Source organism: Haemaphysalis longicornis, unplaced genomic scaffold, assembly GCF_048455015.1.
Source record: "Haemaphysalis longicornis isolate Haplotype H1 unplaced genomic scaffold, Haemaphysalis longicornis Haplotype H1 scaffold_8, whole genome shotgun sequence".
Taxonomy (NCBI): Eukaryota; Metazoa; Arthropoda; class Arachnida; order Ixodida; family Ixodidae; genus Haemaphysalis; species Haemaphysalis longicornis.
Genome location: NW_027526445.1, coordinates 151,216,166 through 151,288,254, shown reverse-complemented (window position 1 = coordinate 151,288,254; position 72,089 = coordinate 151,216,166). Strand labels below are relative to the sequence as shown.

The 72,089-nt window shown below is 47.2% G+C and overlaps 1 protein-coding gene across 1 annotated transcript; it reads right to left on the bottom strand.

Annotated features, from left to right (window-relative positions):
- Positions 1-32,463: 32,463 nt before the first annotated feature.
- On the bottom strand, positions 32,464-55,679 carry LOC144148653 (uncharacterized). The gene is made up of 2 exons (XM_077680169.1): positions 55,241-55,679; positions 32,464-33,500 (listed from the first exon to the last, which is right to left on the bottom strand). The coding sequence occupies exon 2, from the start codon at positions 33,437-33,439 to the stop codon at positions 32,615-32,617; it is 825 nt and encodes a 274-aa protein (XP_077536295.1). The 5' UTR covers positions 33,440-33,500; positions 55,241-55,679; the 3' UTR covers positions 32,464-32,614.
- Between the last annotated feature and the right edge of the window lie 16,410 nt (positions 55,680-72,089).

The following is a 72,089-nucleotide window of genomic DNA, read 5'->3' as shown; positions in this document are numbered from 1 at the left end:
AATAAATGTGGGTTGATGACATATGGAGCGGATTGATTGATTGTGGGGTTTAACAAGCCGACGCTTCACGGGCGATGAGGCGCACCGTAGTGGAGGGCTCCGGATTAACTTGGACCACCGGAGATCTTTAACGTGCGCCGAAGTCTCGTACACACGGGCGTTTTTGCTTTTCACCTCCACCAGAAAAGCGGACGCCGCGGCCGGTAATCGAACCCGCGCCCACGTGCTCAGTAGCACAACGCCTTAGCCACTGAGCCACCGCGGCATGTGACATATGGAGCGGAAACGTAGTGCCTCATTAAAGAGCTTGAAGGCAAACTTAGGTCATCTCAACGGGCCATGGAACGAATATGTTAGGAGTAACAGAGAGCGGATACGAGTCGCCCGTATCAGAGAACAAACTAGAGTACAAGATAACATAGTTCAAATAAAGCACAAGAAATGGACTTGGACTGACCACTCACTTAGGCGAAACGACAACCCGCGGACTACCAGGGTGACAGAGTGGACGCGGAGAGACGGTTCTAGAAAAAGAGGAATGCCAATTACTCGATGGAGGGACGAAATAAGGAAATTCGCAGGCAAGGCGTGAACTAGAGCTGCGCGGGACAGGAGCGGTCGGAGGTCAATGGGAGAGGCCTTCGTCCTGCACTGGACCTAGTGGGCTGTTGCTGCTGATGATGATGATGCAACAGCCATGTCTGCAACGAAGGGAGAGGGGCCGCCAGCTCTGCAGTTTCTCCAGCCTTGCAGCACTGGTGCAAGCTGCGCCAATTTTTTTTTTCTCTCATGATGTTTCGTCTGCCATGACACCCTGAACAGACTCAGCGTCAACATTTTGCGCATAACTAGGAATTAGCAGATTACTTCAATTTTGCTTTTAAAGTGACTGTTGTTTTCTAGGGGATGACCTTGAAGTGGCTTTGAAAGTATTTCGGAGCCAAGGAATGTTAACCGTGCGCAACAAAATAAAACACAGCCGGAAACTAGGCGTCCACTATATCTTCAAATAAACAATAAAAACGGGACACAAATAGCTTGCATTGTTCTGACAGAAAGCGCCCCGCCGAAGAAAAATACCAAAATATCCTTTGCTACAATTCCGCCAACAGTGTGAAGCCAGTGTTCTTTGGGTGCAGTAGTGTAGGCACAATATCCGCTCATTCGTTTTCATGTTGGCGAAAATAATTTTGTGCCAATACATTTAGTTCCATATTGTTCTAGGCGCAATTACTGAACTGCGGTCGAAACCTTTTTAGTCTGCGAAACGTAAGCGTAAGAAGATTTACCACGCACGCTCCAGAATAGATGCAGGCCCCTAATGTTAACTGGAGTCGAAAATGGTGGGAAAAGGTGTGGAGAGTTTAACTCACCAATGAATTCCCTTCTTACATAGTTTTTTGCATTCTAATTTTGCAGGTTTTGCTACCTGCTCCGATGAGACTCTGCACACATTCCAGTCTCTTCTATTTGGGCTCAACAACGCCATCAATAGCTTTCGGCTCGTATGCTCATTTCCATTACGAGAACGCAGAGGAATCACCGCGATATTGAATCAATACTTGCGTACCTCTAAACCCAAACATGTCCACTCCCCGTGTCTATGTCCTTCTGCCTATTTTGCAGCTGGGTTCACACCACCGACACAAATAAGGCTTCATACCTTGCTCTCAAGCACCCAGCCCTATCCTGTATTTCTTTCGCACAATGTAGTCTGCGAGATAGACGTCGCTTGATTTCTGCCTAATGAAAACTCGCAGCCAACTCCCAAAGCATTCAATCCAACGCAACACCCGAGCCTTGTACCACTCGAACGTTCCTGGCTCGGCGCTCAAATACTAATTCACTCGAAGGTGTCGAAACCCGATCGGCAAACGACGCACTTAGGCCTGGCGCTGCAGTGATTCCTCCGCATACACTCGATAATTGCGCGTCCACTATTTAACGAGCTACCTTTGAACGTGTCCGCCGCCATTTGTTTTGAGCGTGTATGCGTCTCACACGCGCAAGGCTACCAATTAGGAAAAGACCCCTCTTCGCGTGCGCGCAAGTGGACGCACAGACGTACAGAAAAACAGAAGCTGGCTCTCCGACCCCGTCTCATCTGTATCTCTGTTCTCGTTAGGCGCAATTAGGAGACGCGATGGCGTTCAACCTTCGGGCAGTGCGCCACGGGTCGTAAGGAAGGAGTTTGCTTTGGGACGCGGCCGACGGATGTCGTTTCTCATCGGTCGCGTTTTGTCGCGCTACCTCCGCCGGGGAGACTTCGTAATTGGTATATACGCGAACGCGCTCGCATCTCGTTTGTTGCTATCTTGCTCACTTCTTTGATGTAGTCTCTCCACCGGTAGACGACGGAATGCGGTAACGAAGTGACCTTGGAAGCGAACGCCTGAACGTTTCCCGGTCGTTGGCTATAAATCAGTTGACGTCTATACGATTTCCCAGACGCGGACGTAGTTGGTAGTGGTAAGCGACTGGGAACGCGAGTTTATTAGTCACGTTGTTCCGGAGCTAAGATGAATATGCATGTAGCTGCGAGTCGTCATTCATGGGCGAGCTAGCTTGAAATGTCTGCGCTGTTCTTGCCGGATGCCGAGATTGGGAACCTCCCGCTACTTTTGGAAAGCTTCCCTGCTAGCTGTGTCTGGCGGCAACGACGTGGCTTGCGTTAACTGCACGAAACAGTCACTATTAACCGAATCTTATTTATACGGCTACTTATTCTCAAGGTACCATTATTTGGAGAGCGGGAAGGAGAGGAGAGAATAAGTATTTATTGATGAGCGCAAGTGCTGACATCAGTGCACTTGCCCGGTGCAGGGCCTCCCTATTCCAAAATACCAAGACTGTGACTAAGAGTCCAGGCCCTCTTTACGAAGTATCGCTGGAGTCTAAGGTTCGGATCGGCCAGACGAGTATCCACTGCTCATGAAACAGGGAGTAGGCTTGGAGCTTGTTGGCATTCTCGTGCGTGGTGATAAGGGTGCCGTGCGTTGGACAGAAATTGCAAAGGGGTAGATAGCATGGAGGAGGGTGCTGATGGGATAGGAATTTGTAATTTCTGAAGAGTTTCGGCTTCGTGACTGGATAAGAGTGACTCTGTTGGCGAGCAGGACGGGCTGACATGATTACAGCATATTATAGGGTCATCAGCAGCAGCAGCGCCATCATATGCGTTTTCTTTTTGTCGTCGTTCGCACCACCACCACTATCGTTATCGTCATCATTATCATCACCTCATGACGACTATATTTCCAGACGGCTATGTTCCCTAAAGGAAGGACTGTTTCAAATGCAAGAAAAAAGCCACGCCCTTCCACGATGTATGGAACTTTCTAGTTATTACGCGAACCTAGTAGAATACAATACCTCATACTTTTGGAATATAGGAGGCGACCCTGGTCAGCGAAACCTTGGAACATCAGCGCAAGCTTATCTACAGGGCCTGCGGCCGAGCACAAAGCTTCTGGGGCCCAGGAAAGAGGACTCCAGTCAAGTTTCTTCTTTCTCAATAAAGTTTTACTAAACTGAACTGAACGGAACTTGAATGTCTACTTCCATCCCCTCCTTTTTGGAGTTGCCTCAATTTGTCCCTTGCCACCAAATTTTCTTATCTGATCCCGCCATCAGGTTATCTGGCTTCTCCTGTACCTCGAGAGGAGAATCTTGGTAACCGTGCGATTACGCCAATAGCCCATCAATTGTAATTTCTCGGCCTTAAATGCCCGGCCCAATCTCACTTCTCTCTTTTAATTTGAGCCAGGATTCCCTCCAAATGAGCTTTTTTTTTTTTTTTTTTTAGAAAAGTAGAACCTTCTTGTGTGGACCACCGGGCACTCATGCGATTGACACAGAAGAGGCGTAGAATATTTGAGGAAGGTATACTAAGCCACACGGCCTTGAAGCTGCTACAAAACAAGAGCATACCAGACGTCTACACACTACATGTGGACGCCGGGGCACAGACCATGCCAGGGAACCTCGCTGCATACGCCGCAGCTCCACGACACGTGCATTGGGCATTCCGCAGGACTACAGCACCCCGAGGGTCAAGAGGGCAGCACACCGCGAAAACACACAGGTATTTTAGAGTTACTGAAAGAAAGAAAAAATACTACCTAGGTTCCCAGAAGAACCTCACCGGACAAGAGCAAGTAGTTTGTACACGACTGCTAACAGGAACGTACCTTCGACGGAACATTGATCCATGCGACGTAACCCAGAACATACCCAAAAGGAGTGCAAGTACTCCCGGACACTTATAACTGTCCGCATCAAATAGGAATGACAAAAAATCGTGCACCCCTCCGTCTGACGACGGCGACGGTTGAACGCGAAGCTTTCTTGTGAGGGATTCCTTGGTTGTCGTCGGAGTTTGGACTTTGACTCGTTGAGATTTGACTTTGACTTGCACGAAGTTTGGACTTTTGATAACAATGGTGTTGATTTGGACCCCTCGTCATTTGATTTCGCACAAAGCTTCGCGTTCCAACACCGTCATCGTTAGACGGAGGGGCGCAGGATTTTTGTCTCTTTTTTTACGTACATGCACCCCTCTCAGAATCCGAACTTCTTTGACCGCATAGACGTCTGCTTCATAACGTAAGGGACCCATGTTTTAATTCCAATCGGGAAGCGTTTTTTTTTTCTTCACCTCCTCCACAATCGTCGACATTATCGGAGAAAGTTGGCTTTACTGCAGTGCGTTTTGTGGGGCGTACGGACGCCATCAGTGAGATATACACTTCGTTTTGAAAATTTCGCTTACCGAACAAGAACAGGTCGCGACCAACTGAATACCCATGGGAGGCCATGCGGACGAGTATACAAACCCAAACTATCAGCTTATGTTGCTAACCCCGGCACGAAAACCGGCGGAGGCACATTTACAGTCACTGCAACGCATGGAAAAACATAAAGGTTACTCCTCTCTCTCTTACTCACCCCTAATCATTCGCTCACTCACTCACTCTCTCACTCACCCACTCACTCTCGCACTCTCTCTCTCACTCACTCAGTCTCTCTCTCTTACTCACTGATTCTACCTCCGAAATTACTGCCTCTCTCATTCTCTCCCTCTCTCTCTCTCCTCTTCGAGCTGCCTTGTGTCTCTCAGTGGGTGTTGAAGAAGTCCCTTTCTGTCCCACAAGCCATGAGCAGTAGTATTCATTAACTGTACATTGCTCTTTTACGCATGGCCATTAAAACTACCCCCGAATATTGTTGTCAAGGCGGGAACCTCAGCCTCAGCAGGACCCCTAGGCTGTTTTGATGTCGCGCCGACGCACCCCGCTTCATAAAAACAAAAAAAGAACTTTACCATCCTTCGCTAACGACAGTTGAGAGAAGCGAGAAAGGTTTCTAAAATCAAAACTGCCTCAAAATTGAATAAAGAAATTCGATAGAAGTGCGGCCTATAGGACGCATTTTTATTTGAAAGTGTATCCAAGCAAACCTCCAAAGATCTGAATCGCAAACGAAGAACGAACCCATACGAAGACTTCTCGCGCACAGAGTAAATACATCTAAGGACAATCTGAATGTACACCGATACGTGGTTTATGAGATAAAGGTAGAGTAAAAGCTCGTTAATTCGAACTCGGTTAATTTGAACTTGCGGTTAATTCGCCCTTAAGCCCTCGTTCCGGCACCGCCCTGTATATTTCAATGGGAGAAAACTCCCGAAAATTCGAAAGCGTCGCTATCCAGAACGGTTAATTCGAACAGGGATCCCCTGGTTTCCATCGCTCCTCGCCGAAGAAGTCGGCCCAGAGTGAGCACAATGTGCAGCAAATACAAACGAAACCAAATATACTAGATATGCAAAACAACGAAACAAAAAGCAACAGTGCAGCGAGCGCGCTACGCTGCTGCGACAGCTTGTTTCGCTTCCGCTGTCGCCGGCTCCGGTGCTCAGGTGCATACCGTTGCAAATTTCGTGATGCCGTGGTCTTTAGTCTGGGCCCGCAATCATGTGGCGTGCGCAACAAACGTGTAGTAGCGCCTAATTGACGATAACGAGTCCAGGGGCGGTATTCCTGTGTTTTGTCCCTTTTGTTTCCCTTTCAAAAGTGTCCCTTTTGAGCGAGCCCTGATTGGCTAAAAGCAAACAACCGGATGTGACGTAACACAAGCGCGGCGGAGCTATGAGCCGTGGATACTCGGAGTAGACGATTTGGAGCAGACGATTTTTCCTCCCCTTATTGTTGATTCGCTCGCGAAACAATAAACACATAAAAGATACTCTGATACGGTTTCAATTCTTCAAAATGCGTTTGCAAGAACAGTTACGGTATTTGAATCAAAGGCCCACTGCTTAACCGGAAGTACGTCACGATGAGAGGGACGCAAAAGGGACGTTTTCAAAAGGAACAGTTACGAGAATACCGCCCCAGAGGGGGCTTTTATGTCTTCTGCCCGCGCAGTGTGGCGCGATGTCCACTCATTCTAGCGTCCGCCTGCTAATTCGAACACCGCTTAATTCGAACAGATTTATGGTCCCCCTCGGGTTCCAATTAACGAGTATTTACTGTATACCATTTGACTCCGTCTTCAAGATCTATGCGTGTATTGTCTCATGCAGAACCGTTACCTTTTCCCAATTTTCGAGTAACCATTTTAACACAGTGGAAGCCCGGTCTCACACACGTGCCGTGTGTCCTCAGATCTTATCAGAGCTTTTCGGTCAGCCAACCGGTCTATGGGAAAATGGCTTATTTTTTATTGCATGGCCGCCGTCGGGCCCTCTAAGAAAGCTTTCGCGTTAAAAAGGCGACCAAGTGCGAAGTGCAGAAGTCACGTAACCGTCGCGTGTGTGCGCGCACGACTTCAAAGGGCGTCGGCTTTCCGCTGCCAGCGCAAGTGACAATCACCTCGTGTTTTTCGCTCGGTCGTAAATAACAGCGGCTGCGTCTCGAACTTGTCACAGCCGCGGAGTGCTTGCGCGCTAGAGCGTTGTTGCTATACCTGTGGGTTGCACGTATAGCATTGATTTCACGCCCAAAATTCGGGGCCGAAGTGGAGTGGCGCACCGTTTGTGTTCCCATTCGCGGGGCAGTAGGATGACGCGCACAGGAAGATCCTGCTTCGAGAAGCGGTTTGCTGCTCAACGTTGTTGCTCATTTCGCAGCTTTTGGTTTAGTTCATGTGCGGGAGGAACTACAGAAAAGGGTAACGAAACCCTTGTTGTGCTTTGTTTGACTTTTTCTGGTATTTTTTGTTTTGTTTTGTGCCTTGTTGTGTGATCTTTGCGTGAAGACATCTAATGTCAAATGAGTTGATGTGACGTACGTGGCAGTTTCATTCTTTTGTACTTGGGACATATTCTTGGCAACTGTTGCTTCTAACTTTGTTTAAGCGCGACGTCACGTTATGGTGAGTCGTGACAATCTACAATTGGCAATTTTTCTGTGACTAGGGTCGGGAGATTTATTTATTTATTTATTTATTTAAACAAATCTCAACTATGGAGGTTATTGTATGTTTGGAGGGGCGCGTAAAAATCGCGTACTGGTTGTCCAGTTGCGCACGAAGAAGTTACGGCAAGATAATTTCATAAAAAGCAGACCATTTGGATGTTAATGTACTGACGTGAGCTCATATGTAGTCCGACATAATTTACGCAGAAGAGCAGGGTCGAACTCTTTCGTAATGGGTGGAAACAACGCGCATCGAGATTTTATATATTTGTGTACGTATTATATACTCCACTGAAAATGTCCACACGCTTTAGGAGTGTTTCACGGGAATTTAAATGTCTTGAGCAGCAATCCAAGTCTGATAGCGTCTTCATTCGCTCACAAATTTCGAGACGGATGAGGTCACTTGCTACTACAAAGCCGGACATCAGACGAGACGCCGCAAACCCTGGTTACTTTAACAGAGTCTCAATTTTTGCAAGAAATCTTAGATGAGCATGGCAGTTTTCGAACAATGACGACGTTTGAAGAACACGTGTACGAGTTGTTAAGCGACCACAAAAAGGTACACGCAGAACGACTGCTTGTTGCAGATTTATGGATTTTCCATGATTTCTCTGCATCCTCCAGAAATGACCCACCCTTCTTTATCTCTCTGCTTTACTTCTTCTCCTCCAGAGACCACCACCTCCGGCTACCAAATCAGGATATGTCCGTCACGCGCCAGGTTCTTCGCGCCCTTAATCTCAAGGCGAGCCTTACCGCCCAAGACCGCCTTCCTCATTAAACACCCGCGGTCTCTTCACAACCTAGCGTCAATCTTCGCGTCTTTCCTATAAATTACCCAACCCACCACGTCAGAGACGGCGCCGCGAGCTTTATAGCCAGCCGGCCGTCCAGCTTACACGTCGAAGCCCGCACAACGCGTGGCAAATCGCGTCCAACGGGAGCTCTTCACCGCCTCGCGTAAGCCCGCAGCATCGACGCGACACAGACTGCCAACGAGACCGGCCCCACCTCCTGTCTCGAAGCCTGCCATTTTCTCCGTACGCACGCGGAAAAGCAACGTCCGCACTTGGACCAGCGCCACGCGCGCAGGAGACAGGTCGCTATCTACTGCGGTGGTCCCGGCGGCGCGGGGAATATACACATTGCGTGTCTGCGTTTCGCGCTTGAGCGTGTCGGCTTCCGTTTTGTCATCGATATTTGTTCGTGAACCTTTATTCGTTTCGAGCTCTGTGCTGCTCTTTTGTCGAAGCTAGCGTAGCGCCGCGCTTTGGCGCCCCAAGGACGGCCGCTCGGCCCGCTGTTTGTTCCTTGTCCGCTACGGAGATCTGCTCTCGACGCTTTTATTTCACGCTTAAATTACCCATTCTCCACGCTTGATTTGGGAATAAAGAGGTGATAGAGCCCGGCAGCGATGCGTGAAAGGTAGACGCTTCGCCGCCGTCACCATCGGGAAGAAAGAGTGAAAGATTTTAGCGAGGCAGATTGCCTGGTTGCGCGCCAAAACTATTTTCGCTTATATCTCTTTCTTCACTCTCTGTTATCTTCGTTTAAGTCCGCTCCACGGGCTCTGCGATAAGCCGTCTCCCTCCCCCCTATCTATAGATCTATAGATTTGGTTTTGCAGTAATATTCACGACTAAGTATCTGAATCGAGACTCGCCTCGCAAGAGGCATACTTAAACTGGGTCAATCCCCGTTTATCAAGACGAGTGGTTTAGAGGACAACGGGTCTGTGAGCCTCGTGCGTGCATTGCCAGACGTCCAGTTTGTTGTGCAAAGCAAACGTTGTGCACCGGCGCTTGTCTTCTGATCTAAGAGGGCACGCACGACTGGAACGTTTGGAACCACTTCTATCCGGGCATTGAAGCTGCGTGGTAGGCAGACTGCTGGTAATCACAAGTCATGCATGACCAGATGTTACGGTGTTATAGGTATTCGGCCCTTAATTACGTTTTGTCTTTAATTGCCATGGTGGCGAAGCTGTGTAGCTATTCTCTTGTAGCACATGAGGTTGTAAATTGGCTAATAGCCCCAGGAATCCTGATTGCATTCCGATCTTGCTGTCTCGCAAAGAGCTATGGAAGAACCGAAAATCCATTTCGAAAGGCCTTGTAAGGCGCTGTTATTCATTTTATCGGTTTATTAAACGCCAAATTAAAGCTCTGAGCGAGGCACTGGAAAAGTGATCACGGAATCAAGCTACCAGTAATTTCTCTCAACAGGGGTGATGGCTCACTCAATTAGATAATGCGTATAACTTCTAAATGAAACTATTTGCGCATGACCTTTAGGCACCAGGAACCGCGATGCACGTTTCAATCATTACTTTTTCCATGGCCTCGCCTTCTGCTGGAGATTGAAGATTTTGCGTTACAAATTTTCTTGATCTGCTTCAATACAATGCAATGCAGTGACCAAATTCTGCGGTCAACGAAACGAATCGACTGCTCACGAGGCCAGATATAATCCGTCTGAAAAATAAAATGACATGCGAACGTGACATCCCCCAATACAAAGCATCATCCTTGATGTCGCAACGCAGATCACCTTTGTTCAATAAGTCACCTCGTATGGTGGGCCACGTCATTGGCCTGCTTATTTACTTTGATCGCTGCGATTGGTGATTCAGTGAAGCAGATCAAGGGGCGTTTTCAAGTGTCCTCACCTCATTTCACTCCATACGAAAGTTTTAAAGCGAAGTTCCAAGCAAAGTAATTATAAATAGAGACGGATTCACATTTCATGCTGGCTACGGTATCGTGCGTTTTTTTGTCGTGCGTGAGCAAAACACCTTGCTGTAAAACCAACTTTGGTGTGAAAGCTAGGCAGAAAATGGCTGTAGCTCTTGTTTTACCGAAATTTTCCCAAAAAACAAATGCAGGACAATTGGGCTCGGAAACAATTCTACCATTACTCTGAGTTTCATTCCCCTGTCATAATTAGTTCTCGGTGAAGTTGTAAACATTGAAGAATTACCGTCTACTGTCAATACATGTATGGGCATCTGCGGGAGGAGCGCGGTTACTGAAAACGGCTGTAACTTGTTTTATTGAAACTTCCCCAAAAAACGAATGGTTGACAATTTGGTTCTAAATTGACTCTACCGTTACTCCTAGTGTATTCACCTGTCATAATTAGTTCTCAGTGAAATTGTAAACATTGAAGAATTACCGTCTACTGTGGACATCTGCGGGAGGAGCGCGGTTACTGAAAACGGCTGTGTCTTGTTTTATCGAAACTGTACGAAAAAACGACTGCATGACAATTTGGCTCAAAAATGATGCTATTATTACTCCGAGTTTTATTCACCTGTCTTAATTAGTTAGTTCTCAGGGAAGTTGTAAACATACAAGAATTAGTGCCTACTGTCAATACAGGTATACGGGCATCTGCGGGAGGAGCGCGATTACAGGAAACGGGTGTAACTTGTTTTATCGAAACTTTCCCGACAAAAATCACATAACAATTGACGGCTCAGATGATTCTATCATTATTCCGGGTTTCATTTACTTGCATAATTAGTTTTATTCCGATAAATGAGTTCCCACTTTTGTTCAGTATTCTCGGTCAGCGCTGTGTCCGGTGCTGAACAGCTTCACTGGCCATGCCGCTCTAATGGCTTATGATTTTTTTCATTTCTGCTTGATTCTCTGGTGATGTTCTTTCGTCTATTAATATTTGTCCCAGCAGCAACGCGGTCCGCCTTGCGCCTGAAGGACGTTGCGGGGTGCCGAGCCGGTAAACCTTATGCCCCGGGCAGTTTGTCTTTCCCTCCAACCACGGCCACTCTGAATCTGCATCTCTGGATCTCCGCGAAACAGCCTAATTGTAGCCGTACACGCAACGCGTTACTCTTTTCTGACAGCGAATGCGAGAGGGAGAGAGGCGGAAAAATAGAAAAAAAAATCATTACTTTGTTTGGTCGTGCATGAAGATAAAAATTGAAAGTAAAACGAGAACCTAAGAAACGGAGCTCAGTTTTAGTGAGCCACAGTGTTAATGAGATAGAGAGAGACATAAACGTTAATGAAAACGAGCAAATTTGGGGCTCGATGGCAGGGGCACCAGCCACCAGGGGCACAGCTCCAGGCACACTAAGTCATTAGCGATGGACTCCCATTGCGGGATGGATTAACGTATAATGCATTTCTAATTGAGCCCTCGGAGCTCAATTAGAGTGATTACTTTGGCTTCAACTAGCGAACGGAGGAGAAAACCTACAGTCGAGGTGAAAATAAATTGAACTGAGTGATCAGTGACAAATTTTATAGTTCCTACTCCTAGCGGTACCGCGGCAGTTGTATGAATGAAGGCGACTCTTCATATTTCACGAAGTCCTCTGCCCCAATCAATCCGCTACCCACGTAAAGGCCGGCCGGCAGGTACCGAATTCGTTTACGTTATTCGGTTAGTTCACACTACTTTCTATTGTACCCGCTAAGGTATAGATTTCTTACCCGAATATCAGTTACGCTTTCTTTTCGGAACAAAAGCAACCTCTTAGAGACAACTGTGAGATCTTTGTACAAAACTGTTACACTTTGGGATAGTTTTTCTCAGTGGCTCAGATTAAAAGCATCCCCACGATATGGTGAAACAGCCCAATAACTTTAAGAAAAACTAATAGGAGTCAAGAAGTCAAGCTTCGTATTACTAAGGATTTGCGGCCTTTATGGGCAGGTAAGAAGAATGCTAAGGCATTTCTGCGCAACACTCGCTCTGAACTCCAGCGGGAGCTAATATTTTTTAGAGATATTGACGACAGAGCCATAGAATCTAAAGATTCAGTGTCAATTTTGTTTGCTTTCAGGAGCGCTTTTGTGTTAATGCCTGTACAAGAATTCGCCCTTGGTTTGAATTTCAGTGTGTAAGCAACGCCAGAACGGACAAATATTTATTTTCAAATGCTAGGATTTTATGCATCTTCTTGACAGTGAAGCCCTTTTTAGAAGCGTTAATGTGATTTTCGGCACGCGCTGTGGACGGAGCTAAACTCCTCTACATTCTACGGCAGGCAGATGTCAGTACAATGGAAAATATCACCCCGTGTGTGTTGGTGTGCGCGTGTATCGGTACTTACGCGTTTCGGGAAATGACCCAGATGGCACCAGTGGATGGTCCCATTGTAACATGCATATGCGTTTTGATGCATAGCATGCATAAGCATTCTGATTTATACAAAGAAGTGAGACGCATAAGCAAGGACAATAACGGTATTTAATATTCACTTTACAGTTTGCTGCTGTAAACTCAAACTGATATCAGTAAATAGGTTACTACATGGGAAGATTCTCTGGTGGATCTTGAGAACACATTAGCAGCTCATCGCTGGCCCTCATGGTCTTCAGTCTTGGCCTTAAGCGCACGCATTGCTCCAGCTTCAGAAGTCCGGAACGCGGCGTTTTTCGCACGTCCCTCGTACGCCATACCTACAGTACGTAAAGCTCCCCCGCACCTGGCGTACCAAGTCGGCCACTTGTCTAACTGAGATCGTCAGTTCATTAGAGACCTCTCTCTCTCTCTCTCTCTCTCTCTCTCTCTCTCTCTCTCTCTCTCTCTCTCTCTCTCTCTCTCAATTGTCATGTTTGCTATCGTCAGCAGCGGCATTGGCTCCCTGGCTCCCTATTTGTCGCCGTCATTATTACTCCTTCTTCTTTTTCCGCCCTGCGCTGCCTGCACACTCGATTCTACAACGCGAATACAAGCTGGTGAGGGTGGGTGGGGGGGGGGGGGGGTGGAAGACACATGGTTCGTCGAAATACAGGCACCTGGTTCGCCGAGCTTCTGCTTGTCATCTCCATGGCTACACGGCCATCGCTGCGTAGGTAGATCTAGCCACTATGCAATGCAACTCTCCAAGCGCCCTTACCACTCTGTCGTGCTGAGCTCTTCTGTCGCTCGCTTTGCTGACACAGCGGCGCGAAAACGAACGATACGTGCGAAAATTTTGCTCACATTCTCCTTTGGTGGTTCACGCAGTAATAATGACAAAAAACCTGCAGGGGTTCGCCGAGGTGAACTTCGCATGTAAAACTGCGAGTAAGACGCCTCAAACGTCCATATTTAGCCCATAAACCGACAGCACCTTTCAGTAATATTCGCTACGCATCTTCGGACCGGACTACGCCGCGAGCACCCGGTGCGCTGCTCAGAACTTGTTTCTCCAGAAGCGTAGTGAACGATGGAGGTCCATGCGTAAAAGAAAATGACGTGCGCGCTGTACAGGTTGTTGACAGTCGTCTGTGATTGGAAGCCGGTATGCGCTGCCTCACCACGGTACGTATATACAAGAACGAGCAGTCATGTAGCGCGTAGTACATCTACGCCATATCGCCCAGAAACGCCAATCCCTGCTACTCTGGCCGTCCGCGAGGAGTGACGGGAGTGGCGCCTTGTAATCAATCTCAGCAGTGCGATCACGCGCGCCCGCCCTTCGAGTCGACTCCTGTGATCCGCGAGGCGGGTTGGAATGAGATTGGGGCCAGCCGCAGCGATTGATGCGGGGCGGGCAGCCGTGGGAAACCGTTTTTTAAGCTCAAACGAGGGAAAGGCCCGTCTCGCCGAGAGAGCGAGTTTTTGTTTCTTACGTCTTTTTGTGTGGCGTGTGAACGATGAGCTTGTACATTTCGGGGAAGGAAGGCTTCGTGAAGCCTGGATTACGCGGGCATCTCGTCCTGGGAATCAATTACGGCAGACATCCTATTAGCTTATGTGTTTCTAGATATTTCCCTTGGTACACATGGTAAAAGTAAAAAGTTTATACATGAAGCGGCCCTTGTTTCGATTTCGTTTTTTAAAATGTGGGTGCCCTGTCATATAATCTTCGGAGTGCGATTCAAGCCTTGTAATAATGAGAACCGCGTACTCGCACCAAGCGCCGTTTCTATAAGCAAATAAAATAGATGGCATACCGACTTCGTACACGCCAACTTTCTTCGTTGCACGATGATGTTCGGGCATAGTTAAAGCGCCGTGACGAAAAGCACATCTTCGTTCTATTAAAAAAGGTTGGTGTTTTATACTACCTCAGTGATTTTCCTGCAGCAAAGATTTCTTTATTCACTGAAAAATTAAACCATTGAAGCAGAAATTTTAATTATCCCGCCAAAGGGTACGTTTCGTGCCGTCAGTAATTCCGTTTTATAGGCAGCACCTAGAACGAAAGTCAGTATGTGGACTCAAGCTGCCTTTATCTGAAAACGCGTATTTTGCTTCCTTGGTTAGCATCCGCCCTCCTAGATGGCGCAGCGAGTCTGCTCAAAAGACCGCTCTTTGCACTCGGATGGCGTCTAACCGGTCTTGTGCCTGCAGTATTTTTGTGGCGGTTGAAGCGACCTTTTCGTGAAACACTAAGTACGGCTGCACAAACAGGGCCCCGTAAGTGGAAGTCTCGCTCATGCCTGCTGGCCAGGGTCGCGTCAGACAATCCCAGACTGAACCAAAGCTTGTTTTTTCCGGCCTTGACCCTATTAGTACGCCATAAACAAAAGAGGTTTATTTCCTTCGTGAAAGCAGATTATATTCTTCTATTTATGCATTTACTCAGTTTAGGGCTGTTTCCTTCGATATATTTTTGTTCTGTGACGATTAGGCCGACAGTTACTTATAAATCAGTCTTCTGTTCACCCCAACTTTTGATAAATGGGCATATTTCTGCCGCCGCCTCGAATACAGCTCAGCAAGAGTTTAATGTATTTTCATTCGCGGAGCCATAGACCGGCAAGCGTCGTAGCGATTCTCGTTCCAGTTACGCTCTTCAGGGAAATGTCAAATGTAAGCTGAAGAGTTTGGAAGTTCTTTTGCTGCGTGTGTCGCCGAAACGTCTGACATATTACATCAATTTAAATGTGTACAGTGTGAGCGAAAGAAATGTTCACTGAAAAATAAGGCGAAACTTTCTGTGCCCCGCTGAATGCGTTAACGTATGAGTAACACACACCACAGGAAAGTCAACTTTACACAATGCGTTTCACCAAAGGCACATCAATCATACACCAAATATAATATCAATGGGGTGTCTTTGCACACCTAACAGACCTGTCGTGATACGCTAAAAAAATTCCCCGCATTTCCCCGAGGGGAAGAATGTGAAAGTGCGAATGCACGAGTTGAATTTGCGCGGTTCGGTAATGTTCGCGAAAGAGAGATCACACACACACACACACACAACTACAAAGAAAGAAAGATGCATTTATTCACAGACACCTATTTGTGTTGTCGTTGTACTTGATTGCTAGAGCGGATCTCAGCTTTGAAATTTCGTGTCAGTACTCCTTTAAGCGGGTGCATTAGCCCTTCTCACGCCCGATTCCTGGCCAATCCCCCACGTTGGTATGTGCCATGTCAGCGGCCAGGCAGCGCGCGCCCATCTCCCCCCGTTGCCAAGGAAGACGAGGAGATTCCTGGCCAATCCCCCACGTGGGTATGCTATGCGGACATCGCCGGTGGACGCAGGTTCAGGGTCGCTTAAGAAGCGCATTCGCACTTAATATAGTTTGGTAGTACTCAAGGTTAGTGATGATGATGATGAAATGCATTTTATATGCGGGGTTGGACGTTGGCTTTGAACTCTGGCTGAGTTAAAGCGGGCTTTTGCTTTGGACGTTGGCGGTTGGGCTTTTGGATGTTGAGAGAACGGATTTTGGACTTCGGCTTTGACTCAGGTTGCATGGCAGAAAACTTCGCATTGTAAACATCTTTCTCTTAAAAAAAGGGCGTTGGTTTTTATCACTTTACGTACTTACGGCACAAATACTTAAGTGATTATGATAGCAATAAATGCGAAAAGATGGGAAAAAATTTTGTGGCTTTTAATTGAATTTTCGGGGGTTTTGTAGGTACCCAAAAGATGCCCGGAGCTGAACAAAAGCAAGTTAGGTGAGCAGTACCGTGTACTGCCGCAATTGTCCACGTAGAAAAGCGAGAAAAAAAATTCAGCGTTGAGGTTCGTGAAGTTTGACCGTAGAAATCTTAACTCTAGTATATTTCCAGCATATGTTTGAGATACGCAAAGTAAAGAAGGAAGGAAGCAAGGAAGGAAGGAATGAAGGAAGGAAGGAAGGAAGGAAGGAAGGAAGGAAGGAAGGAAGGAAGGAAGAAACCTTTCCAGAAAATTGCTTCCGGTCAGTTTTTCTGTAAAAGGAAAATGCAGTGAACTTGCGGTGTAACGAAGCCCTTGAGACAAGATACTGACTTTGTTATGAATGGGAGACTAAGCACAAAAACGACGAGGACGGTGGCAGACAAGACACGCACGTCTGCCACTGTCCTCGCCTTTTTTTGCGCTAAGCCTCCCATTCAGTATGTACCAACTAGCCCAACAGCACGTTCTATTGAAGTGACTTTGTTACAAGCGCCATTTCGCTAAAAGCGGGTGAATGTGCTTTTGATGCCCCTGAGTGTGGGTCACCAAAGGTTTCGAATTAACCAAAAATTGTAATAGAGTGATTTTGTTATAATGAGCGTTTAGTACAGCGTGTCATTGGGCTGGTTGGTGCTGCATGATCCAAGTAGAAAAAAACTGCGCAAAAGATAGGATTAAGACGAAGGAGACGACGGCCGCAGACTCACAACTAACTTAATTGGAAAAACGAACGTGTACTATACCTTACCCATGCACACAAAACAGTTAATTTTTTTTCTTTTTTTTTTCCTTTTCCACCCGCCGCGTTGGCTGAGGCGTTGTGCAGCTGAGCACGAGGACACGGGTTCGGTTCCCGGCCGCGGCGGCCGCTTTTCTGATGGGAGCTAAAAGCAAAAACGCCCGTGTGTACGAGATTTCAGCGCACGTTAAAGATCCCCAGGTGGTCAAAATTAATCCGAACCCTCGACTGCGGCGCGCCTCATCACCTGCGTTGCGTCGGCGCGTTAAACCCTAAAATCAATCGATCAATCTTCTCCTTTCCCAGTGAGCCATCCTGTTTAATTAAGAATTCAAACTAGTTGCCACACAAATAAGAAAAGAAAAAAAAACTGTATGCTTTGTGGGAATGTGTAAGATATGGTATATATTTATGTTCGTTTCTTCCAATTAAGGTATTTGCGAGTTTGAGCTCGTCCTTCCTTCTTCCTCTTAGTCCTTTCTTTTACGCGCAGTTCTTTCTACATAAAAGATGAAGGTTTAGAGTAACTGGAAATGGTTAAAACAAAGAAAAAAATGTGGCAGCGATGATGACGACGTGTGTAGTGCATCTGCGGAACGATCTAAAATTGATTTGAGGAAAGAAAGAATGAAAGAAAGAAGGAAAGAAAGAAAGAAAGAAAGAAAGGAAGAAAGAAAGAAAGATTCAGAAGATCCAGCGCAAAGACAAGATATACTTTGCGATGGAACGACTCGAGATTGTGACTTCCCGCCGGGGGTAAGGGGCGCGCACGGCAGGCACTTCACGAAAGGCAGGGCGAACAGCGGCGCGTTTTCACCGCCGTCGTAAAAACCGTCCTACGCATTTCGGGATCGAAAAAACAAGAGCGGCAAGAAGGAACGGCAGGAAATGGGACCAGAATCTATCTCCAGGCCGCCGACAACGGTCGACCGGGCGCCTTGCTAAGGTCCCTGTTCTTGTTCGTGACGCCGCGGCGACCTTTCACGTGAATGGAGCCTGCCGCCGCCGCCGTCTAAGACACCACCACGCCCCTCCCCCTCGTTCACTTCTTCCAGCTGAGCGCAGCCACCGCCGTGCGCGCGTGCACCGCCGTCTGAATGGCACTACCCACGTGCGCTCGCGTTCGGCTTAGCGGTGTGCCGTAGTAGACGGTGAAGTGTGCCTGACGCGTGGGTGTGACGTCAAGGGGTCACGTGCTAACGGATTGTGCCCTGTGCAGCTTTGCAGATGAGCCTCCCTTTGTTCGGTGGCCGTGCCACTGTGGCGAGTCTGTCTACCCTGCGATGCTGGTAGAAGTGCCGCTAGAACGGTTAACCCTGGTTGTAACGAGATCACTTTGTTCGAATTTTCTTTCTATTCGGATGTTTCCCCGGGCCGAACGCTGAGGTGGGGAAAGCAAGTCCTTCCCGCTTTAAACGAAGTGAGGCTTATAACGATGCGAGTTTCTTGCACGGATGACTTTGCCATAGCCAGGATTTCCTGTACTTATGTTAGCAATCCATTTCAGGAGTCAGACGACCTCAGCAGAACTTGTACACGTTCTTCAAAGTTCTTGAGCGTCGCAACTATTTAGCTGTACTAACTCATTGGGATAGCAAACCACGTGCGCCTGTTTCTGTTCCGGGAGGCGCACCGCTTTGCCGACGACGATTACGCAAAATAACTGCGAGCTCTTGCACAAATTCGATAGGCTGATGAAATGTCGGGAGGACGGGATAATAATCCCTGTCGCTTTGAAGACGTTGCCTCTCTTAGAAACAGCACTGTTTAATTGATTACAAATAAGGAAGAAGAAGGGGAAGCTTTACTCGTTAGGTACACCTTGAAGAACATTTGGCGACAAAAACAAAAACATACCAAAACGCTTATCGGAGGCTAGATATGCGCGTACGCTACGTTCTAAAAAAACGATGAAGACAACTGTTTAGCGTTATTAGAAAAAAAAAATGCGTGGGCGGTTCATAACTCACTACAACATTGTTCCGCTCCAAACGATGTTTCCAATACAGAAGGGCTTGTGCTTATCAGGACAGGTTGTAAAAAAAATGTCCGCTTCGTAAATAGCCTAATGTCGTACGAAAACGTTTCGTACGGTACTTGGCGAAGCCGACAGAAAATGTTGCAAACGATCACTAAACAGTTATTATGTGATGAGAACGCGAAAACGTGCGTGGTTGAACTTTGGACAATGAAGGTGCAATAGTGGGGACAATGGCGCCACTCCAATCATTTGGCGCGTTTAGGTTCCTCAGGTTGAAACTACGAACTTTACGCCAGCCTGTGCTATGTCGTGAGTCACCCTCCAGGCAGCGCGTAAACACGCGCGCAGTGCCACGTTTCTATACATTCCGTTTACACTCTAGATGTGTGTCTTTTCGTTAGTCTTTATTCGTGACGCACGTATCCGAGAGTGACGCGCACTCCTCTTCCTTGAGTTTTATTTCTCCTCTGGGGCCCTTTACAAGGGGGCCATGCGGAGAAAAGACCATAGGTTGACAAATGAGAAAGAACTCACTCATTTGAAACTCGATCACTGTGCAGTGAATGAAACTGAATCAATATTTCTTTCCTTCACCCTGTAATAACTCAAATTCACACTCAAAAGCTCGTATGTACTCAAAATCGCCCATAATTATTCATCACGTACTCATTTTTGATCATACGTACTTGTACTCAAACTCATTAGTCACTATGAGTACTCGTACTCAATCTGCACGTGTTCGTAGTGAGTCTGTACTCACTTGTACTCGTACGCAATCTGCACTCGCGAGTAATCTTACTCAATCTGTACGTGCTCGCACTCAACTTATCTGCACTCACACGTGCTCGTACTCAATGTGTACTCGCCTGAACTCGTACTTATTCGGTATTCACTCGCACGCGTACTCAATCTCTACTCGCATTTACTCGTATTCAAAAGTGTTTCTACTAATCTGTACCCACTTGGATTCCCGCGCTGGACTAGGTCTATAGAATCGACTAGGATATTGTCGGAGAACGCTTTCAGCCAGTAAGGGCTCTCCTGGTTCCCGTTTCACCATTGTTTTAACTAAAACAAGCGAGCTTTTATGGCTACCGATTCAGAAGAACGCGAAAGAGTGGATTCAGCGTGTGTTGTGCCTGCTAGCAGCCTCCCGCACCCCTCCCATCCAACACTTTGATGAAGAAAAGTTGTGCAAAGCCGCCCTTGCTTGTCCGGACGTTTACTATGGCAACCCCGTGACGAGCGGTTGCCGAGAGCGGCAAGAAGAGGGAATAAAGACACCCGCAGTGTTCCCCCTTAACGCCTCATTATATATTCCCTTACGATGTGCCAGGAAATGCGTGAGACTTGTGAACGCACGTCGCGACTCGAGGGCGTGATAAAACTCCCCCAAAAAAGTTTGTACTCGCGAGTACAGTACTCATGAGCACTACTCGCGAATGCATGTACGCGTGAGTTCAGTACTCGCGAATACTGTACCCATGAGTGAGTACTGCTGTACTCATTAGTACTACTCGCGAGTGCATGTACTCGTGAGTACAGTACTCCAGACTACTGCCTTCGTGAGTGAGTACTGCTGTTAACATGAGTACAGTACTCGCAGGTACATTACTAATGGCGACGGGCTCTCGCCAGTAGTGCTTATGAGTACTGTAAACATGACTAGATGTACTCACGTCGATACTTCCTTGTCATCACACTGAATTTTTTTCCGATTCTGTACTGAGTCATTATCGTACTCTGGGTCTGGGTCTGCCTGGGTCTGTACTCACTCATCATCGTACTGACTCGTGAGTTTGAGTACAAATGAGCAAATGAGTGTACTCACAAGTGTGTACGCTAGCCTATGACAAAGACAACTTTGGTTTATTAAAAAGGACTGCTTTGCGTGATAACAGTGATGCCATCTGTAGAAAAACTTCGAACAAATAATCGAGATATTGAAGTTGATTGATTGGTTTGCTGTTTATTGAAGGAGGTCATAAGACCCTGAAGGAATGGGGGAGCGAGAGAAGTGAAGAGGCATGACAATAAAAGTTATCAAAAACACATATGTTTTTCTTGTCACATTAGGTCAATTGAAGAAAACATGTGATGCAGCGGCGAGACCACAGGCACTTTCTAGCGATTTCTTTATGATGTCACAGAATCCTGTATATGCGATTGGCGGCCGCTACCATTAGCCATCACAAATAAACATGAATGGTCCTCGAGGCTCGACTACAGTCGAGCCTCGAGGACCATTTACTTGAACACTAACGGGCTGCACAGCAATCAAACTTTTTTGGTTATCGCCTCTATTGCGCCACTGCTTGGTCACTGTAGCGCGAAATTTGAACATGTTTGAACAGTTGACTCATTTTTTCAGTCAAAAACCCTTTTGGGCTGGGATGGAGCTGAGTGAGTTACCAAAGGCTAGTCTTTCAAACCGAACGAGGTTGTATTTTTCTCTTCAATGTCCCTTGTCGAATGCCGTGTTGGGCGTGACGGTGGCAGAGAATAGTGGTTAGGTAACTTGCCTGTCTCCACACATCCCTTGGTGCGATTTCTGTCCCTGCCGTGTTATTAATAGTTAGAACACGTAATTAGGGCATGGCATGTGTTGGCGCCGGTGTGGGTTCCGGTGGCGGGACGTCACGAGCTTTGCGGGCGCCTTTTACTGACGCCAGCTGGCTTTTACTGGCGCCTTTTACTGACGCCAGCTTTTACTGACGCCAATCCAGCCAAGTAACACCCTCACGTTAAAGAAAGGCTGTTGGTACGCTGCCTGTCTGCGATAGGACATCGGGCTATCACCGTTTAATCAGCCTATTGCGGCGAAAATCCTTTGCCGTGTCTGGTAGCACGGCCGTAAATTCCGCCCGTGCTTCATTCAGACCAATGTTACTAAAACCCACTAGTTGTAGTGACATTGCTTCTGACGATGAGGTTTAAGCTTGAGCTGGTATAAAACTGGCCCGCGGCATGTTTTATAACCAGCTCGCTCATCAAAGCATTTTATAACTTGACTTTTTGATATTTGTACCCATTTTTCCAGACAGTGAACTAGATTTGGCGTTGCCCTGTTGAAAGAGCTACATTGAGATGGCGCTACATCCTTGGTGAAACCTGCCGAATCGGTGTTGACTGGTTTTGGCCAATTTTCGCAGGCTGTCCGCTAAATGGCCTGGTGACATCAGTCAGGCAGCGCGGTGAATTTGATAACAGGCCTTTCACAGTTCTCCCAGGCCCTTTGTACGAAGAAAGAGGAAGCAATGCCATTTGTTCCAGATTTTGCGCAATTCCTTAACACGCGCGACAATAGAAAATACCTCATTCTCGTCATCCTCAACGTCAGCCTGATTGTTTCTACTGCAGGACGAAGTCCCCGCCCTTGTACCTCCAGCCGTTCCTACCTTAAGATGATCTAGCCTACTGTTTGCCTCAGAATTTCCTGATTACATCACCCCATCGAGTTCATTGTCTTCCCCTGAATGAATTCAGGTCACTCAGAAGCCACTCAGTTACCCCGATGCTACCTCGGTTGTCGGTTCTCCGCATTACACGCCCAGTCCAACTTCACTTCTTCCTTTTAAGTGCGCATCACTTTAGGGGCCAGGAATGTCGTCCATCGAATGTCGTTGGGCATCACGGACCCAGGCTGATACCGAAACTATTCACGATATTGGGCCACGGTCTCTAGGAATGGACCCTGGGAACAAAGAGCCGGACTTTCCCGCCACGTTCGCCGAACAGGTTGCACGGGTCCAGCTACAGTGGGCGCTTGCTCGCGAACGACAGCGACAACGTGACGCAGAAGCCAAGCGCCAACGAATAAAGGAAAATCCCCAGCTTCGTGATGCAGCAGTCAGGGCTCAACCACAGCGAAGGAAAGCGAATGCAGCGGTTAAAGTTCAGGAAGCTGAAGCGAAACGGCAGAAAAGACAAGGCAGATACAAAAAAAGAAAAGTAACACGCCAAAGAAGAAAAGAAACCCACAGAAAAACAAAAGCAAAACACAAACAAACAGGAGATAAACACAAGGTACTCACAACAGTAACACAGGGGAAACACTGGCGAATCACTGCCCCGCACTTCCGACAGCTTTCACGCTGCGTGGAACTGCGTACATTTTTAACTTGAGCTTTAGCGACATCCACCCGAGTTTGTCTTCTGATATGGGATGCTCGTTTCCCATCCCTAAGCGTCATTCTCATCGTCCTTCTCTCCATTGTTCATTGAGCTGACCTAATCCTTCATTCAAGGGCTGTAGCAAGCCGCAAGTTTCTGCCCCACATGTCGTCACTGGCAGTACGCAATGGTAGTCTACTTTTCTTTTTCAGCGATAGAGGAAGTGAACTGTGCTTTACGAATAATGAACACTCGGCTTCTTCTATCATTCGCTGTTCTACAACACAATATCCACTTCACCAAAAGGACGGAAAATTAGGGGTTTTGAGATTAGGGTACAATATTTTATTAGCGTAAGAAAAGGTGCCGCTGCTTATCACTAGAAGAAAATGAATTACGGCGAAGCTTTGGGCGTCTACAGGCACAGCCAAAAGTAGACGGAACGCGTGTTCGTTAATCAATAAAAAATCCACAACGGGGCTGGTTGCAAATACTGGGGCTGTCAGTTCGAAAGGATTCGGTTAAAATTAAATCAAAGGCTGGGGACTGACCACACGTACGTGGCAAAATTTACTCAAATTCAGGCACCCGGTGTGTACTTTGAATGCACCCTCCGGTTTTTTGACGTCATTGCCAGGTATGGCGCGTTAGTCCGGCTATCTGTATGTATGTGCAGGTCTCGTTCCGTATCTTTCCCCTCTCGTTCTCCTATCTGTATCTATCTCCCGTATTCGTGTGTGTGCAAACGACACTTCCCGCTCTCTCAAATGCGCTTCGAGTCGTGACCTAGGCCATCGCGGCTAGCATTTCTGAAGCCAAGTGCAGGCGGGGCATGCAGCACAAACGCCGTGGAAGCTGTCTCGGCAGCAACGCGGAGACCCCTCACAGAAAAAGGTGCGGTCACCACCACAACATCGGTCGCTGTCGCCGGGAAGAAACTGGCTCCCAACGTTATCAAAAAGACCGCAGTGTGGAGAGGCCCTGTGCGCTTTTGGTGCAGCATTTCTCTCGCCGAAAAAAAGAAAACGCACCAAACGAAGCGTATGGTAGCGAGAGAGAAACCAAAGATAACGCTCTGGACAGCCCAGAATCCTACAACGAAGGTTGGGAAACGCATGATTCGTGGATAGGTGCCAAACAAAAGATATAAGGACTTGCCAAAGAGAGCGAAAAGAAGCCCGTTGTAGCGCAGCCCGGAGATACGAGGCGTTCTGTGTCGGCAAACGTATGCGCCCTCCTTTCCGAGCGTGTTTATATCAAAGCCCAGCGTTTCCTGTCGTTCGACCTCCCGTGCATTGCCGACGTGTCCTGTGGGCCTTCGAAAAAAGAAAGTTCGTGGAACGACTCTTAACAAACAGATATATCCGCTGCTTGGCCTTTCGTAGATTTTTTTCTATTTTGTGCTATTTCGTCTCGCATTGAAGTCAATGACTTTCGACGACATGAGCTGAGAAGGGAGGATACACGCGGCCAATTTTTTTCTTTAGCGCAGGCCTTGTGTGTGTGTGTGTGTGTGTGTGTGTGTGTGTGTGTGTGTGTGTGTGTGTGTGTGTGTGTGTGTGTGTGTGTGTGTGTGTGTGTGCGTGTGTGTGTGTGTGTGCGTGTGTGTGTTTGTGTGCGTGTGTGCGTGTGTGTGTGTGTGTGTGTGTGTGTGCGTGTGTGCGTGCGTGCGTGAGTGCGTGAGTGCGTGTGCTCTGGTCACATGCACAAGAGACGGCTCATGACGTCCTTTATTAAATTTCGCTGGTGGGTATATCCCCTAGCCGTTTTCCAGCCGTCTACGACGCGGCCAATGCATTACAAGCGCAAGCACATTTTGAAACTTACATAGTCCATCTGACCCTAAAGGTTGATTCCTATGGCCGCTTAGACTGCAAAGAGTTGAATGCCCCCAGATCACATTTGATAGGAAAAAACAAGAATCGGTCTGAAGCTCATTCTCAACCCGCTTCCACAGAGAGAGAGAGAGAGAGAGAGAGAGAGAGAGAGAGAGAGAGAGAGAGGGGTCCGCATATATCGTTCAATTCTTCGCACGGATGACATCGCCGTGCCTTCCCCAACCAATCAAACGGGCGGTGGCTTCCATAGCTCCCCCAGTTCGTGTCATCGTCTATGTATACCGGCACAGGCTACTCGTTACACCGCTGTCCCTCCGCTGATGCAGAAGCGCACAAGCATCAGGCGCGGGCCGAATGTCTAAACAAGGCTCGTAAATTTCGACGTAGGCGGTGGTCGTCTACACGCTGTCGCGAGGAGGGCGGGCGGCGCCATTGCTCCCTGATCATATCGCGCGGCAAGCGTGAGGCAGAATAAACGAATAAAGAACCGGGTGTGTTTCTTTTCATGTGACCGGGCCTTCTCTCGCTTCTTTCTGGAGGTGGTCCTCGTCCGTATCGACAGGACGGCCGGACGATGCATCTACGCTGCTGTTCTATGCGGTGAGCCCCGCCGCTTCTCGTTTCGCATTATAGATGGCGGAAGGGGGCTGCTGTTACCACCGCCACGGCTCACTTGGGTGCCTTGATGGCTGGAACCACCCTGTCTGTATAAATATATACCGAACCACTCGGGGCGGCCGCGCGCTAATTTCCTGCGCTCGCTCGCGAGCGGTGCCTGCAGCCGCTGCTCTCATTTTTGTCTGTCCTTATCACTTACCTGCATCGGCGTATCCTTTGGTGGCCATCTCGGTTGCAGTCCGCTTTCTCAGTGCGAATGGCATTTCGATTTTGTTCGGCCAGCCCCATCATTGCCGCAGGTAGTAACGCCCTCGTGAGAGCACTCGCGGCATGTCTCGTTCCTAAACGGATGAATTCCCGCGAAGCCCGAAAATAACTTCGGCTGGTTCTCTTCTGCCCATTCGCCGATAGATTTACCTGAGCCGTGACGTATTTGCAAGCCCGCACGGGTAGACTTTAAAAAAATAGAAATCTCGGGTCACCTCCCCAAACGGAAAACCTACGGAGAAGCAAAGCATGCAGTGCACAGTTGCATTCTTGGCGCCTTGGCGTTTTTGCCAACGGAGATGAAACCATTGGGAGTAGAGGTATACAGCTTTGCAATAAAACTGTCTTGTCTTTGAAGCAGAAAGCTCTCTAGCGCAAGGCGTAAATGGGTGTCCCAATTTTTTTAGTACGTATTACGAAGCGCTCCAGCGCGAGGCGTAAACGAGTGTCGCGGTGCTTTTTTTAGTACGCGTTACGTTCTAGCGCGAGACGTAAACGAGTTTTCAGGTGTTTTAGTACCCTGACTACATGAGACGGCGATGACGATGACGACGACAGGAGACGTCAACAGCCCCAGCCCGTAAGGGCTTCACCCCTAAAAGCACGATTTCGTTTATGCCGCATCAAGAGAAACAAATACCCGTCTTAAGGAGCGAAACCTAATTATGCAGCGATTTGTCTTGTGGTTGCCATTTAAATTCCAACTGAATAATTTTAATAAAAGTTATTTCCTTGCTCGTGGCTCTGGGCGGTAGAAACGTTTATTGAGCTCTTCTGGGAGGCTGGTCCCTCGGTGCTGTGATCCATTGGACGATCGAGGGCTCTTGGCTGTGGATGCAGGGAAAAGCTGGGACTCCAGTTGACCGCAGGTTGTCAGGTTCTCCCACAGCTCAGAGGGAGAGAGGGGAATAAGGTTGCGGATATTTGTACATTATAGGGTGATATGACGTTGGGTATCTAGTTGGGAGAAATATTTGCATAGTATCGGTTGCGGAATATAACGGGGATATGAATGCCGCGCAGTGTTAGAAGGGCTCGGGAAGCAAGTGAAAACCAATTATTGCCGGCATATTTCGGACCTTATTCTTTTAGAGCGCAGTGGTATATGCTTCGTCTGCGTGGTATATTGTCGTGGTATATTGTCTGCGTGGACAAATCATAGAAGCACAACGAACTGCACGGCTTGAGAGGCTCTCTTGCATATCTGCCTATCTGTGCACCCTGAAGTACTTGAGCCTCGTACCCCAAATCCCCGACCACACGCGAATACTCCTCCTCTGAGGGACGTTACCAGATTGTCCCCGACGCCAACAAGTGCATATCACATCCACAATAGCGAGCACCGTGAGGAAACTTGTTAAGCAACACACACCGGGTCCCCTGTTGTATACACCGATGGTGCCCCATATCAAGACAGGATGCATCTGCACTAGCGGTGGTCAACTCCAAGGGGAGCCCCATAGCTACAGCATCTGTGAGTGGCACGTCCCGCGCAGAGGCAAAGGAAATTACAACCGGTCTAGCCATAGCCCACAGCTGGTCTCCACATGTAAACGTCATAACCAATTCCAAATCGGCCTTACTAAATTTTCGAAACGGAAGAGTATCTCCTAGAATCGTGGAAGCTCTGCGGAAAGGGCCCCACCTAGTTGCCGGACCCTGCGCATCATCTGGTCACCGGCACACTCTGGTCTGATCGAAAATGAGAGGGCCTATAAGACTGCTCGAGATACGGTTCGCCTAGACCTTCACAGGACGACTGATGATAGCCCGTAACCTTTTTGCAACGAGGATCGTCTCCATATCTTCGTCAATTTCCTTGACCATTTCCACCAGAATTAGGCATGTTTTCCAACCCCGCATGCATCGCTCAGTCGCAGCCATGCAGTTCTTCTTAGGCAGCTTAAAACGCTATCATTGCCGACTCCACTTCTCATGTCCATTATATAGACCGCGGAGTACAAAGGCGTCTGCTCCTTGTGTTGATTTCTACGAGCCTCGCTTCATTACATCTTTTTGTCATGCCCAGACATATCGGCATCACGTAGAATGACTCCCCACATCCTCCATAACACATCGTCCTTCCCGTAGTAGGAGGCTGCCGTCTCAAGCCCAACTCCCCTCTTCCAAGAGGCCATCGCCCAGTTGGTTGAATACACCGAGCTCCCAAACATCGAGAACCCCGCTGCCTTGATAGCTTAGTGAATAACTCAGTGGACAAGCACCACAACTTTTGGGCAAAATAAGGCTGTACTACTGCTACTAAAATTAATTGCCGTAGAATGGAAATTTTCGCATAAGAACTAGTAGCTTGTGTGTTCTTCTTCAAGTCTCATGCTAGCTTGTGTGTTCTTCTTCAAGTCTCATGGAGTAACGTTTGTCAAGCGTTTTTTCCAGCCCGGCTTGAAGGGCTTCCGGAGGGACGTTCTGGATGGTGTCTTTCTCATTTGAGCACGCGCGCATTGCCGGTTTCTGTTTAGTGTGTGTTCGGGGGGAGGGGTTGAAGGCAGGGGCCGTGCCCGCGCTGTCAGGTTACAGGCGCTCATTGATAACATGTTCATCGGGCTGGTGGGAGATTTCAACGTGGTCCTCCGACGGCCCGATGCTGGCTGACTGCTGTTCTCTATGGTCGAGCGGTTTCGGATGGTGGATTACACACACAGTACGATGTTTACACAGACAGTACGAAACGGGGAGTCCCATGTTTGTCCGCTAGAGTAAAACTGCACTCCTAGCAACTTCCATTCAGCTAATTAGACAAAGAAATGTGTTTTGTTTCGTCAACGCATTGCACAGGGCCAAGCTTCGCTGCTTATCCTTCTGCATTTAATGGAAGGAATCTTTTGTTTAAACTATTGCATCCCATTTTGTCGTAAACCGTGAATTCGAGAACGCCTTAATTTATCATGTCCGATTCGTGTTTCATGGCGAATTCGAAGCATTTTCAGGTGCGGGTAAAGTGGTTGCAGGAAGAATGTACTTTAATAGACGTTGTAATAAGGCTCCCTGCTAGAGGAAAACGAGAATTAGCTCATTTAACTATTGATTAGTTGGATGAGCTAAATTGAATTAATCCCCATCTAAAGCAAAGACAAACGATTGTATATTAAATGCTTAGAAAAGCCCTATAAGCTGCGCGTAGAAGGAGGACTTCTTTTATTGGTTCAATTTCCATCGGCGATGGAGAAGGAGAGAAAAAAAAGGTGTGCGAACCTTTTGACAAGTACCCTTCTCTTTGTTGGAATGACGTTTTGGGGGGTAACTCCTTTAGCCTTACCTTTAAGCAATAGTAGGGCAGCACTTCGGTGATAGGGGTGGCTCGCATAACGCCTGCAGAATTCATACAAAACTTTGGTGTGCAGCCGTTTCTAATAGACGCTCTAACGTTTTTGCAAACTTCCTTTTAAAAACCAGAGAAAAACAATCCGCTGAAATTGTGAAGCTTCTTCGCTTTTTATTTGTTATCCGACATTGTAGACGCGCTTGGCGGCTTTTTTGCGTGCATGTTGGTGTGTCACCCGTGGAAACTTCAGTTGCGAGTTCCGTGCCTTTTTTTTAGTACCCCCCGTCTCGATATGTCTTTATGTGCGTCCATCATAACAATATCGGGTCCGGAGTGGTGAAAAATGTCTTAGTTTATGAAGCTTTTCATTACGACTTCCATTAAAAAATGCAACAGAAAAAAATCCTCATAAAGCACTATATAATTGAAGACAAGCATCAGCGACAAATTTATCATAAACAATCTTTATTGCTCTTTCATTGCCAGAAAATATATATGTATATATAAAATGAGAATGAGAAAAAGTTCCTCTCAGTAGAAAAATATGAACAAGGATTCAACGAATACCTTGTTACGCCATTTCCTGCAGCTTCTTCAACGACACAATTGCATCGGATATTGCATCGCTCAAAAACATCAACAAGATATACGTCACTGGACAGGATATTTTCATGAAAGCTCCAATGGACGTGACAGCTTTACATGCGTGTTCAAGTAAGGCATCAACACTTTTCTGTCAGAAGGTCACCGGTATGGTTCACGGTGAGGCATGCCCGCCAGCACGCTTATTGCTTTGGGCCCGGTTCTCAACAACGGTTTTCAGCTTCCATACACTCTCAGACACACGATCATTCACTCACTCATTAGCGTAACCAGCTCGTCATGGGGCATTTCAATTGAACACTTAATTCGAAGGCATGCATGTCTATGAGCAGAAAAAAATGTTTGACCTCGCTCTGGGTAGTTTCAAAGGTAAAGGCATCATCTTTTTGTTGCTCTCGTAGAGGTTGAGTGGCTATGCCGCTGACGGGAATCAAATACCCTTTGTCTCAATGCAGACAACTTGCGTTGGCTCTGGCCGTTGTGTTTGCTAAGAACTTCTACTAGGCTACATGACGTTGCTCGGCTACCAAAGGCAGCGATATTGTTTAAAGATATCTACCTATTTTACGTGCACGAGGGCACTGGACAACCTGTCCTAACTTCGTAAATGTTTATAAGACAACGAGATGTTCCTGAAGATGTAGTGTTCAAACTCGAATTTTTCACGCCGAAGCTGCACGTATAGGCCAATGGGCGTGTCGTATACTGAAGGGCTACGCAATAAATTAAGCCCCTTGGGTATCTTTTACGTCTACTGAAATCCCGACACAGGGGCTTTCTAGTTGTTTTTCTTTTGAACAGAAGAACAGCCTCAGGTGATCGCACCTGTGACGGGTGTTTTAGAAACTACATTCGCTCTCGTTAACAATAATAGACAGTAATGGTAGGTAGCAATTCGAAGTGCAATGTACACGGATTAATGATGGGGTGTGTGGGAACTGTCAGCAGCCCCTTTGAACCCACGGGCTAACGTAATACTCTATTCTCTTTGCACGCTAAAGTGATTCAGATGCCCATCATTCATTCTTGTATGTGCTTTTGTACTTCCAGTTAGAAAGGAAGAGAAATCAAGACACCTTAGCTGAATGAGTTTATCTTGATTTTTTGTCGCACTTACGTCACGTGGTGCTCTAATCTCAAAATCCGGCCTTCACGTATTATCAACGTGAAAGGCATGCACCCTCATCTGCATGCAACAACTTAACTACTTCCATCCGCAATGTATCCCAAGACTCTTGCACACAATATACACACCCTATCGGCTACATTCATTCCGTAATACAAACAAAATACATAATAAAGGCACATAGTTCACAATGCTGGAAACACAGCAGAGAGGATAGGAGAACAGCATGAAAAACGTTCTCAGCAGCACAGCCTAGAAGGTGGACACTTGCGCAATACACGACCAGCGCGTAAATCACGAGTGCGCGGACCTTCCAGTGGTGAATTCATTGACCATAAAACTGCTGGCTACCCATGAATACGCAGGCCCTTACGTTCACTCATCGGTAAACAAACCCGTTGGAATTGGAATGCAAGTTTAAGTATTCCCAGAAACGTTGGCTACGCGAATACGCGGTTTTTCAGGAAATTAACACTAAATAAGTCACTAAAAGCCTGACTTCGCTGTTAAGTTGCGTTATCGTTCTCTGAAATAACTTAACATAATGTTCAGGGACGCTGCCTTAGTCATGATTTCAACGCGTGAACACGAAAGCTGGGTAAAAAAAGCTTCTTGAAAGAAAGAAAAGTCTAATGCTAATTGAAAATATTTAGCCATACGGATAGGCATGAGTCGATAAAAAAGCATAAAAGAAGGAGCGGTAAAAATCTTAGTTGAGTACGATCGGAAACCCCCATCAGCGAATTTCAACCTCATCCGGCTATTATGGCCTTGCATATGGCTTTCAGAAGTTCACAACTTGTAAACATATGCATGTTTAGTGGAACTGCTGTTATAATAAGCACACTATCTATAAAATCCAGTTGCCATGCAATTATTCATGGTCGGGCAGAACACAATAAATTAAACTGCGGTCTATCCATTATACCTCCACGCTTTTGCAAACCGCTGCGCTCCGCCACAACTGCCGAAAACCTACCCTTCGGGCGGACTAGAATGCGCGCACAACGGTTATATACTTTTGAGCACTGTGTATGGCCCCATTTCAAATACCATGGCACATTAGTGGATCTTCAACGTTTTAAATCATGGCACAAACGAAGAATCCACTCTGCTTGCGAGCAGTCACCGGGATTACAGAACAGTGCCTGCTTTTCTGCGAGCATGTAAAAAGAGAAAAAAACACAGGCTGGAAGATGAAGCGACCTAAGTTTTACAAGTAGAAATAAGCTTTACACTGACTGCCACTCGCTTAGAAGCAAAGCGGAGAGATTCCTGTCATGGCACACGTTCTTTCACCGGTAAATCTGCGTGAAAAAAAAAAACATTTTCTTGTGCCTGCAGCCCATGGAACATTTTGTGCACAAGTAATTCTCTAGATCACATAACCTCCTCTTTCGTTGGGATAAGTACCACAAGGACAAACATGCGCCAGAAGAACCGGCTTCCGGAGACGAAGAGTTTATCCGTCGCAATGTCTTCCACCCTACCAGCTGGACCGAAAGTCCGGTAGCGATGTTGGGAGCGAAACAAGGCACAAAGTCTTGAAGCCCAACCTGAACCACGGAAGTGTCAGTAAACGGCACTTTAGAAGGCAGCACTTGGACTGACGACCCATTTCCTTCTGTTTCCAACATTGCGCCAGAGTCCACAGGCGTCAGGCAAACATCGCTGAGGCCACGGTTCCAGGTCGCAGCTCGTAGGAAAGTGAAAGACGTGTAAGCGTTGAGGCTTCGTCTGGCTCGTACCAGGCTCAAGGCGTCGGAGCGTCGCTGAGCTGAAGGCTCTCACCGTCGGACTCGAGAATCATACCGACCAGGTCCGAGGGCATCAGAAGAGGATCCTCCCCAAAGTCGAGGCTAGATTCCAGTGAGTCGATGCTCTGCACCGAGTCCACTTCGGAGCCATTTTCTTCTCCCTCGTTGGCTTCCCTCAACACTTGCGTCAACGCCGCAATGTAGTTGACTGCGAGCCTTAGAGTGGTGATTTTTGTGAGCTTGCTCGTGTCGCCAGGTTTCTCGGCCTCGACAACAGTTCCTGGCAGGACAGGGACGGCGGCCCGTAGTTCTTCGAACGCCCGGTTGATCTCTTGCATACGGCAGCGCTCCCGGGCGTTGGCCGTTTTTCTCCGGTACTTTGACAACGGCGGAGGCTTCTGTTTGGGCTTGGGCTCCTTCCTTGAACTCTGATGCTGCTGATGTTGCCTTCGTCGCTGCTCCGTCTCTATGCGCGCTTGGACTGACCTTGGCCTCAAGTTGTAGTCAGGGTTAAGTCGGCAGGACCGCTGCGGACGGCTGCTAGAAGGCTGGCCGACTTGTGACGGCTGTGCGACGGACGTCGCTGTGCTTGATACTGCGCCGGTAATGTCCATGGTAGCGGCTTGCGGCGTGGTCTGGAACTGCAGCATCGTGTTGGAAACGACGGGGAGATTTGCCTGCTGAGATTGGGCTAGTGTCGTCGTCTGCAGTGCTGGTTCCACTGCGTTGAACGTTGGATAGTCAATGGGCGTGGAGAAGTTGAGATCGGAAGGAAAGTTGAGCTCGAGGAAGGACTCGAGCGCGACACTGTCGACGTCCATGACTGGAACTCGCTTTCGGGGGTCAGCTCGTCAGAAAGGAACAGGCCTCCACGCTTCGAATCTGCAACAGGGTAAAAAAAGGGCAGAAACGTTATCGTTAAATTCATTACAGTAACGCTCACAACATCACCGGCGCTGCAAAGAAAAATAAAAGCGGTAAATTGTCATCATTCCAATAAAGTTTTTGCGCTTCTCAATTTCCAGTAACTAGAGCGAAAGGCCCTCCCCGTCATTTTGAAGACAGAGAGACCTGTTGTCTGAAAGCCAAATAGACCCTTCTAGTGTGTTTGGAAAGACACACACTTGAGCCACTGCCAAAAATTGCATACTGCTCTATCAGATCCAGCTCCAATCTTCCAGCAAACATGACTGTTCTTTTTTATCTTTTTACTTTCACTTCTCTCGCAGCCGTTCTAATGCTAATGTCCTTCGTCGAGTGCACACGCGTGCCTCTGGGTGCGGTGGCTCGGTTTGGGCCAGGCACGTCGCAGAGGCCACAACCCACGTGTTGGGACGACGAGACCGTGGGGGTGACCCCGGCTTGTGGAGACCTGTCGCTGTTGCCGCCGCTCGCGGCCCACGCCAGCCGCCTCGACGGCGCCTGAGACTCAATTCCCGTCAGCCCTGCACCCTCTCCCCGCCAGCCCTATTGCGTGGAAATTTTCGAGCACGTAATTCGTACCTCCCTGCCAGGTCTGCTCTTGCTTCACTTTGGTTCTTTTGACCAATGGTAGTGGTGTGGGCGATCTTTAACGCTCTGAACACGCCTCTTCCTGAGGGAGGAACAGCGTATGTAATGGTTGCCTTTCGCCCTTTGTGATCGCCGAATGCGCATATGCAAGGGTTTCAAGAACAAAATTTAACGCAGGGTTGATTACATGCCTTGAAGATAGTTCGGCTCAAATCATGGCCTCTGGATGCGATTACAGAATAAGGACCCGATGCATTTATAAGCCAGCAATTATGAATGCTACGCTGATGAGTTTGGTAAAATTTTACAGCGGGCGTGGGACGAAATTTTCATCTATTAGGATTCGAGATTGGACATGACATACTCCGGCCCTATTGTCGCCTTGCGTGAGACGGGGCTCTTGCCAATATATCTGGCATGAGACCCGTTTCCTTCTTTACAGTTGCCCTGTTTACGCACAGACAACTTTTTTCATGCATGTGTCCAAATCTGCAACCAGTGGGTGCGTGTTCTTTCTTCTTTTTTGCAAATAGAATATATTTCGATTAGGATGCACTTCTAACCTTCTTATTCTTGTCTCAGAGTCACTTGACTCCTTAACCATTCAAACTCGCGCATATGTGGGAGGAGTTGACTGAGTCGAGAACCTCGAAAGTGAATCACTGCAAAGGAAAGGGAAGCGTGTGCCGTTTACGTGACAAGCACATGATTACAAAGATGCCATGGTAGTGACTTCATAAAAGTTGGGACCGACATTTCTTTCCATTTTACGCACTCCATTAAGTTTCGGACCAATCGCACGGGACCTTCCTCTTTCCCCCCTTCTCCAAAAAAAAAAAAAAAAGCGTGGGACGGTCACCATTTTTCCCCCTTTCGCGTGAGCCGCCTGCAGCATGAAATGCGGGCTGCGCTTTCTAATTTCGTATTCTCCATATGACCCGTGGGCGTGCTCACTGGCTGCAGGTGAGAGAAGTGGAGGGAGAACTTTCATATCGTCTCTGGCGTCCTCTCAGCCCTGCTATTACTTTTTTTGTTCCCCTCCTCTCGGGTCCTTTTTGATGTAGCTAACGGAGCTCTTTCGTGTTTTCCAGGGCTTCTCCGGCCTCGTCCCCCTTTTTGCTGCTCTACCATATATAGACTGCACTGAGTGCTGCCTACCTTATATACAAAACTGGACCATTTATGAACCTCGCGTACATAGTAAATCCTCATCATAACGAAACCCTAGGTACACCAAACACACTTCATTATAAAGGGTACTTTTTTAAAGCGAATATTATTTTCAGTACTTGCACGGCAAATGGAACCATGAAAAAGTTCGAATTAAGCCAGAATTTCATAAAGTTACATCGTTGTAACGAGGATTCACTGCATATACAGTGTTACTTAGATTTTCTTTAGGCTCTAAGCATTGTCGCGGAAAGAACACATTTCAGTCGTGCTGGCACACAAACTTGGTGCTTAATTTACAAATTTTAGGCTAAGCTAAATATATATTTACTTTAAACTTGCGAGACCCCGTAGTGTACGCAGGTCAGACCACATTGCATTTCCTAGTAAACTGCAAATGGAATATATCATCGCTCAAAAATAACTTGCGAAATGTAGTTAAAACACAATTTCCCAACGTTTCGAAAAGACCAGGATATCTTGAAAGGTTGGGCATTCCTTAAAACCGCGAATACATTAATACGACTCCCTCGTGATTGGAGTCAAATATATTCTTTAAAGGAGCCATGAAGACAAAATACAAATTGGGTTTATTAGAAAGACTTCTTAGTCCCGATAACAATGATACCAATATCATCGGAATCTTCGAACAAATAGCGGATATATTAAAGAAAACGTGTGGAGCAGTCACGACCCCCTAGCCGATTTCCCGCAACTTTTCTATGACGTCACGGAACCTTGTTCGTGCGATTGGCGGCCGCCTAACTGACCTGTCGCGACGACACATGACTGGACGTCTGTAATGGGGCCTCTAGTTCCATTTGACAGCATCACTTCAATGCTAACGTGCAGTTAACGCACTGAAAATTATGTTTTATTGTTGGCCCGTATGACGTCATTCTTGCTCATAACACGTCACCACTGTGGCGCGAAATTTGAAAGTTTTTTAATACTTCTTGCTTTTTTTTTCGTTAAAAAACATCTTTTGTGGCTGTAATGGAGCTTAGTAAGATACTGAATACTAGTTCTTTCAAATTGAACGAAGTTGTAATTTGTCTTCATGGCTCCTTTAAATTGGTATACGTGTTCCCAAACTCGTGTTGGATAAGCGCGTTCAAGTGTACCAACTTCACTGCTCCCTCCCGCATGCAACCCAGTATCGTAAAAGAGAAATCGCTGCACTGTATGGTCACCTGTTTGCACTTTGCGTTTGAGCTACTCCTGAAATCATTTCGTTACCCGACGGATAACCCTCACAACATTTACAGTACGAGTTCCGATACAAGCGGCAGATGCCGGCAATGTTGTCCCTGAACGAAACGGTAAACGTATCCGCCTTCTTCAAAAAGCGAGAAAAATCAATTCGTTCGATCATTCATCCAGTCGATAGTTGAATATACCGCAGAACGGAAAAAGCATTCCTGCCAGAACCACGGAAATTGAATCTCGAGGGATCGCCTTGACAGCCCTCTCCGGTATCACGGCATAGACAGGACCCCACAAACATGGTATGCGCGTATACATGTCATCATAGAATCTACTGCCAGCGCCGGGAGTGCAAAAAATACACTAAAAGACAGTTCCTACCCACTTTTTTTCTTCGTTCGAGCTGCGGATATGTGCTATTCATGGAATTGTGCTCTGTCACAAGCCTTTTATGTGTATACTGCTGCCAGTCCCACGTCGCGGCAATATACGCACGCTTGTCTGTCAGGCGTAATACTCAAGGCCACGTAAAGCCTGTCTATCACAAGACGAACGATCCGCGGAAGACAACAACACGCTTTGCGAAAATTGTACAGCGCCCGGACAAGGTATCCGTAGAGGCGGCGTGTCACGCATTAGCGCCACGTCGTCGACGGCACTACCGCGTGCACGGCAGCGTTTACAAGGCGAAGGCCCGGCCTGTAACGAGGCGCCGCCAGACTGCCGTCCGCTGATAGCAATCAAAAACGCGCGTCGAGCGAATTGCAGGGCGGTATACTCTCGCCCTCGGTGATTGCTTAACGAACTCGGAAGGGGAGGCGAACAAAAAAGAGAGTAATACATGCCACTTCCACGCGAGGTGTCACGTCGATCGGTAACGGTAATCCACGCTACCGAGTGGTGTCGAAGCGACAGAGGTGTCAGTCACGGTTGCTGCGTAAGCGGAGCCCATTTTTGAGTGTTACAAAGCGGGATTTCTAGCATCTTGTAGGGGTGTCAACTGCTGAGGCTAGACCTTCTAATTTTTATTTCTTTATTTAAACCGCGACGGTGGGGGTGTCCGCCGAACATAAATGCTTTTTTCCTTGTAATCGTTGGAAACCTTGTATGTACTTCCCTAGGTACATTATTACGTTCCTTTTTTGAAATCGCCGTCTCACGATGCCCGCCGATATCGAGGTCCTGGGTGAGCCGATCAACGTCGTCGCGCAACCCTTTGACGGGCTGTGACCAATCCTCACGAAGGACGTCGTTTCCCGCTCTTTGCCCTACCCGATATCGGATAGTTTCTCATCTCTCGTCCTGTACCTCTTTTTAATTAGATGGGCGCCACCTGTTGAGGGTGCGAGCATGTTAGCCTTTTATGGCGATGTGTCTCCACGGGGGGGCGATGCTTGTTGATCAGACGCGGTGCGGTGTCTATAGATTGGCAGGCAAGGTTTGAGTATCGAAGAACCGCTTCCACCCGCTGTTTGAAATGAATTACGAGCTTAGCCGCCCAGGACTTAACCAACATATTTGAAATATGTCTGTTCTAATGGGGCATTGGAAGTCTGGTGAACGAGAAGAGAAGGAAAATACATACTCTTCCTGTTCTTCTGTCTTGGCAAGTTCCTGTGCGCTTCGAAGCCTTGCCATATTTTTCATCTTTCCTTTGTCTGGTTGGCTTCCGTAAACTCTGCTGCTAGTAATGGGCCTCAAGGACACTCTAACGTACTACCCTTCACCCGTTCAACTTTTAACCAAACCAACCTGAAAAAACAGCTCACGTTGCGAACATTTCTGGATGTTCACTGGTGGGTCCTCAAGCTGGCTGGACGGCAGTTGTCCGATTTATTTGAAGGTTTCCATTTCGTTTAATAGATTTGGTGGCGCTTTTCGCATATTTCACTAAAGATTCATCAGTGAGTTGACTTATTGGTGAATATTTAACAGCATGTGAATATATCGTCCCTTCCCTTTCTTGAACTTGGTCCTCGGGCCGTTCCGCACGCCATGCTCCAAGTTCGAGAGTACGCAACGCAGCGTTTCTTGCACCCTCCACGTACACCGTGCCAACCACGCTAAGCGCTCCAGCTGTCTCAGTGGTCACGTTTGCTCACTTTAACAGTGACATTGGCAGACTTACGCTCCTGTTGTAGTCCATGAGTATACGGATGGCATCGCCATGATACCCATTCCCCCTCTTTTGCTGCCCGCACGGCCTTCACACTCGGTTGTACAGCGCGTGCAAACGGCGGCGGGAGTATCGATACGGTGCGTGGCACAAGTAGCTGGCGGGCCGCGATTCGACTTGTCAGCTCCATGGCAACGTGGCCTCTCCTCCATGCGCTGTCCCCACACTGCCCTCCTGTGCTCTTCTCTCACTAGGTATATTGACGGCGGGGCGCGAAAAGGAACAGAGCGCCCCCCGTCAAAAAAATTGCCTCCCCTACATTCTCATCCTGTAGGCTTCTCCTAGTCGCGCACAATCCGCCGTCATAAAAGAACAGCGAAAGAAAAAAGGGGAGGGAGGGAAGCAAAGTTAAGTACGTAAATGTAGCAGCGCTGGAGAGGCAAGTACAAATAGCCGAGCCAAGCTGGTTGCGAATTTTACGCTACGCCTCACGACCGCTGAACGGCTGCTACCCGTCTTGCCCGGGAACACGTCTGCTGGCGTTAGGCCGTTTACGGCCTCGCTGTGTGTTTGCGCCCATCTTACGACCGTCTAGCTCCCCGCTTTAATGGTTCGTGTGTTTTGTGAACGGCGCAGAAAAAGGGTGATAAATGGGAAGAACGCGGAGGTCGCCCCCTTCATGTCCTGTTCACATGTATAGGCCCCGTACCTAAGATCCCGAGCCAAGCGCATACGTACGGTAATGCACGCACGTTATTCAAGTGGCGAGATTCTTGAGCAAACAAGGCAGGGGCGCTTAGTAAGAGGAAGCGAATACACAGCTTGTTCGCAGGCGGATAAGCAGGATCTCGGAAGAGAGCTGGCATGACTGCCTCTTCGGTTATGTGCGCTCAGCGAATGATGTCCGAGTCGCCTTCCATGCTCCTCATTTGGCCTTGATTAGAGTTCCTGAAAGTGGCTGCTATAGCGTTTTGCCATGGCTTTCCTGTTCCGGTCGCAGTACTCGAGAAGCGTTCGCGCCCGTAAGGCTAAACTAGCATTTTTTAAGCAGAGCACGGCACGGCTCACCACGGCAACATCATTTTTGCTTTAGAGTACAATTTTCGTAAGTATACGGTTCTAGAGGTTACGGAGAGTATGAATAATCAACAATCAGCTGCAAGTCAAGGCTGTAACAACACTCTGCTTGCCTTTGTGTTTTTTCGCTGTAGACATGATAATGTTGAGGAAAATTGCCAAAGTTCCAGCCAGTCCAAAGCTGAGAAAATGAAAACTTTGTACCTGACTAATTTAAAGGAAAGTTGCGCCGATTTCCGCGGGCAGAAAAAACTACGAATGACAAGCTTCTACAAAACTAGTTTTATGCAAACGCAAAATTGATTTGTACCAAGCCGACATTAAGAATAATTTTGATTGTCTAGCTGTTGCTTGCTATGCCGACGGTATTGATGCAAGCGTTGAAAAACGAAAGTCCCGGTGTGTGTGGAAACAGAACGTGGTACCCGTCAAAGTTGAAAACACCGTTGAAAAAATGATTTCGACTTTAAGTTTATGTTTTATTGCTTGGATATGCATATTGGGTGGAATAAAATCAATAGGCACCATTTCTAAGCTGAAAACATGATCTAGACCTCAAGTTTAATATGCGTGTTTTCAATTGGATATATATTTCCAGTACATTGTATATGCAAATATAAGTGTGTGCGTGTATATATGTCTTTCATAGCGATGGCCAACGTCAACGCCCAAGAGAAGTAAAATGCCCTCATACCTGCAGTGGCATCTCTAGGTCGAGTGCTAAAAAGCTTTGTTCGCCACCCATCTTCGCAGAGTGTAATGGCTCAACATTTTTTTGGTTTTATCCCGATTGTGTTTAGTACAGTTACTCGCAGTGCCCGTGTGCCACCCTTTACATGCACGCAGGAATTTTTCGCTCCGGTGTACGCACTACAGAAAACTGTGCCAACGAGGTCCATCGTCTAGAAGCTGGAATTAAGTTCGCAGAGCTTATTTCCTCCTCCGAAATACCTTGTACAGAACAGAAAGGCAGAGCCACGACGTCGATAATACCTACATCGACGCAGAGGGAACTGATTGGAAGTCGAATGTCGGAACAGCGCTTTTCATTCAGACCTCGCCTACGTGTAACGACAAACTAAACGTGCCCTTTGCACAGGGCGCAAAAGGTTCTTGGCAGCTTCATGCATGTTGTAATTCCGCTGCTTTCAACCTTGTCCTGAAAATTCTTTAATAGCAAACCAATACAAAGACAGAGACAGACTCAGAGCTCTTGTGCCTCGCTGCGTGCTGCGAATACCAATAGTTATGGAAAAACCAGTTTGCCAGAACTCCATAAGATGAGACGGTCGAACCACGGTAGTGGCGTGTACGGCGGCGAAACAGCGCCGAAACATTTTTCGCGCGCGTTGCACGTTGATGACTCATCGTATAAATTATATTGGCAGTGCACCCCTACACGGCTCAGCGATGGTTTTTTGAGTCACCTGCAACAATTACAGTCTGCTACAAGAAGTATAAGTCAGACTCTTTGTTCTAGATGACAGTGCAATGCCACAGTATATATGGCCATTGCAATTTAATGAGGGCTTGGCAAGGACAACGCAAGTGAATACCAAACAAAATACCTTGATGAAGAGAAGTGTAAGTTACCAAGAAGCTCGGAGCGGCTCTCAAGACTGTAACTACAAAATAGCACGATGAAACATCGTTGAGGTGTACACCTGCAGAAGGTATCGTTTGGCCTCCGTGCAATATTACGTCTAATTTCGGTGGAGGGACCGTAGAAAAACGATCACTCAAGTGAGGTTGCGGTGCACAGATAAATTTGCTGTAGAATTTGTGTCATAGTGGAGCAACATTACAGTCCAGCCTCCTTAATGGTTTGCCCAAACAAAAGTCATTTCGTCCTCTGAAGGTAAGTGTCATGCCGATAGCGCGTATCTGTTCAGTTTTTTTTCGCACCACCCGTTTTCTCACCGCCCGGCATGGCTGGTAAGTGCAGCCGAAGGGCCCAACATCAACGAATCTCCCTCCTCTTCCTCTGCTTCTCCTGCAAGCAAGCTACGGTCACTGCAGACTTAATTCAGAATCCCATAGTTGCGTGACTTGCAACTTCTACGATCCAGCAGCACCGCACATGAAACCCTTCCGAGCATTCCACAGCAAGGCGCTTCTTTTGAGCATGTATTGTGCTCTGGTCTGGCGACTTCATATCCAAAAAGTATGTCACAAGCACTTCACCTTTGAAGGCTGAAGTCTTAGTCTGACAGAACTACACTTGCTAGGTGCTCGAAACGTAGAGGGCGTTACAATGGCTGGACATAGCAAAAAAAGAAGGTCATTGGGTACTTTGAGAGATAATGCCTCCTATACTCGACTGGTTCACCTTCTTAGAGACATTGTCTCGAAAGTGAAAGTCCGCCATGTTGACAAATAGGCAACCACGCAGTCATAAACAACGAACCATTATGTTTTGCGGCGGCGAATGGCGCTTGTTTTATATTGTATGTATATATAATTCAAATAGGCATTAAGGTCGCGGATATTTATGACCGTGGTGGCTGAGATGCCACCGCCTCATTCACCTCGCTGAAAGTTCAGGGGCGTAACTCGGCTAGACAACCGGTGCCGGCGGTAAACCCCGTGCTTGCGCTGCTGCATTCACGCAAACACAGAGGTTGTTGCTCACTCCCCGAACCTATTCGCGCGTATCTATACGATGTCTCAGTGCGCGCGTGCCTTGTGTTTACGCGATCGAAACGAGCTTTCTGTGGGCGACTCCACCCTGAAATCTCTCCCCTTGCCGGCCCACGGCTTTCCTCACGTGGTCGTCGTAAGGCGACGGATGCGGCCGCGTTCCCAGCCGTTTGCACGTCGGGGCACGCGGTCGGTGAAAGTGCAGAAAAGGGCGTTGGTCGTCTTGGAACACTGATAATGGAGGGGGTATGGCCAACCAGAACCGTTGTTAGTGGCGCCCGATGTTTCGTGCTTTGAGTCCCGAAACAGTAGGAGAGGCTGACACCCGTGCACTGAAGGTGCAGGTTGAGTTCGAGGAGCTGTGATTCATCTGTTTTAGCAAAATAAAAACGCACCGCTTCCTGTGTGGATATTGCGGCTGTACGAATGAATGTGTTCTCGCGCGCGTAATCCTTACTTTACTTCTGTTTGGACGAAGAGAAACCCTGTGGTTTCTCTTTCCGCCGTCCACCCGCTCAAATGGGCGGGTGGAATTTGTCGTACCGACGGCGTCGTGATATTTTTCTCAAGCTACTACAATGTCGATGCACGAAAGCTGTTGCTACAGCTTGACGGGGCCAGGGAGCGAAATTGACAGCTTAATGACGACTGATGTACAGTGAAGTTATAACTAGGGATACAGCAGCATGACAGTACCTTTGAGAAGATTGTGTAAGAATAGGCCGATAAACATCACAAAAAACTCAAAAATAGAATAAAGTACTTGTTTCACGAGCTTGAACGCATTGGTTCGGCGTCACATAATTATGTACAGTAAAAGAACCGACCAGACAATTCACGCATACTCGCGCAAACAACATAGCGAGTAGGATTCAAAACAATCATTTCCGACAAACGCATTACGCAAGGAAGCATGTGTTAGTGTTCCGTAATTGCCGCGAAGTCCCCGTAATTTATTTAACATGCTTGGAATGTTGTATCCCAATGACTGCCAAAAGATAATTGGCGCGTGGGCGTGGAACGAGCCATTGTCCCGTGCCACGAGTCGCAGAACCGCTAATTCGTAGATCTAGACGAGATAATTGTGTTAAGAATTGCTTAAATTTATCATTTGAAAAGTGTAACTGATAGAGCACACGGTAGGGATAAAGCTGCCAATAACGCTGCTCACACAAGTGCTCAGTTGGATGAAGATACGGGACGCTATTTACACACCTGATAGCTTTCTTTTCTGTTAACATTTTTATATACACATTTTTCTATAATAATATACAAAACAAGCGTAAGATGAGAGTTTATTTGAGACTTCAGTTTGAGGAGGTTTAAATTCCATTTTGTACACCAGCGCAAATACACAACGAGAGCATAAAGAAAAAGACCAATGCAGTGGACACCCCGCGCCATTATTAGGGAGACACGAAAAGCTTAGGCTCGAGACTGTAAACCACAAATATGAAACTTTGCAAGAAAATGTGTTTTCCAATTGTTGAAGGTTCTCGTCGAAAGGTCCCGTAACCGGCTTTCGATTCTGGAAAGGCATCTTTGTCTTCGCATTGGCGTGACCAACTAGGGAACCAGACAAAACACTACATTCATTTCTTCGTTAAATTACTTAATTGTGACTTCCATTTCTAGAACTCTGACAAAAACTTCCCCTTGTGAATACTAAATGGATCAGGAAACTGACCCGACCTCTTCACCCAACGCAGGAGATTACCGTGCACCACCTTCTTTGTCCACATATCTCGTGCTAGGCTATTAGGTTTAAAGGTCTTGTTCATGGTGAATACCGGATCACAGTAAATCACGTTATTCCGGGAGCGGTACGTTTACGAACCACCGGAAGCATATGAAAAAGCAAACCAGACTGCGCGTCTTAATGCGGCACTGAGCACGAGCGGAAAGAATCCCAGTCACGGACAAAGCGACAGCACACAGACGTATACTCTCGAATTCATGACCGCACCGGTCTAATGCGCACATTCTAGGAAACCAATTAACCTCCGAGTGCATCAAGTTACAGAGGTTAAGGTTAGAAGCTATGGTGCACTTGAGAGTCTCGGAGGGGAAGACTATGCTTGTGTACGAGCACAAAAAAGGAAGGAAAGAAAGGGTGAGAGACGCGAATATTCGTGGAATCTGAATTGCACGAAGGACGATGCGGCTGATCGCACGGAGAGCGCTGGAAGCAGCGAATGCACCCGAAGCGTTTACGACCACGTCCTGTTCGTGTCCAGCGGCATGGGGTGTACAATTTTCCCGTTACGAACACTAATTTATGCATCGTTAACAAGCTCGTTCGCCTAATATCTCATCTCGCAGTTTGTATTTTACGACCTATGCAAGAGTGCGCAGTACTCCCGTGGTGCGCTCCTGGTAGCCAGTCTGAACACACCGCCGTTGAGAGGTAAACAACGGGAGCCCTTGTCTCGCCGCCTTCTTTGCCGGCTGCGCCCGCAGGCCACCAAGGTTATTAAAATAGCGCGCCTCTACACGGCCGGAACGGGAGAAAAGATAAGCTGCCTAGTTCACCTATTATATGTACGCGCATTCTGTCCTGCGTACGCTGCGAGCAGGCTCCTCGGGTGTCCAGCTCGCACGGACTTCCAGCAGAAGTACGACACCGTCTACCTGTTGTACGCGCGGGCCGTCGCATGTGCCGAAGCCAACAAGAGGCGCTTTCTGGCTGGAGTTTGCCTTCTCATTCCACGGCCGAGGCAATTTGAAAAGGTAATGAAGCGACGGATGAGAGGCCGACCCTCGGGAGATATTCATTGCGGCGCGACGACCCAGAGAGAAGCCGCCGCGGTGCCGTATGAGTTGATTTACGGCGCTGTTTATGTGGTGGTGGCGGCTCTCCTTCCGTTTCCTTTTTTTTTTCCTTTTTATCTGTCACGGTTGCTACGCTTGGGAAATTCTTGATGATAGTGGGACTTTTTTTGTACTGAGATTGGCAGTTCCTCGCTGCATGCTTCTACCGTGCGTTTCGAAAGTGGCTTCCTGTACAGGTGGAAACGAAAGCTGTCGCTCTCAGTTGGTTTCGAAAGTACAAATATCCTCGGCATAGCGAGAAGCATTTAAACGGTCGTGGCGCTGGAACTGGGAAGTACTTTATTGTGGCGCAATGTCTCAGGATTACTGCTTCGAACTCGAAGTCCCAGGTTTGATTACTAACGTCATGAATTGCCGGATATCTCTGGGAGCTGACAGCGCTAACGAGCGTGCATCCGGGAGGAATATGCAACCCGCGAGTACAAGAAGAAATCTGAGCGCATTTGGTATGACCAGCAGTGGAGCCCGAACTCGCAAGTGTATTCTATTGTGTGTAACTATAAAAAAATATCTACGTTTTATTCCAAAATCACAGGGGTCGAAAGGTAGCCACATAGCCTCGCTCCTGGGATACCGATTCATCTAAACAGCCGGGGACGGTTGGCCTTTGGAGGAAGAGCCAACGCATCCCTATTTTAAGGTAAGTCGATATAGAATCGAATAAAGGTACTTATAACGGCACAGACGAATACGGATACGAGTAATCCCATGCAAAACCGTATCGATGAGCATCGTTTTCAGTATTTAGAAGCAATATCGCCGCCCCATACACTTTCGCGTAGTACTACTTGCGTAGTCAGATAACGCCGGAACGGTGAAACGGGATTGGTGGTGATTGTGGAACCACAAGCTCCACCGGGGTAACCTATCCATACCAGAAAGTTGCAGCTGATACCAAATGGATAAACACCCACGGAGTTGCGTATACCCGTAGAAGGTATTGGTCAACACTTTGTGAACACAAATGTATGCTGCTCCAGCGTGCGGAGCTGCAGACCCTGCTAGGCCATGTACCAACCTATCAATAAATCAATAAGAAAATAAATGAAGTTATCAAACAACCAATTACGTACAACTCAAGCACTACGAGCACCAACCAAATAAAGTCAGTGCCCGTACACTGAATCCCGCATGCGCGCTATGAAGACTGGCGATGTGTCCCCCAAACACAACAGCACATACCCGCAATGGGGTATCACACAATCCTGTGTAACATTAACAGGATAAGCACGAACGCAACCTGATGTCGCATCTCAAGGCTTCGTGCAGCCAAAGTGTCTAGACTAAATATTTACAAAATATTCGATGCGCTTTCGTGTCACCCCACTAAGTGTAACGCCACAGTATTTTTGCTTAATTTTACACCCTCTATAAGGCCCTTGTACATTTCATTACATTACAAAGGAAGAAAGACGTATGATTTTGTACGCAGACTCACTCCGCGTAAGCTAATTCTATAGTTCTTGTAACCTGCGGATCCGCAGCGCGAGCAGCACCGAAAACCTCCATCTTGAAACCTAGGAGACTCGGTAGACGGCGTCACTACTGGTTTCTGCTCGCCGAAATCGTGCGCGTGGGTAAATTATGGTTTCCGCGTGCAGCCGGCGCTTGCAACATATCAGCCCTGTTTGCAGCGGACTGAGGCAGATACTGTTCAAAAACAATCACAAAAAAAAAACAAGAGAAGAGAGTACTTCGAAGATAGAAGTGGTTTGAGTTCGTTCGTTTTGCTCTCCTTCGATTATTTTATTTATTCATACTGTAAGCCTATTCAAAGGCTCATACAGGGGTGGTACAGTGCAAAAATACGACACTTTAACACATCTCTACAATGGTGTTTATAGGCTAATAATGGCGATGCATATTTTTTATTTCATAGGCTAACACTTTCATTGATAATCAGAGTTATACAGTATTTCAACTTTATAAACAAACATGTCCACAGAACGCGCTTCAACAACTTCACTAGGTAATTTATTCCTCGTTTATATAGTTAGTGGAAAAACGGAAACTTTAAAAGTGTTACTACAAGGAACAAAAGGCCTGATATTATAGCTATACTGGTTCTACGAGAACGATAAAACGGAGACCGGAGGTATGTATCTTTGTCTATGTTTATGGATCTGGAACTAAATTACATTTAGTTCCAGAAAATTCGACAGAGAGGGTGAAATAGACTGGAGGCGACTGTGCGCTTTCGGACCTGGAGGCTCACTTTAACATAAGGATCACGTGACCCGAATTTGAGGGGTCTGCTCAAGAGCGGCCGTGCATTCAGTGTAATGCAATATTACATCTCCAGATATTGCAGCTGCACTCCAGGTCTATCCTCTGTCCACCATGGCTAAAAGGAACCCAGCGCAGTAATTAATACATAACGATAAATACATCTATACGTAAGTGACATGATTGGAACATGGATGATTTCACATGAAAATCGATCGCCGCATCACGAATGAACATTGGAATGGTGGGTCGCAGAACAAGCAAACTGTTGGGTACATTCATTTGCCTATGCTATATTACCTGCGCTCAGAGGGATGAAGCTACATCCTTGCCAATAAATAGTTATAGCACAGACGAGCTAATATCTACGCTGAAGCACCAATTAAAGGAACCATCCTAAACGGATGCCTCGCTCCGTTAGTCGGGGCACGAAGGGAGGCTCCGACGTAATTTCGCCGCAATACGCAGAAAGGCCGTAGCTGTAGCTATAGATTCTTGAAAGTGAAACGAATTCTCATTAGGTTACAAACTTTGTTCTTTCGTTCCTTCCTCTTGGCTAAATGTCCATATTGGTCAGTTGGTGAGAGATGGTGTTCGGGCCCGGTAAGGCTCAAAATGCTTTGCAGGATTCTGTGTTCAAATCTACTGTGCCGCAAGAGAATACACACAACGATACATTCGCAAGTTATTGCGAAAAGAAGCCCGCGCACTGAAATCAAACTGCAACCGCTAAAGGTTATCAGGGCATAATATGCAGCATTTCAAATCCGCGTCGCCTGTTCTGCTAAACGTACACTGCCGGCCTCACGCATTGCTTTTCCCTTCCGTTGGCGCTCCTATTACTCCAACCCGCGCGACGCATTCATGCAAAGTGCCACGCCTTCCTTTCTCATTTTTTCGCCCTCTCTAAATGCACTCCAAAAGCCGCAATGCGTCGGTGCCCCAAAACGATTAAATGCGGAAGTCGTTTCCGCCGTCCACCGCGGCCGCGGTGTGTAATTGCGCGCGAAAAGTGGCACGACGACGCTCGGAATCTAAATCCCACGTTTCGTTTCCGCGCACGGTCCTCCTCACCCTCCCTAGGCCTAGCAAACCCTGCGGCGTCGGCCTCGCTAGGCCTAAATCTAGGCTTAGCCGCTGAGCACGCGCGCGAACTTTGGCCGCATTGGCGTGGCGTTGGCTTCCGAAGGCTTTGGGGGAAAACGACCACAGACGGGAGATTTATGGAACATCTAACCCGCTTTCCTTCACTTGACGTTCTTTTTCGTTTCGTTCTCGCATTCGCTCGTTGGGCGCAGGTCTGCGCGCAAGTTCCGAAGGCGTGCGTAATAGACGCGGAGAAATGATCGACTACCGCTCGCGCACACACCGCCGTGCCGCGCTGCTTGCTCGGCCCGAGACGACTGCCAAGGACGATATACTTCTTCCGAGATATAGCTGTGCAGTCTTGCCACGCGTCGGTTGCACCGGCTCCATCATCCAGCGCACGAACGCCGCGCTAACATCATGAGCACCTTAGGCTGCCTGCGCCGCGCTTTGCACGGCCGTACATGCTACCCGTACCTGTCTACTCCGTCGCTCGAAACGATGAATATCGCGTTGCCGAGTGCGTACTACGTGGCGTATGTTTGCAGCTGGGCGAGTAGCAAGTCGCTGCCGTGTGGCTAGCACATTCTCCCTTCTGCTTCATTGAGCGACACTCGTTATATACTGCCCGTGTGGAGGCCGACGGCTGGACGAAAGGTCGACTTGAGCACTCGAGTGCTTGGAATGAAGAACCCACATCGTTGAAAGGGCAAAGACGACAGACATGGCTCAACATATGTTCTGTTACTGGAAGGTAGACACAAACGGATAGACAAATGGTTGCCGAGCGCGTGATCCTTATTGACTTCAAATATACCAACTTCCCGAGGACGCTTAAGTCTGCTCACGTGTGAGAATATCAATGTATAGTGCGCAGCGAGTAGTGCGCATGATTTCTTTGCGGTTTGACCACATGCATTAGGTTGTAAAAGCCGCCATGGTCGCAGTGGTTGTCAAAAGAGGAGCATGGACGTGTAACCAGTAGATGGCAAGGCAGCTGGAGTGGGACGCCCGACTATGAGAGTGCAGAAATCAGCTGGTCTCTTATCACCCAAATATAACGTCAAGCCTAACGTCACGCGGCAGCATCCCCCGCCTCCCGCTCCCGCTTCGCCGCCGGCAGTTGCGCTAGCCGATTTGCAACGTTTTACATTTGGCCTGAACACAGTCGTTATACCTGCCGCTCTAGCTCAGTTGCTCAGACGATCTGCTCCTGCACCCAAGAACGGGGTTTCCATATGTGCCCCCTACGGCCGTTCATTTCTGCCTGAGGCGAAAAAGGTCAACCTGCGGGTTAGGACATTTCGGCGCACGTTGAAAATCATAGCCCAAGACCAGCTTCGCGTGTTAAACCACAACTTCAAGACTAAAACACATTGTTGTAAAAGATATCAAAAAAGGTGTATTATCCGGCGCGATCTGAACTACCATATAATAAAATTAAAGCGAAAGGACAAACACTGTACTTACATTGTGAAGCACCTGCTTTATGTATTTGGAGTTTGAAAAAAATGAAAAGCAACATACATCAGAGGTTTTGTTTCATTAACACAAATATGCTATCTTACCTTCGGATAACGGTCATAATGGTGGGCATTAGGTAAATTCTCTAGCGGGCATGAAGAGGAGCGCACGTTATTTTTAGGATGTCCCCTTTCACGCCCCCTACGTCGCACTTATGTTTCTTAAGGTTTTCTAGGTGGGCGAATACATAATGGCATTTTCGGCTGCGCCCATACCGGCAAATAGAATGCGTTGGTTGTGCACGTGCTGATGTATACACCTAGCTGGCTATATATTATACCCGCGATGATGCACACCATCGTGAACAACCGCAATAGTGCCGCGGTTCCATCTTTCGACGCGCGTCTAAATCGATTTTGTCTTCATGGTACACCGTTATCATTCAAGAACACCACGGAAATAGAACCAGCATATCAGGATGTTTTAGCAATCTTGTGACGATTGAAAAGCTCAAGAGAACAAAATATTCCATCCTTCAAACCACGTTCTGCACATAGTTTTGGTTTCCTTGCTTCTACTGTATACACTCCACGTGACAAGACTTTAGGTGAGTTTTACGTCGTGAAAATTTGTTTTTTTTTTTGCCCCATGATGCACTTCAGACCTGTTATCACCAAATATCGAGTGCTAAGACTGTGTAAAAGAGAACCAAACGATAACGCAGAGCACGTAAGTCACCCACAATATTTGAAAGACTTTTACTCTGTCCTTGGTTGCCCCAACCGATATCGAGTACTTAATTTACGCCCGTCTTGTAAGCCAACTTGCAAAATCGAAGTGCCTGCATAGTGCTTGCACAGACTGTTATGAATGGGAGCACATTTTCCTCTTACTGAGTCGTTGAACAATGCAGGTCGATGTCATCAATGCGACCGTGAGCCCAGCCAAATCCGTAGAAGGTATACAAAGTGTCATTATCTCATTTCCTGGGTCCACTTGGCGGGAGATGCGCCTTGTGTTCTGGCTACTACGACGGCTCCCAGCTCTTGCGCCGATTCTGTTCGGTTTAACCGACCTTGCATTTCGTCTGTCCGCAACCGGGCATGAAACGAGGCTTTGAAAGAAGTTACCGAGCGCCAATTAAGCCTATAGATCTCGGCAACGTGTTACAGTCAAACCCGGCTATAACGAACCCGGATAGAGCGAATTATGCTATATACCGAACAAAAATAAATCATGTACGGAAATACACGCGAAACATATTCCTTATAAAGAACTTCACATCTGATATATCGAACTCGGTGTGCCTAGAATGGCCGCCAAAATGCATGGTCTCGGAGCTGCGATTTAGATGTTGATTGGCTGCGACCACTGAGAAAAGGCCGCTACTGAGACATTGCGCCTCGTATGGAGTGAATGACGCACGACACTCTCCGTAACTGTTTCCGACGAGCGGAACTCACGACGGAACCCGCCCACTCAGTGAGTCCGGACCATGACGGCAGCTCGCCAACCTTCTCGATGCTGTGCCGAAAGGACTGTCCTTCGAAGATTTCCTGAGGTTCGACGACGACGTTGCCGTCACGGTAAGCCCCTCGGACGTGGGAACCGTCAGAAGCACCGTCGTAATGCTGATGAAAAGCACCGAGGAGGCAGGGGATGTCGCGAGTGAAAGTGCTTTCGGCAGTCGATGTCCTCCGCCAATATTTCGTCGATAATGAAGGACACGGACTCGAACTGGTGCAAGCAATGTCTTGTGTAAAGAATGCTGTGCTAGTTGGCGCTGCCAAAACGAAAGGGAAAACAAAAATCACCGCTTTTTTTTTCGAAGTAGGCAGTTAAGGCGTTAAGGCGGAAAGATAGCTTTATTATTTGCAATAAATCAATTGTTTTGTGTATGGTAACGACATACTTTATTTTATTCGTTTCTTCATGCGGGAATGACAAGGGGATTCCCGCGTATTGCGAACTCGTAACAATAAACTAAACTCGTTATAGGCGGGTTCGGCTATATCAAACTATAGGATATACCAAAGTAATTGTTGCGCATATTGCAGTTCTCTATAACCGGGTTTGACGGTAGTGAGTTGTAACACTCTATCAGATACGCGCTATCTAGCCAGCCATACGTGGGTGCCCACATGTAAATGCGTGCACACAGCCGTTGAAAGGCATCTGTGACAATGTGCATGCTAAATAAAGCCGCTTTCCTGAACGAGGCAGTACACATAAAGCAAAAATCTGGCATCTATGCCAATGTACATGCTAAGCAGGGCTACTTTTGTGAATGAGGCAGTATACATAAAGTGAACATATGACATCTTTGCCAATGTGAGTGCTATTTTCAGAACGAAGCAAGCACACAAAGCGAAAATATTGCATCTGTGCCAATGTAAATGCCAAGCAGTGCTACTTTTGTGAACTAGGCAGTACACATAAAGCGATAATGTGGTACTCGCGCCAATGTTTATGCCAAGCAGTGCTGCTTTTGGGAACGAGGCAGTACACAATTCTCGAAAATATGAAATCTGTTCTATAAGCATTCTAAGCAGCGTTAGTTTTGTGAAAGAGGCAGCGCACATAAAGCAGAAATATGGCATCTGTGCCAATGTGCAACGCAAGCAGTGCTACTTTTGTGAACGACGCAGTACACAAAGCGAAAATAAGGAATCTGGTCTATGTGCAGCAAATCAGTGTTACTTTTGTGAGTGATGCAGTACACATTTCACGAAATTATGGCATCAGTTCTATAGGCATGCTAAGCAGTGTTACTTTTGTGAACGAGGGAGTACACATAAAGCAAAAATATGGCATCTGTTCCAATGTGCATGCTCAGCAGTGCTACTTTTGTGAACGAGGCAGTACACATAAAGCGAAAATAATGCATCTGGTTTATGTGCATGCTAAGCATGTTACTTTATGAACGAGGCAGCACGTATAAAGCGAAAATATGACATCTGGCCAATTAGCATGCTAAACCGTGCTACTTTTGTGAACGAGGCAGTACACATAAAGCCAAAATAATAGATGTTGTCCATGTGCATGATAAGCAGTGTTACTTTTGTGAACGAAATGGCACCCATAAAGCGAAAAAATGGCATCTGGGCCAATGTGCATGCGCAGCAGTGCAACTTCCGTCAACGAGGCATTACTCAGAAAATGATGTGCACGCCTTGCAGTGCTAGTTTTGTGAACGAAGCAGTACAGAAACCGAAGATATGCACTAAGGCTTTTTTAAGCAGCATGCCGACTAAGCCTCATGAAATTCCGCCGCCTTAACTGAAGCAAGCATTGCGAAAGTGAAAAATGTTACATTAAACATGCATTTCAAACGTACAAGCTCTGACTCGCATGGATTACCACGCACAGAATACATACACGGCCTACTCAAATGTCTGGTTCTTTTAGCTATAGACCTTTTTTCATTTTTTAAACCTTGGTGCAAATCGACTGTGGACTGTGTTACACATGAGGCGTTGGATAATCCTGTCGACTGCTCCAATGTTAAAACAAATGGGAGCAGCCAGAACACCGAATTTGCATACGTACATATATTCAATAACAATCAAAATGCAGCCGAAGGGGCACATCAGAGCCCATAATATTTCGCGCTTTCCTTTCTTATTCCATATAGATACACGCAAATACCACATGGTCGAAGTAATTTTCGGACGGTGAAAATGGAGTATATGTTCAAAACATGGTATCACCCTTTTTTTGTTTTCCCGCAAGCGAAATACACGGAAACACAAAGTCCACATCGGTTGGCAAATGGCAGACGATTTGCTGCATGTCAGGAGATAATTGCTTCTGAGTTTATTTTGCTTAAATTTCTCTTTAGGTTTCCTTCGCACTCAAGAACTTCCATAGGTCTTCGCAGAGAAGTAAAGCCGCGTCGAGAACATTTTCGCACTCCATACATTTGTTTCGATGCTTGCTGCGGACAAAATTACAGGTACACATTCTCATTTCTATACAAATACGCTATGGCAGTTAGATAAGGGCCATAATTAACAAGGCGCATTCTTTCATCTTCGCACGGGACGGCCAACTGACTCCAATAAGTTCAAGGGGAATCACGTTGGTCATCAGGCGCTTTAACAATGTAATTATTCCTGTTATGTGCAAGTAAGCAGGTCTTCGTTGCATAACATTGAATTCCCTGTTTTCAGCGCGCGTGCTGATCAAATTATCATAAACAGGAGTAGACAGTCGAAGCGCTCGTGTCGACGTGCCTGTTAAGCAACCATCAAATGCCGACTGTGCCGTACTTGTTTGCCTGATTGGTAGTCCGAACTTTGTAATGACTACTATGCTATATAACGACCGCCGACTGGCGTTATATAAATTAAAAGCAATCGCAAAAAGTTCGACTCTCACCAGGCGTCCGTCGGAAGCGGGCGTCCGTTCTTTTTCTTTTCGCGTTGCATTATTTAAGAGGCTATGTTAGTTTTAAGTGCGATTTTTTTTTCAAGCGAGTTCAGTGTGAGCAGAGTCCTTCAATGGTGTGAGCAACGCGATGCGGACCGGCTTTCCCTCTTATAGCCCCAGGGGCGATGAGCCAAGAACGATGGTAATAAGCGGGTTCAGGCCAACGACGAATGATGCACACACGCTTTCCCAGACAGCGAATAGCCGTAAGCAGTGGGAAAAATGTAGTCAACATTATTTCACTTGTTTTTTACAGCGCAATAGGCTAAGGTCCTGCACTTTAGAAGACATCAAAAAGACAAATTGCGCTACAAGATCGGTATAATTCCTCAGGCACCCTGTAGAGCCAGTGTTGTCTGTGGTTGCCACTAACTTCGCTTGCCCTACTAAAGGTATAGCCCCCCATTTGCAGAGTTAAAAGAACAAGACCACAGGCAAGCTGTGCCATGCATCTTATTTAAAACAAGAGACTAAGGGCAGGGTCGTCTCTATATTTACATTGGTTTGAACTACAAGAAATGTACTTCTGCTTCTGTGCGATAACGTGCAAGCTAATCGAACGGCTGTTAACACCATTCCATGTTTAAAAAGTGCCCCATTTATCTTCTGTTCATATATTAAGTAAGAGTTCAAACCACACAATAGATTACCAGTAGGTGTCAAATAAAAAAAGATCCAAATATTTTAATTCAAACCATAATGTAGAATAATCTATACGGTAAAACGTCAACATAACAGCTAACATTAAGTCAGTGGTACCTTTAGGACGTGTTTCTATTATTTCGATGGGCAGCGTCATTATTTTTATAACTTCGGTCGTAGCCTGCACACTTTTAACTCAGAAGGAAAACCATGCACTTACCAGCCAACCAGCTGTTGGACTGCCACCGTGGCGGAGGCTGACGTGCGCTTCCGCCGTCCCCTGTCGCCCCCAATTCCTGCTTTTATCCAGGCCGTCAAGTCCTCCTTCACCGCTTCACAAAACAGTCTCCTCCAGCACATGCACCGAAAACACCGTGACTTCAATTTTTTCTCTTCTAAACGGCAAGTCCTCCGGTCCGCAACAACTCCTTGACCTGCGCCGATTATATCCGTCCGAAGGAGCTTGTAGAGGAAGCCGTCAGTCTGTGCGGCGACTCCGCGCGTGGGCTTCCAACGAGCGTTTCCGCGTTTGGGTAGTCCGAAGAAGCGAAGGCAGCGCTCGCTCACGCTCGTAGTGGCGATGTGGCGTAACGACACGCGCACACAGCCCTTCTGGGGCAACCACGCGGCGGCGACCGCAACACGTCTGGCCGACGTACGGCCGTGGCGCGTGCCTCGCTTCTTATAGAGGGCGGGTGCGAGCCAATGGACGCCCGCCTTTCCGGCTACGTCATCAGAAGGGGCGGGACGCCCAGTGGGGGGCTGGAACCAAAAGGGGGGGGGGAGTGGACGAGGGGAGAAGATAATGGTAAAACAAGGAAAGAAGAATACGGGGCGCTTCTCGGTCTTGTTGCTTGTCTTTCAAAGATCGTTTTCTTTCTCTGCTTTTTAATGTCTTCCCTTTCCTTATTGATCCCTGCCGCCGCCGCCGGCTTCGCAAACGCTGGCGGGTTGGGAGTTGTAATTTATTTTTGATTCACTCGTTACCTTCGTTCTCTCCGCTTCTTGCCCTTTCCTGGGAGGCGAGCGTAACGTCCAGGTGAGTTTAGTCGAGCAGCGCGCTCCTCTTCGGACTGATGCCGCGTGCGGTCGCTCGGACGTCATAAGACGGCTGCTGCGCAAGATGAAGGTGGCATCGACGCTGCTCACTTATACTGGTAACGTTTTAGTGTGGATATCGGCACTTCTTATAGAGCAGAGGTGTATAGGCTAGGACGGCAGGATTTCTCGTGTCTGCGAACAGAAACCGCACGTGTACGGATCATCCACTTTGAATTGTACTGACTCTATAGGAAGGGCACTTATATAGTCCGAAGTCCCGAAGAGTTTCGCACCTATGAGAGCGACGAGGGATGACACAGAAGATAATCTGATCGAAAGATACTGTGCTCACGCGACCAGAAAATGGAGCAGCAGGTGTAACACACTCCGGCGATAACCGTCTGTGGCTGCATTGTGGATATCTGCCAGCGAAACCAGAAGTGGTTCTTCCAGTTTGCTTCTGAAGAATTCGAACTACCGTGTGATGATTCGCGTCGACCAACCACTGTACATAGGTAACTATAGACGTGATTTTCGAAAACATCTTCCTGAAGCATTGTAATCCTGTTACCCCCAAACCAGACAAGAAGTGCTGTACGCACTGTATATTAAAAGGGTTTGGCCGTACGACAGCACTATAATCATTCACAGCCACCAACTACTGTTCAAATACGTCCTGTACAAACCCTCAAAAAACAATATAACCTGGGTTCGAATGGGAACAATGACACTTACTGCTTAGAAAATGTTCCGTAGAAAATTAAGACACGACATATCTCCGGGCACACCGGAATGGGATATCCCGAGTTCATGCCCATTCACTTTGCATGGGTTAGCCGTTCGCTCGAGCTAGGGGAAAATGGTTTACTCTGTTTGGGCTAGAAGAGTTTGGTAGGAATTGCCATACACCTTTATGTCACTTAACTACTAAACAACTGTCGTGTATAGATCTAACTTAGCCCAAGCATGTGTCAAACGTTGCAACCAAACCAGTTAGTGTATATCACAGTAATCACAAAGCCATGGACCATATAATTACCAAATGATTTTAAGCATTTTAAGCATGTGGGACTTGTCTAACCCTGTGTGGTACACCACAGTTTCGCTCTCCATCCGCCTTCACTTACTAAACTGTTTCATCATTTTGTTGTTGATGGATTTGTTTTCCTACCCTGAGTAACTAATGAACCCCAACTGAAAAGCGCTCTAACCCCGTTTCACCTATTTTATGTTCTAACTTCGCTACCGTGCCATTAAAGTTCTAGTGCCAACAGTTCCAACAATCCGCACTGCTAAGTTTTCCTGCCCCAGGTTTGTTGAACTCGCAGTTGTGGATTCTTAAACGTATAAAACGAATAGTGACTAGAGAGCTCAACACAGACAAGGACATCCAAAGGCATGTACGCAAAGCTGTGGACGCGACAGTGGGAGCAATTTTTTGCCGAAGTTACTCACTAAGATGAAATTTCTTACTGTTGCCCTTCCAAAATATCTGGTGGGTCGCTTCCCAATGCCTGTAACGTTATTAACCTAGCAACCTTCTGTCGAACACATCGCTGAGGGTTGATGCCAAGTCTAGTAGAAAAGAGCAAAGCTGGAGCAAACAGCTGGAGCACAACACCTTCTGCCCGGAGGGAATTTTTTGTAGTTAGCATTGAATTTTAAAAGCAGCTACGTTCAACCAGTTAGGGTACCACGAGAACACGGTGAAGCTTTTGCGCCGAGGTCTCGAGCATGATGTGGCGGTTCGAGGCAGCAGAAGCACAGGGCGTTTCCGTCGAGCTTAAGACCCTTGTTTCGACCGGTACACACCTTCTTCTGGTTCATTTCCTCGAGCCGGCACATGAACAAACGCTTCGGACAGGCTGACACCAAACTCGCAAAGTGGAAATCGAACAGCGCCTGATGAATGTGAACGGGTATCCGTTGGCTCTAGCGTGATGCATCAAACAATATAGCGGGTGTATACCCCGGCTCACCGCGGTATAGCACCACCGTGCGATATGCCTTGGTACGTGACTCGAATACTTTCTTTGCCAAGGAAATAAAAATGTAATTTTGAATCTATTCTTCAGATATGTCGCAGTTGTTGCACGTGCACCGTCGGTACGCAGGCGCTGTTTCGCCGGGGCCCATGGAGGCTCGTAATCGGCTATCAATTTCACGGCTGCCCGTTACACGGCACCTTCGCGCCAACTTATATTACGGATTCAATGACTCCGCTCTGCCATTTTGTTGCCGAGTGAACGACGGGCGAACGGGAAAAGCTAAGCAGAGGCAAATACGTTCGATCTGAGCCCTACTGTGAGCAGTTGCGTCATACATGGGCGTATGTTTCTTCGGCGCGAGTTACGAAAGCCAGCGAAATTGGGCGCGTGCCGCGGTACCAATACGCTACTAATATATCACGCTCAATCGCGTAACCGCTTCACGGTATTTCGCCACGCCGTATTGGCTTGCGGGTGTAATGAAAATCCCGCTGCGAAGATGGAGGGGAGGGGTGGGGTATGCATGTGTACGGGAAAGTCCTGTACATGCCCATTTCCTGAGTGCGCAGTGATCGAACACCATGCATGCGCCTATTTTAGCTTCTGGAACGGCGGTATCAAGCAGTCTCATCCAGTGGCAGTAGGAACACTGTGACGACGCAGGGATAAATCATTTCCTCTAGTCTCATTTCTAGACGACCGTTTTCCTAGAAGATGATCGTACCGGGAATGTAAAGTAGCAATCGTGAGCTGTACGAGAGAAGAAAGACTGAAAATTAAATTGTGTTCGACAGAAAATGACTGAAACTTTATGTTCGCAATTAATGCTCGGAAAAAATATGAAACCTCGGAATTAAAGAGGGAGCGCCAGGAGGGACTGGGATTAATCTCATCAAAGAAAAACCGACGGAAATTGTCTATGGGAACATAGGGCAAGCGCAAGGAATTTTTCATGGACGTTAGACTGGAAGCTCAGCGGGTAATTGTTGGTAATAAATCGTGTAACGTTGTTCTGAACAAGCGCGAGAAGTTTAATGTGCATTTCAGTACCCGGATCGCATGTTAAAGCGAAGATTTTTATGCCTCACTAAGGGCGGCCCGCACACGGCAAAACGCAGTACAGGAAAGCTAGCTTTACACAGGTTTCTTCGTGTTATTGCGTTTCCTGGACTCCAGAGCAATAACTGCCTGTAGTTTCTGCCTCTTTTCTTTAAACGTACTCTGCGACCCTTCTGATAAACCTTTTCACGCTTTTCTTCGCGTCTTAAAACACTGCACTGCACTGCACCTAAAACACAGTGATTTCCTCGTCGCAGCAGATAATCCTTCCGTTCCCTCTTTGCTTTTGTGGCTCTCCTTTTAAAGTGCCTAAGGAATGCATTCATTGCTGCAACTTAAGGAAAGCCGGTCAATAGCCACTCTACACCACTGTAATGATGTAATTTCAGTGGTCGAAGAAAGCTAAGACAGGAAAAGATACAAGAAAATTTTAAAAAGTTTCTAAGTTGTATGATGGACATAGAGCTGTAATTTGTGGATGAGGCAGTTTTCGGTCCTGCAATCTGTGTGGTGGATGTGTTGGTTGACTGCTTTCTGGAAGCATTTAAGATTTCCTAAAAAGTTGAGCTAAGTGTTGCAGGGTCCCTTTGCGGTAAGATGCTGTGCAGGGGATTTAGTGACCGGACGTCTCAGATATGCCGCTCCCATCCGCCAGAGCGGGATGACCGCTTGGCGCAATGTTCTACGTGCAGGCTTTTCGTCCGAGTACTGTGATGATGGGCTTTTCTGCCCAAACTTCAGTTCTGCATCAATCACCGTACCATGGATAAGATACCAGAATTAGTGGTTGCATGCAATTCATCAATGCCAGCTTCGCCCGCTATGCAGGGACAACATAATCACCTCCACTACAACCACTACCAAAACACAAGCGATGGAGCAAGCATAAAGCGCTTGATAGGCAATTGTGGCTTGACATTGAAGGCAGCAGGGCTTGACTGGTATTTCTTAAGACGATAGTTTTTCTTGGGCAATTAAACTCAAATATTTTAGTCTGTCTGGCTGTCACGCGATTCAACCACATGGTTGACGACCAAAAACAGTGGCAAGAATGCTTGAATAATAAGTATAAGGATGTTCCAAACAGCTAATGCTGCTGCCGTGGACTATTCAACACCAAAAGAAAACGAACCTCGGGCGCAATTGAGGCAAAATTTGAGTACATATAACGGACAGTATCGGGGTTCTTTTAAATAAGGGTAAACGTGGCACAGGTTTTTACGATAGCTAATGAAAAGCAATGCGTTAAAAAGGCTGTCGAAGAGAGGCCAGATGAACGAGGTACCAAAACAAAAGATGTGGGTTTGAAATGCTTCAACCACAAAAGAAACAAAACGTACAAAATGAAGCGTGCTCTTCCAAACGATGCTGCGCGAGCCTTGGGAACGCGGGAAGATTGAATTAAATTTTAAAGAAAACTTCGTTACTTTAATGATACGAAGATCTTGAGGGGAGTTGAACAGCGTGAGGAGTGACAGTACAAGAGAAGAGATGGTGTTGCATCGGTTACATGGCAGGAATGGTAGAAGAGTGTCGCCTTTCCGCGGCATTTGCAGTGAAGCCAGCAGATACGCGGTAAACATTTCGGTTGGAGTTATTCTAAAGCTCGGAAGCCCCACGACGTGGTCTTCATAACCGCCTTGTGGGCCTTTCTCGGTGCTGTAAAGGTCCCGCTCTTCCCATATGCGGTGGGAGGTTATACGCGAGCAAACATGGGAGCTTTCAACTCTTAACACGTTCACGCTTGAACGCACGCCTACGTTAAAGAGACCGGTGCGGGTGCACTGCTTCGGTGGGCAAATTCTGACGCGTGGCGGGCTCGTGCCAGCCCTCCCAAGACCGGCTTTGCCGCCAACCCGTTTGAACCACGTTACCGGCGTGTCTCGAAGATGGCGCTGCGCTCCCGACGACGATGCTTGAAAGGGCGTTTCCCGCATCTACGCAAGGGGTAAGCTCAATGGCGCGTTTATTTCACTAAGGCGAAAGCCGTAAGTGCCCACTCCGCGTAAAGGAGTAGGCCGTGTTGTTGTTGTTGTTGTCGTCGTCCGATCAAGAAAATGGCTTCCGCTGTAAAGTAGTATTACAGAATTAAAAACACGTGTCATCCCATCGGATTTAAATACGGGTCTAAACTGTAGCAACCGAATGCGCTATCAACTTACCTCGGCACGTTGCCCGCGGTGGAACAAAAGTTGTTGTTGTTGTAGTTGTTGTTCTTTTTCTCGTTGCAGGTACCCACTAGGGTGATTGAATGAATAATTGAATGAATGGTGAAGGTTTATTTCCACAAGTTTACGGAGGAGAATAGGGAAAAGTTGCAATCATGTAATATGATGGGTCCTACAATCCCTTAAAGTTGGAGAAAGCAGCGTAGACACATAAACAAAACAAAAAAAAAGAAAGAGAGAAGGAGCAAAAGAAGTTTGCACTTCTACACAAAACAAAGACACAGTGATTGCAATCACAAGTCGCTAGCGCAGTTGGATCTTGTGTACGTAGGAATTTTTTAAACATCTTGTTTATTTTTCGAATCATTTTTATATGCTCTTGTGTCCCACACGGCTTTCGAATATTTTTACTGGCTTTTTCTCGTTTATAAGGAAATGAGACAGTATAGTGATGCAGAAAGAGCAGGAGAAATTTATTATAAGCATCAGTGTGATTTTTCTTGGCATAGACTCAAGACTAATTTTTAGAAGAAACCCGCAGCGGCGGCCGCCTTTCTGATGGAGACGAAAAGCAAAAACGCCCGCTCTTTCGAGATGTCGGTGCACGTTAAAGATGCCCAGGTGGTCAAAATTAATCCCGAGCCCTCCACTACGGCGCGCTTCATCCCCTGCGTTGCGTCGGCGCGTTAAACTTACAATCAATCAATTCAATCAACTTTAGAAGAAACCAGCTGAACATTGAAAGCAAAAGACCAAGTGTTAACAAAGAAGTGACAGGGACACTGCTGGGCCTTCACTTCGTCCTTTGTTTTCCAAGTTCAGGTGGTTTTTTCTAAGCTTAATATGCACCAACTAGCCAAGCAATAAACTCTCTTGAAGACCAACATTGGTTCAAGATGCGTGAACGAAAGGAATCCATGTCTGCACATGTAATTTTCCTATAGATTGAACCGGTTTGTGGGTTTCCTTTGTATGATGTAGATGCCACGTAAATGAAAACCCTGGGCGATGGTCACTGATATCATGCGATATTGTGCCAGCTGTTTTCATGGTAGTGTCCCTGCTAACGATAAATACATTTAAAATGGAGTGGCTGTCGCACGTTACGTGAGTGGGTGGGTCGATGACATTGCAGAAGCCGGCGGCATCGATTACACTACTTAACTGTGCAGAATTACAAGTATTTTGTGTCATAATAATGTTCAAGTCACCCCCATGCAAAATGCGATAGCTCTGAAGCCAAGCATGGTCCAAGAGTTTTTTTCTAGGAATTCAAGGCATGAGCTAATGTTGCCAGATGGTGGACGATAGATAATACACACCTATTACTGTGGCTATAAACGGACACACATTTGTAATCTGCAGTGATCTGCGTGTACTCACGTAGAAGTTCAGAGGACATGCGTCGTGTAACATCCGTTGCGACTTCCCTCTGCGTCGTACCCCAGTGCGGTTTTAAATGTAGTGATTATAATTTAAGGACAGCATGTCACTCCCACTGTGGTACCAAGTTTCGCTGAACATTGTTACATTGAACGTGAAGTTAAATACGCAAAAAATATTTTGATTTGGTCTTCCATGGGAAAAAGGGAGCGGGCATTTATGTGAATGGAAGATAAATTGTTTCGATTGGGTTCGGGCGCTATGACGTCTGAAGGTAAGCAGTGTTCGTGAAACTGCAGAAATGCTTCTCTGAATCTATTCCCTTTAAATGAACTAACAACTCGGGATCGAAAGGTAATAATAGCCGAAGAAAATTCTTGTTAATGTCACAATTCGATCAAGCGAAAGTGCCTCCATTCAAAGCAAAACGTACATCAGTTAAGTTCCGGCAACTTTTCGTTGCAGTATCTCTTTAAAAGTACCGTGGCAAAATTACACGAACGGCCCAAGTCGTCCACAGCACGGGCCATTATTGTTCATGAATCATCTTTAGGAGATAAGAAAGACACAGTCACGTTCCCATTGCGTGTTTACACCATGTAAGGAACGACTTTGTGGGGCGCTAAACTCGGCAGAGCGCAGTGCCACAGGAACAAGCTGCATCGTTGTCTCTCTTGGCCGCGCAAGTTTGACGTGAATGGGGACACTCCGGAAAATCTCAAGGTTAAAGGAGGTTTGCAAAGAGCGAAGATCGTTTGTGATTATATAAAGCAGTCGGGATTAGGCAGATAATAACGAATGAGGACATCAATCTGTTCGTTGAGTTGAATTGAACCTGCGCCGTTTATCCCCGATCCTTCTCGGCAGGCAGAGCTTCTTCGATCTAACATTGTGGTGAAGCGGTTTACAAATACACAAGAAGATGGAATGAAACTGTACACTCATGAATAGAGGGGAACACACTGGCGAACAGTGTAGCTCGAGGCTATACTACAAACCGAGCATCCGATGATTCTGACCTCGACGAACCCACGCCAGTCCCCCCGGAATACCCTCTGCCACATTAATCCATGACGAGGGCCGAAGGCACCGACTGAAGACAGCTGCAGAGAGGCACGTTCTCAAACTGAAACGTGCCTAGAAAAATTTATCCCACTCGATATGCAGATGCATGTTCACTGTGCAATAAAAAACCCAACCTGTACCCCACGCCATCGGAATGCAAAAGCAAAGTGGCTGTTCCAAAAATCAGAAACCCTAATGCGGATCAATGGGAGTCACTGCTGGCCAGCGGCTGCTGTGATGACAAGATCGGCCTGATTCAGTGGTCACGCAACGGAGCAGAGGCAGTTGTAGCCCTGGATCAAGGGTACCACCACTGATGGCTCCGTCGGGCACTGTAGCACATGGCTCAAGGCCCCGGTGGAGTGCCACCCAACCTCTCAAAAAAGACAAATAAATGTTTTCCCAGTACAAGTGCAATGCTGTCAGAAACTCGCTCAACTATCTATCCGTCTGCATTTCTTCGATCTGTCACTGAAGCAATCAACCCCGTTGTCTGCCGTCCGCTTCTGAAAAAAGGGGGAGGTGTATCCGGATTTTTCATCGCTCATTCTCTGGTTTAGTGGTATTGCACACAACCAGCAACAAGTTAGTGCTTTCAAAAACACTTTCAAAGTGTGCTGCCGGCCGTTGTGTCTGTATTTATCGAATCGAGGAACGTGACTCTCGGAGTCGAACAAAATTGAATGCAGGACTGCTTAAGTTGATTTGTTCGTTATTTTTAGTGCTGTGGCACTGTAAACGGTTTTGAGAGTAAGGGCGGGCTACCAAGAATTGAGGTCGATTACCAGGAAGGTCCTCCGTGTATTTCGTGAGATAATTTTTAAAGGGGTAGAGAGTTTGCTGTTTTTGCAGGCATATCTTTTTTGGAACATGTTTTAGCCTCAGGCAGTTGTATTCCATTCCTGACAACTCGCCTTTCAATACTACAAAGCTATGATTGCGATTTAGCAAGAAAGAGAGAAAACATTACGGCCGACTTCGTTAGAAACAGTCGAGAGAAACTTTGCTTGCTTATAGAGCTGCCTTCCATTTCTTTCAAACCGAGCTGGAGCTCGAAAGTTCAAAATTGAAAAAAGGTAAGGGATAACGAAAAACTTCAAAATTGCTCGCCACATGCTGCCAGCAATGACGCAAGACGAGGAACGATCGAACACAGTTACGAGGGTCTCTCGGCGACTTGGCGATCCAAGAGCTATCGTTGTTATTTGGACAAACCAGCCATTTTATTTCGCCCTGACAACCCTTTCAATAACCGTACTTTTAGAAGGAGGTTTAATGAGGCGTTTTACTTCAAGAACTACGCCTCCCCACGATTCTCTCGTCGGCCGCCACTTGAATAGAGCAAATCTTCCCCCTTGCCAGCTATAGAGGCCGCTGTGGGGGATCTTACGCATCCTGGGGCGGAGGATGCGAAGCTCGCCACTTCGTACTCACCGGACTACGTGTACCACACACAAAGCACACGCCCCAGGGCTTGGACATCCGGCAGACAAAAAAACAAAAAAAACAAGCAACAGCACACGCAGGAGCGAACAACGACCGAGTGGTGTGGCCAAGCACGCTCCACCCATTCTACTGTTGGCAGCGTCAGCGGTTTCCAGCCGAACACCGAGACGAGCAGTCTCTGCCATAACCGGAACTGCACGCGCTCTGTGGAGGCCATGTGTGAGAAACCGGAGCTGTTGATTGCACGCGAAAGCAAGGCATTACGTCGTCTTGCAATGTTCAGTTGTCTTGAAGGGATGCCTGGGCCACATTGTTTTGTGGTACTAGAGTAGTTTGGGTGTTATGTTTTTATGGCGAAGCTGAACTGGGTCGAGGCTTTCATGGGACGATTTGTAGCCACTCAGGCGCAACGGAGAGGGCATAGCCTAACAAAGGGGAGAGTGATCCACCAAGCACACGTGCAGCAAGTCAAGAATTCTTCAAGAAAACAATTATATAGGAAAGCATTTCCAAGCTACTAAATCTGGTTGCAATGCTTACACATTCAAGGATTCAAGGATTTCACGGATTTTATTAAACATTTTTCGGTACATACACATTGCACGTAGTTATTAGTACAGAAAGAGGTCCCAAAGTAAAACTGTCGGGGGGACCTCCTGTTAATAAATGCGAAAATGTTGTTAAAAATATGTAGGCAGTCGACGTACAGGTCAGTTTAGCACGCTAATTGAATATGCAAACAATATAACAAGAAAGTCGGCAATATTATCTCAGAAAAAAAAGGTTTGAGTCCTATAAACAAGGGGAAGCACAAAAACTTGTCAACCTTGTAGAGCAACAAAAAAAAGCAGCAAGCATATGTGAGGCAGAATTTGTATACATAGGTGATATCTTAATTGTTCCTTTCATTTGCGTGCCAAATAAAAAGCGCTTGCGGCGCCCCCTCCTGGCACAGTTCCAAGTCCAAATTATCAAAGGGTTGCAGTAGACGGCACGTGCAGTGGAACACGGCAACCTTGAACTGGCGGTAACGGGAAGCGATGTGCTGGCTCTGAGAAGTTCTATGAAGCTTAGCCTTACCAGAGTCCTTCAATGCTTTACTGGTCACGAAACTGCTCCGTAACTCAATGGGAGAGCTTCATATGCTGCGTTTGGCCGCCGCGTGGTGGCGCCACCCTCTCATTGAGGTCACTCCTCGGGCGGCGTTGCGCTGGCTCGAACAGCGGAGCCGCGGCGAGTTGTGTTTGTTTTGTGCGGGAAAAAAATGTAACGTGCATTTCGCGCTCTTGTGATGCGACTTAAGTAGTGCAACGACGATGCCGAACATGTGTTGCGTCCCGGGATGTCGTTCCTTGTACAACGATACCACAGAAAATGTTTCCTTGTTCTGTTGACCGAGCGACTGGGAGCTGCGTGAGAAATGGAGGCGTGCCATTCCAAAGCAAGCAACGGGAGATTTCAGCTTAGATTATAAGTGTATGACAGTGTGTGGAAATGCACTGTGTGTGAGAACGGAAAAAGCAATGTACCCTTTTGAGAGCATCATGGACCTAGAATTGTAGAAGGCTAACTTAAAACCGGATTTTTGTCATATCAGTCAGGTTGTAGCGGTACTTTATTATCTGTTTGCAAACTTGTATTATGTTGGGCTCAGGCTCGCGTGTAAAAAAGCTGTGGAACGTCCTTGTGCTTTTACTTTTCATATTTCCGCGAATTATCCCTTAGGGTTCGTTTTGTTTGTTTTGTAACCGCGCGTGGCCGATTCCAGTTTTTTATCTGGCGTTTCAACCCGTTTGCTCTTTTTGTCGTACGTCCCGTCAAACAATATTGTTTCTATTGAAAGGGTTCCACCTTGTCGCTAACTTGATTTTTTGTTTCTTCAACAATGTTCTCGATCCTGTTTCCATGGATCTGAAATTAATAACATTCCGAGAGTAATGCATGCATAGCAAACGCCGTGCAACTCGCTTTATGGACGTTCATCTGTGCACGTCATACTGCGGACTGCTTCTTCGACGTTTGTATTTCATTCTAGTCTTTTGTAGAGCAGGAGCTCGCTAGTTCGCTGCGTTCAGAAAAGCTTTGCGTCGTTCTTGCCTACGTGGCAATATTCTGTTTCATTCATGTGCTGCACATCGCAGCGCGAAAAATAAATTTTTGTACGCTGGACCACGCTCTTTTGTCTCCCTTCGTAACATTGAAACTTTTTGTTGCGTGTGATAAAATCAGTTTTATTGTTCTTTTTTCGCTTTTTGTTTTTGCAAAGATTGCAAAGCGTGGAAGCGGAAAGACACATGGTGCAACAAAAAAATTGCACCCATCTCCCCGAAGGGAACCATGAGTAGGATGCGGAGCGTCATGGGGGTTCCGTTTGCGTTTCCGTTATGTTAGTTTGCCAAATTTGGTGGAAATGCAGTGAACCCCGTAATGCTCATATATCCTACTCATGGTTCCTTTCTGGGAGATGGGTGTAATTTTCCTTATTGCATGCGTATATACGCGAGTGAGACGATATTGAAGTGGTGTCTAAAGGTCTTTATTTAGGTTTGCACGTCTTCTTACTTTGAGTATGACGGCCTTATGGTCGCTGAAGTGCACAGTCAGTGGATCTCGTAGCAGCGGTTGTATGCAGTCATCGCCGTTGCAGTTGGTAAAGACTAGATCGATATACGTTCCGTGGATTGTAGTTGGCTCTGTCGATACGCACTGCAGCGAGTGACGCGATGCCATGTACTGCACTATCCAATCGCTCTTGGTGATGTCGATATTAAAGTCTCCCACGAGAACGATCGGATGCACCGTGTCTGTACATTTCTTCTTGTAGTCACCCATTGCCTCGTCAATCTTTCCACGTGTGTACGCGAGAGGTTGGGTGCGAGGTACATTGTCATGGCGGTAACGCCGCCGGCGTCGTCACCGGGTAGCACACGTTGGCGGCACAATGCTCGCCACTGCTGCGTTGGCAGTCGGCAGTGGTGGGTGGTCGGAGTTGCAGGTCGAACGCGCCCACGGAGCAGGAGGAAGAAGAATGTTTGGCGTACATTTCTACACCGGCGTCCAACTCCCCCTTGAATACGCGCGACCGTAACGTAACCCGCAATGCAAACGTCCACTGCGTTCATTGTCACCGCTGATGCTCTCACTTAATTGCGTCAGCACACTCACTGACGGGGCTGTTGCTTTCATCCTACTTCATCTGAAGAATCACGGAGTCAAGCGCAAGCACAACCGGAGTTGTTGTTGTTGTTGTTGTTCCTCTTCTATGGCACGTACCCACGTGGGGGATTGGCCAAGAAACGGTGGCGTGCGGACGCCGGACCACCGCCGACGCCGCGGGACATACCCCCGAGTATAAGACGTGGGGGATTGGCCAAGAAACGGTGGTGTGTGGACGCCGGACCACCGCCGACGCCGCGGGACATACCCCCGAGCATAAGACGCTCCGCATCTAATATATATCTTCGTGTTCTGATTTTTCGCGTTTCTGCAGCGTTTTTAGATGTTCTCAAGTATGTACCCACTCATCGAAACGACAATACTATTGGGCTATCTCTTTTAGCGTTCTTTGCATTCCAGAGCAATCAACGGATTCATTAAGCGTAGTCTGAACGACGCGTACTTGGTATCTTTCAATTTTTTTTTATTGTATTATCGATAGGCCTGCAGCAGTCCGTGACTACGCAGCTACCGTATGTGTAGTATTTACAACTTTTGCTTTAAGAAAAGAAGCAATAGAGATTTAAAAGTCCGTAAACACGACGGCGCAGCGCCTGTGCCAGAGCACGCAGAAGCCGTGGCCGTTTGCGGCCGAAGTCTATGGTAAGTTACTTTGAAAAATAAAACCCTATTCAAGGCAGGTGATATACACAATGACTGTACTATTCATCGCTAACTACTACGAAAAAAAGCACACTTAATCAGCGCGCAGACACGAAAAGCAGCGAGCGTTTGCACGCCAAGAGCTGGCCAATACGCCGCACGCGGGGCGGCTGGATGACCTTCGTGCGGCGGTGGCGCCTGCAGTGGCGCGCGCGGTCCCTATATGAAACGAGCGCCGAAGTTTCGTGACCAGTAAAGCATTGAAGGACTCTGGCCTTACGATTAAATAACGCCCGGAAGCCTCGCTGTTAACATCACCGTTGGCGACAGTAATTCACTGGAGCTGTGGTTGCCGTGCTCCGGGGAGCCGATCAACTCGCGAATGTCCGGCGGGAGGCGGTCGCCTCCGTCGCGCGCGCACTGTTCGTCGCAGCAGGGCCGTCCAGCGGCTCGAGGCAGCTCTGGCGCTGCAACGGCGAAAGGAAAGCCAGCGCCCCTCGCCTCCCGGCCCCCGCCGGGGTCGAGCGGACGGCGACGGCGCGGGCGATCCGAGTAACCCGCGCGGCCGGCCGGACACGACGCCTCGGGCTCCGCCCGCTACCTAGCGCAGGTAGTTAGATGAGATGCGGCGAAGCCCTGCGTGGCCTGACCCGCACCTTTCTCGCAGAACTAATCAATAAAGGTCATTTCTCTCTCTCTCTCACTGGAGCTGTGGTAATATTTTTCTCGTATCGCTCTGACATTCGAGTGAGTGTGTGAGTGAGTGGAGTGGAGTGGAGTGGAGTGGAGTGGAGTGGAGTGGAGTGGAGTGGAGTGAGTGAGTGAGTGAGTGAGTGAGTGAGTGAGTGAGTGAGTGAGTGAGTGAGTGAGTGAGTGAATGAGTGAGTGAGTGAGTGAGTGAGTGAGTGAGTTGTCCTCATACACGTGGTCCTAGCCTTGGAAGGTAGATTCGCATTTACTCTGCCCGAGCAGCGCCCTTTTAAAGCTATGTGGCAAAAATCACCGAGAAGAACAATGGTTGTGTCCTTCAATAAGTGCAGGACGTGGTGCGAGATATCTTTCAGTAACGCACCGAACATTTTAAAATAGGATGTCTTCCAAAGACATGACGACGCCGCAGCCACTGAGCCACAGCGTAAGTCCTTGCGACGAGTCCGAAGCCCAAAGGCCGAACGATGCATGTGGCCATTTGCCGGAGAAGATTGCGTCGTTTATAGGCAAATAACTTCTCATGACGACGTAAATGCTCTGCATGCCGACCTAATCAAGCTTACCGAGTGGTCCCATCGATGGCACATGGAGATTAATGAAAAAAAAAAAAACGAAGCATATTTCCTTTTCTACGCTCGCTAACGCCCCCCCGGAATTCTTATACGATTGACAACCTTCAGATCGATCAAGCTGAATGTTTTCAATATCTCCGCGTCATTTTCACGTCTGACTTGGCTTGGGATACGCACGTAGATTATGTAAAAAAAAAGCCTTTAAAATATTTGGCCTTCTTAGACGCTGACTGTCACTCGCAAACGCTGAAACGAAAATGCATGCTTATGCTTCCCTGATAAGGACATCCTTGAATCAGTTGAGAATAAGGCTGCCAGGTTTATTTTATCGGCTTACTCAACATACAACCGTGTTTCCCTTTTAAAATGCACACTCAATCTTTTAAACCTTGACACTAGACGCAAGTTTTTACGTTTGTCGTTTTTTCACTCAGTATTTTGGTGGTTCTTCATTCGCGCCTACGCGCAATCTTCCTGCGCATCACACTCCCACGCGTGTTGATCACATTCACAAGGTATCGCCCATTTTCGCAAGAACAGTCAAGTATCAAACTTCCCCCCTTATTATATAGTAAATCAAAGAATGGAATGCGTTACCGGAATATACATTGTGGCAATACGGGAAGCTGCTTCATTTCAGAAAGCCTTTTTTGCTTATCTCGAGCCAAGAATGTGCATTGATTGTCAGCGACTGCCCAATTTTGAAAGTGACTGTTTAATATACGCGACTTTGATCCGATTTTAAACACGCCATGGTATCATTCAAGTTCACTCGGATGTCCCTGTTCCGGCGCATGTCTTTTCGTCGTTCTGTTGTATGTGTTTTAAAGTATTGATTGTGTATATTCTCCCATATGTAATACTCCTAGGGGCCTTTAGGGTATGTAAACAAATAAATAAACAAAATAGTAAACTCGCTTCACTCTATGTTTGTAAAAACCCCAGACAAGTACAACAAAAATTAAAAAAAAATGTTTGTTTGGAAGAGTTTGTTGATTTTGTTTCTTTCAAATCACGGAAAGAAGATCCATTTCCCCGTCAAAAAGAATTCCTGCAACGACGCGCTTCTCATGACCAGCAATACCGCACGAACAGTGGGTTTTTCCAGAGAGCCACAGTAAACCCGTAATACGCGCGATATTTTCCCTGGTGTTTAGCCGGCTAAGATCATATTCATTGCACGGCAAGTGTCCGAGAAAAAACTGAATTAAAGTAGTGAAACTATTTCTGAAAGCTATCGTCTGTTAATTAGCACTCCCGTATACCCTCCCGCTGTAATGTACGGAATAGGTCAGCAAGGCAAAATAACATTGTGGGGTCGCGTTGGAATGTAGGGCACAAGTTTAAGACTCATATCGCACGGCACAAGAAGCAAACATGGTTTCGAAAGATCGCCTAAAGGAATCGTTCACCGGGATACCTGGGGAACAAAACATTTCCTCGTTCATCCATCTCAGGATAAACTGATTTCTCGTGCTGTAAATGTTACGCTGAACACGAGTACTCGGCAGCTTAAAGGGGCCCTGAAAGGCATTTTGAGCACACTAAATGAACTAGCGCAATCGCTAGATTGGGTCGCCAACGTCACCTGTGCCAAGTATTACTCTTTTACGCGCAGCGGAAAGCTCACACTTTTGTTGCAAAGTTTGTCGCTTTTTTCTCACCCTTTCCTTCGTGTTTTTGGACGCCGCCATCTTCACATGTCTACATCATCGATTCCCAGATGTTCGTCATGAGCTAGACATCCTGCTATTGGGCGGCTTTTTCACGCACTTCCGGCAAAGAGATGAGTCGTCTGCTCAGCGTCGGCTCGCCGG

Excerpts from the sequence above, each read along its gene's own strand:
- LOC144148653 (XM_077680169.1), bottom strand. The coding sequence starts at position 33,439 with ATGGACGTCGACAGTGTCGCGCTCGAGTCCTTCCTCGAGCTCAACTTT.